This window comes from Mytilus californianus, unplaced genomic scaffold (assembly GCF_021869535.1).
Source record: "Mytilus californianus isolate M0D057914Y unplaced genomic scaffold, xbMytCali1.0.p SCAF_3, whole genome shotgun sequence".
NCBI lineage: Eukaryota > Metazoa > Mollusca > Bivalvia > Mytilida > Mytilidae > Mytilus > Mytilus californianus.
Window position 1 is genome coordinate 98866224 of NW_026262679.1, and position 56953 is coordinate 98923176.

The 56953-nt window shown below is 32.2% G+C and overlaps 1 protein-coding gene across 1 annotated transcript; it reads left to right on the top strand.

The window, feature by feature from the left end:
* The first annotated feature begins 9017 nt into the window (after positions 1-9017).
* On the top strand, positions 9018-42057 carry LOC127735525 (catenin alpha-2-like). Its single transcript, XM_052245710.1, has 21 exons — positions 9018-9091; positions 16844-16966; positions 18139-18328; positions 18741-18907; positions 19678-19797; positions 22829-22918; positions 23784-23957; positions 24494-24697; positions 26472-26552; positions 27163-27315; positions 27727-27819; positions 28317-28473; positions 29910-30110; positions 30380-30531; positions 31128-31197; positions 31836-32064; positions 33671-33776; positions 34401-34535; positions 35990-36082; positions 37245-37265; positions 39436-42057. The coding sequence occupies exons 2-21, from the start codon at positions 16856-16858 to the stop codon at positions 39601-39603; spliced, it is 2715 nt and encodes a 904-aa protein (XP_052101670.1). The 5' UTR covers positions 9018-9091; positions 16844-16855; the 3' UTR covers positions 39604-42057.
* The last annotated feature ends 14896 nt before the right edge of the window (positions 42058-56953 follow it).

Sequence of the window (56953 nt, forward strand, 5' to 3'; positions counted from 1 at the left end):
AACTTACATACTCTACTCCCCGTACAACAACAAATCTAACATACTCTACTCCCCGTACAACTACATAACTTACATACTCTTCTCCCCGTACAACAACATAACTTACATACTTTACTCCCCGTACAACAACAAAACTTACATACTCTACTCCCCGTACAACAACAAATCTAACATGCTCTTCTCCTCGTACAACTGTAGTCTTGTTTCGGGACAATACACACAAGAAACAATCTAAGGGTTACGGATTCTTTATTTCGAAGTATATATATTGTAATCCAATATATTACCCTGTAATAACAATACATTATATTAATGGAAGTAATCTAATTAGATAACTATTGAGCTTTAAAACATTATGTAACAATAATGAACAAGGAAACTATTTACTTTTCCCAAGCATTTCAATGATAAAAGAATAATATATAAATTCATTAAGTTCGGAAAGATCTGCAATTCTATTGTTTATGAATATAACTTAATACCAAAATCTAATCATAATGCATATGTCGATGCATTAGCAATAAATAACAGTCATGTAATAAACTGTTAAATACCAAATTTAAAAATAACTTACTTACTCCCCGTACAGCAACAAAACTTACATACTCTACTCCCCGTACAACTACATAACTTACATACCCTTAGCGTACTCCCCGTACAACAACAAAATTTACATACTCTAGTCCCTGAACAACAACAAATCTACCATACTTTACTCCCCGTACAACTACCAAACTCACACACTCTACTCCACGTACAATTACCCACTCCCCGTACAACAACAAAACTTACATACTCTACCCCCCCCCCCCCCCCCCCCCCGTACATCTACTACAATTCTTACATACTCTTCTCCCTGTACAACAACCAAACTTATATACACTACTTCCCGCACAACTACAAATCTTACGTACTCTACTCTCTGTACAATAACATAACTTACATATTCTTCTTCCCGTACAACAGCATAACTTACATACTCTAATTCGCTTTCAACAACAAAACATACATCCTCTACTCCCCGTACAACAACAAAACTTATATACTTTTCTCCCCTTACAACAAGAAAACTTACATACTCTACTCCCCCTACAACAACATAACTTACATAATCTACTCCCCGTACAACAACAAAACTTATATACCTTTCTCCACGTACAACAACATAACTTACATACTTTTCTCCCCGTACAACAACAAAACTAACTTACTCTACTCCTAGTACAACAACAAAATTTACATTTTAGTACTCTTCCCCCCGTACAACAACAAAATTTACATACTCTACTTTCTGTACAACAACACAACTACATATTCTACTCCCCGTACAACGACGAAACTTACATACTCTACTTTCCGTAATACAACAAAACTTACATTCTAATACTCTTTTCTTCGTACAACAAATTAAATCTTGTCTAACGTGTACTTAGTACTGCAGACAGAAAGTCATGTGTTATATATAGCATCAAAGTTAGTATGATAAACACTAACCTGTTAACAGGCAAAAACAACCTTAAAGTTTATAAATTCAATATGATATTGTTATTTCCCCATACCAATGAATCATCTTTTCGCATATAAATAATAAACATATACAGTACCTGAGAATTTAATATTCTTCATCAATTTGATCTCTATTTTTCTGCAACTCGTTGCTCCTATGTTCTGATACTGTGATAAGATTAAGTATACTTGTACTTTGACTACCAGAGGCTTGTTACACCATAACTTATCATCCACATCTATTCGAATGACATGCTATTAGTTTAAAGTGTGCTGTCACATTTTGTGGGTCGTAAAACAATGTGTTTGTGTGGTCAGTAAAATTGTTTTCATTTATACCTGTCTCGGTTGTATGGACAGATACTTTGCCACATTTACCCGGTCATACTTTTGTTATTATTATAAGCTATCACTGTTGTTAATAAAAGTATCTGTTGACTGAATAATTTACTGCTGAACAACCCAAAGTGGAGCATACTAAACGTAACTTCGAATTATTTAGTGTTGTTTGCTAAACGTCCAGTGGCAAATATTTTCTTTATATTCAGGACAAATATGTATAATAGGTAAATTATGCAAAGTTGGTGGGATGACTGGCGGATAGTTTAAACTGCCATTTGGGGAGGAGGTGGATAGGAGCAGAAATTTTGTTTGGCAACAGGCCATCTTCAGACCCCTCACAGAGTTTTTGCAAGTGTTATTTAGTGGGAAGAGAGCGCGACATTCTCCTTCTAGAGGCATTGGATTTCATGTTTTTTAGTTTTTGACTTTGAAATTTCATCAGGCAAAAGCGCTTAAGCAAATACACGAAAACACTAATGCGAAAAAACGAAAACGCTTAAGCGAAAACATTAAAGAACGAAGGCTTACACTTTAAAACGCGATTATCGCTTCGCATTTTCGTCTTTTCGCAGTTTTTTTACTATTTCGTGATTCCACTTTGTTGTTTTGAAAATAAACTTGAAATATTTCCCAAAGGCAACTGCCTGAAAACATCTATATTGAATCTTATGTATATATAAGTTACATAATCTAATCTGCAAACAATCATACAATACCAACGTTCATTCAATATAGTTGTGTATTGTCCTTTATTCAAATAAGTCAAGTTTTTATTTTAGTGTTCCAAAAATGTGGAATTCACCATCCTGTGAAATCATTTTTTTATAATTATCTGCTTCAAATAATGCTTACAAGCCATGGTATTACATGTATTAACAGGGTGGTTAATTGGTAACCACCCGTATGTCTGTCATTGTTTAAGTACACCGGCAGATTAATATTGTTTGTATTTGGATATGTTTTATCGTAAAGTTATTAATATTGTATCAAGAGAGTCATAAGAGAGCCTTTTGAAAAATTGCTGTAATCTAAATGAGTTACTCAAAAGTCTGAAAAGATATAATTATTATTATAAATATTATAAATCCAGAGCCCACCTTCCTAACTCTACTTCCTAACAGTTGTGTATATATGAATTTCTACTAAAAAAATAATCGTAACAACTTTATTTAGGACATTTAAAAATTATTTTAACCAAAGTTTTTAAAGATGGATTTCATTTCGTTTGCTGGTAAAAAAAAAAACCACCAACTTTGAGCTAAAAGATAAGGGCCTTACAGGCTTAATCCAAGCAATAAACAATGTTTTAAACTCACTTTCAGAATTTTTTCATATATTGTAATTTGCTTATAAATCTTTTTTTTTTTTTTATCTTACAGTGAATTGAGTATTTTATATATAAATAAGGCATTTTTATAAGTAAGAAAGAAAGAAAGAAAGGAACACTTTAAAACTTTTGTCAAAGATTTTTTTTTTTTATAGGTTTCTTTTTCTTACTTTTCTACTGTGATAAGGGTTTTAAAACAGCCGTTCTAGACGGTATTGATGTGGGTTCATTAGCTGCCTTAGCTCAAACAAGAAGTAAATCATACTATACTTTATATAAAGCTTGTTGCATCTATAGTTTGCATGTTTTTAGCGTGTATTAAACGCGTAAAATTGCATTATATAGCGCTCTGACATCGTTTATATATCAGCAACAACACACAATTCCCTCGCTTTTAAACAGAATTCTAGATTGACAAAAAACAAGACTTTCCAATTCTATAAAGCAACATTCCAGCAGCGCCTGCATATGGCGTTATATCTCCCAGTTAATACGATATTCAAGATCCTGTATTTCCTATCATGATTTCTTTGATAGGGGGTTGCTGCTTACAAGGAAACTTTCAAACCAAGGAGTGAAGTTGAAATCATCCCTTCGAAAATTTTACGGACGCCGTCACGAGTTTGTTGGCCGTTATGGAATATCTGTTTCACAGATGACGACGTTGTCGTTACCACAATCCCGTCTCATTCTTCGAATGTGACCTACCGAATAAGACTTATCACCGGGTTTGTACTTATAAGAGCAACACGACCGGTGCCACATGTGGAGCAGTATCTGCTTATCCTTCCGAAGCGAGTGAGATCGTCCCTCCACCCCCACCATCACCAACAAAGACCGGGGTCATCTCAGATGCTCCGAAAGGGTACTTCTGCTTCTGCTTCTGCCAGAAAATGGCCACAATCAACGAACTGATTATACTGCCATGGACTTGGTGCGTATACTGAACCACCACCCCCTCCCTTTTTTTTTTGAATTTAGTTCAGCTTTGTCATCGAGGCTTTAAAGGCTTTAAAGGCCTCGACTGACAGTGCTGATACAAACCCAGGATGAAGAGCGTTCCAATCCCGCATGGTTCTTGGGAGGAGTGAGTTTTTGCGATAATCACAGGATGTGATGGTAACTGAAAGCATTTGTTGGGCATATTTCTCGACAGTCGTTTCGGTGGTATGAGACGACCTTTCTTTGACATTACCACTTTTTTGTCTCTAGTTTGTAGAGCATGGTGAGTCGAACTTCTTTTCTTTTTTGTTCTAGGGATGTCCATGCATCGTGCTAACGCTTGAGTCAGTAGTTATGATGTTTGTTGGATACATATATAACGAGCTCCTCTTCTTTGGACCATCTTGAGTCTGTCAGTCTCTGTCTTAAGGTATGGATCCCATACTGGACTGGTGTATTCTACAATTGGTTGTACCAGTGTTTTGTAGGCATTCTACTTTATTGTAGTTGATCCTATATTTAAAATTCTGTTTAGGAAACCAATTGTTCGATTTGCCTTGTTACATATACTATTTACATGGTCATTCCATCTGAGGTCTGATGTAAATGTGCAGCCTAGGTATTTTACACTGCTGACTGATTCAAGAATATGACCATGTAAGCTGTATGAAGTTGCAATGGTGTTGTTTTTTCCTGCTGATGGTAAGCACATTGAATTTGTCCGGGTGGAAGGACATTTTCCGTTTTGTTTCCCAAATACCAAGTTTTTCCAGATCTTTTTGTAAAACATGTGAATATTATCTGATGATATTGTGAGGTAAACTATTGTATCGCCTGCAAATAGTCGGACAGTAGATTTAATCCCATCGGGCATGTCGTTAATGTAGAACAGGAATAGTGACAGCCCAAGTACTGAACCTTGGGATACTCCAGACTCTACGTCGATAGGAGATGAGCTTTCTCCATCCACAACTACTGCTTGGGTCCGATGAGACAGAAAGTTTGCGATCCACTTAATCACTTTTCCTTGGATGCCATAGTGTTCATGTTTATGTATGAGGAGAATGTGACTAACCTTATCAAAAGATTTCAAAAAACCAGATCTAGATTTCTATGTTGTTTTGTATACTCACGGTTCTTTGTCTTTTGATCGTTTTTCATTTTTGACATGGCATTTTCAGTCTGTTTTCGACTTATGAGTTGGGATGACCCTGTGGTATTTTGTATGGTAAAAAACTAGAACCTACGATTTCCTGGTCTAGTGTACTTAATCATACTAAAAACTTTCACCTCTAGAACTACTGCCAGTATGCAGTCGTTAAGGATTTTTTATATCTCCTATTGGTCCTGACTTCCATATGGCAATGAATTATAAACGTTTTCAATAAATAAAGCCAAATTTCACAAGAGCAACCTTTGCGGAAGCAATGTATTGCTAGAATTCCGAATTTTAAATATAATTAAAAATAGGATATCACATGCATCTAATACTAATACGAATACGAAAGTTTTATTTTGATTCGGTTCACATATAACAATACAAACATAAGCTCTTGAGAGCTTTTTACCGAATATGAATAACATATACATAACATTAAAACACAGAACATGCAGGTAAGATATATAAGCAGCAATTATTATTTCAAATGCATAGAAACAGCACAGGCATATTGAAATACATGCAAAGCATTACTAAGCTACTCATCTAAACATGCCAAAACTGAAGCATAACTAAAAATTGAAGCACAACTAAAATTTAAGCACAACTAAAAATTAAGAACAAATAAAAATATAGCACACATGCAAAAATTAAGGCATAAAGCAAGCATTTAGCAATTACTAAAAATATGAGAAAGCTTATCTACATGCAGAACAACAGCATTTTGATCCATTCTAGGACTGTATAAGGCTCTTAAATTTAGAAAAACTATTTTCAGTCCTGAAATGGTCAGGTAGGCTGTTCCACACTACAAATCTAAAACTTTTCTTACCGAACTGTGTAGTTTTTACATGTGGAATATCCAGTATATTACTATATCTGAAAGAATATTTACAATCTTTTACATTTAATAGATCATGTAAACAGACAGGTGCTAATTTATTAACTATATTAAAAGTTTCAATTGCCATTGATCTTTGTCTTTTAATATGCAGTGAAGGCATCTTTGCCTTTTCAAGCAACTGTTGATATGAGCTTAAATGATCTTCATACACAAATCTTAGTGCTCTTTCTTGCACTTTTTCTAATTTTTTTGAATTTTTCTCGGTACAAAAATGCCATGCCAAAGGGCAGAAATTGAAATTGCTCAAAATAAATGTATGGAAAATAGTTAGCTTACTTAGCTTGTTCAAGTAAGTTCGCAAACGTTTCAAACTATTTAGTTGCTGAGATGCCTTCCTGCATATTTTACGAATACGAATATCAAAATTTAGCTGATAATCTATGTCAATAAAATAGAGAATGGAAATGGGGAATGTGTCAAAGAGACAACAACCCGACCATAGAGCAGACAACAGCCGAAGGCCACCAATGGGTCTTCAATGCAGTGAGAAACTCCCGCACCCGGAGGCGTACTTCAGCTGGCCTCTAAACAAATATGTATACTAGTTCAGTGATAACGGACGTCATACTAAACTCCAAATTATACACAAGAAACTAAAATTAAAAATGATACAAGACTAACAAAGGCCAGAGGATCCTGACTTGGGACAGGCGCAAAAATGCGGCGGGGATAAACATGTTTTTTGATATCTCAACCCTCCCCCTATACCTCTAGCCAATGTAGAAAAAACAAACGTACAACAGTACGCACAGTAAAACTCAGTTTAAGAGAAGTCCGAGTATGCCAAGAAGTTTGACAGTTGACTCACAAGAAAGATCAGCACTTTGTATACGTATACATGGATTTTTGTTATATGTCTTTTTACCAACTGCTAAAACCTGAAATTTGTCAGGGTTTGCCTGCATTTTACTAATTTTGAACCATTCAATAGGTTTGAGTGATTCAGATTCCAAAGTAGAAATTAAAACATCGTAATCAGGATTACAGTAAGATAAAGTATTGTCATCTACATAGTTATACAGAGTTCCATTTTTCATAAATAAGAATATATCATTGATAAAAACATTGAACAGTAGGGGGCCAGGATAGAACCCTTGGGGAACCCCCTTATGAATGTCAGCCCAACTGCTAAGAATACTATTTATTTTAATTTATTGTTTCCTGCTTGACAAATAAGATTGAAGAAGTGAAATCGAATGAAAGGAACACCATATGCTGATAATTTATCGAGCAGAATTTCATGGGGTAGCAATCAAAAGCCTTTGAAAGAACAGCAGCTGTATACTGGTTATTATCTTCTAGCAGTCTTAACAGTGTGGTCTGACACCCATGGCCACGTCTAAAAGCACACAGATAAGGAGGAAAAATATTTTTTAAAAAATCACCAAGTTGAATTTCGAACACCTTTTCATAAATTTTAGAAAAAAATGGTAGAACGCTAACAGGCCTAAAGTTGGCTTTGTCAAGTTGGTTGTTTGTTTGTTTTTTTGGTGCAGTGGTGTTATATGAGCCTGCTTGAGTCTATCAGGAAATACACCAGTTTCTACAGATAAATTTATCAATGTTGTTAACTGTGGCACGATTATAGGTTTACACTATTTCACTACCTTTGCTGGTATGCCATCTACTCCAGTAGCTTTTTTAATGTTAATTTTGTTTATAATTTTTGCTACTTTTTCTGTTGTTGTGTTCTGAAAATCAAATTTTGTGTTTGTGCAATTATGATCTTTTATTTGCAAAATACTAGCATGAGTTGGTGGGTCGTATATCACATCACTGCCAATCTTGTCTGCAACTGTTGGAAAAAATGTATTAAAGTGTTCTGAAACATCTTAATTTGGTGTTGTTTATGATTTTGTTGTTTTCACATTAAACAATTTTTTGTTCCCCAGAGTGACTTTTTTTTTAGAAAAACGGCCTTATAGTTGTCCAAAAATTAATGTTTTTGGCCCCACCTGAACAACTAATAATTTTTCATGGATACTTTTTTAAGATCTTTTAAGTTTTGTAACAAGCCGGTTTCGCTGTTTTCTATATTTTCCCCAAGTTTTTGAATCTTTATGCTTTGTATATTGTGTGTACAGCATGTGCTTGCGATATACGGCCCATCTTAATTTTTACGGTGATGTTGGTTATAGTACCCGTAAATAGATGCAATCCATATAAACTTATTGACCATTTGAATAAACTTGCTTTAATAACACAGTAATTAAATCGTTAAACATCGTTTTTATCGGACCATTGATCTTGTTTTTGAAAATTAAAACATAACTAAAACATATAGTGCTATATCAAGGATTTGTATAGTCACTATATATATACAAATCCTTGGCTATATATAGTAAGACTACTATACAATTGCTTGTATATATGTACAGTTGTCTCGACGTTCAGCTATGATCATCAGAAGTATTGCCAGAATTGGAGACTCGGTTTTTGGTTTGCATTTTAATTCCCTTAATATTCTAATAATTTGTCTTGAACCAAGGATTTGTATAGTGATACAATACACTATACAAATCCTTGCTTGAACACTGTAAAAATGAAGATAGATCACAGAGGGAAGTTTTCGTAATGTCGCGCACCAAATTCCTAAAAACACGTGACCACATTCTTGGCTGTTTTATTATAATTACCCGCTTCGTAAAATTTGTATGTAGATCAAATATATTTGTTCATTCTATGTTATTTATTGTCGTTATCTGGACTTATAGACATAAATCATTTGTTGTTGAATTTGTCTTATGTCGTGTTAAATCAAATATCTGACTATCAAAATAACTTTTCCAGCATTTATTATTTTCCCCGGGGAGGTATTCATAAACGGAAGTGGAAAAGCGGATGTTGTGACTAATGAGTCCGGAAGCGAATTATTCACTGAAAGTTAAATATTACAAACATTCTGAAACAGGTTGGTAAGAATTCATGTAGAAAATTAGATTTTGCGCTTCGCATCGATAGAAAAGAGTGTCTTTACCAAACATTTCAAGCAAATGTATACTACCCAGTATTTAATCAGACCAGCAATACTGTGTTTGCAAATCATTTGTCTGGACTGCTATAAAGAAATAAGGCTATTAATTTACAGATTTCTATTCTATTCTATTCTATATCCATATATTACAAAATGTAGGGTCAATTGCAGACATAAGGGAGCTACCATTTGATTTTTATGGGGGGGGAGGGGGAGTTAGGATGAAATTTGAAAAAAATAGGCAGGACAGGAGTTTTCAGTTTAAAAAAAGGCAGGATGAGCAACTTGGCAAAAAAAAAAGTCAGGATAAACTAATTAAAAAAAATGCAGGACCGAATCAAGTAAAAAATAACAATAAAAATGCAGGACAGAGATTACAACTAAAAAAAAAATGCAGGACATAATTTTTCATCCTAGCCCCCCATAAAAATCAAATGGAATTCCCTAACTTGAGTCCAAGTAAATATATATTTGTAACCGCCCTCATTTAGCTGGGCTAGTAGCCTGAGATCCTGGTTCAACCTCCTTTTCCCAGCAGTAAGGCCATGTGTAATATAATCTAATCGACATGACTACTTTTTAGCTCAGAACAGTGCTGAATTAATGCTATGCATGTGCATGTTATATATACAAAGAATGTATCGATCAGATTGATAACTGGTGAATCTGGATGTAAATCAGTAATGTTTGGATTATTAAATATTGCTATATTTTTTACTGGAATTTGCATTTTTGTCGAGTGTGCAAAATTTATTACGCAAAAGAGAGAGAGCGATCCTAGATTACCTCTTCAGCAGTGTTCAGTCTGTGGTTCAAGTTTTTTTAGACATCAATAACTTTGTCAAACATACATGCAATTTTATGAAATTTGGACAGAAGCTTGTTTATGACCAAAATACAATATCCAGAGCAAAATTTTTCTGTATTTTACTGATAAATGGACTAAGTGTCTTTTTGTTGTTTGGATGTACATTGTACAAGTACCCAGCCACGTCCACTTGTATTTGTAGTATTTGTATTTTTATCCATCTAATGAGTTGAGCCTCTTTCAACTGATTTTTATAGTTCATTCTTATGTTGTACTGTTACACCACTCCCAGGTAAGGGGGAGGGTTGGGATCCCGCTTACATGTTTAATCCCCACCACATTCTGTATGTATGTGCCTGTCCCAAGTCAGGAGCCTGTAATTCAGTGGTTGTCGTTTGTTAACATGTATGTGTTACATATTTGTTTTTCGTTAATTTTTATGCCCCCGTCGTAGCGGTGGGGACATGAAGTTTTACCCTTGTCCGTCTGTACGTACGTAGGTCGGTAGTCTCAAAATTGGTTTCCATTCTCTAACTTTAGTTTGCCTCAACCAAATGTAATGAAACGTATACACAATGCTTATTACCACAAAACACAGATCAATTTTGAATTTTGGTGGCGTCACTTTAACCTTTCTAGAGTTATGCCCCTTTACAAATGGAAAAATTGCTGAATTTTTCATTTCCGTTCTCTTACTTTAGTTTGCCTCAACCAAATGTTATGAAACTTATACACAATGCTTATTACCACAAAACACAGATCAAGTTTGAATTTTGGTGGCAGGGTCCGACACTTACGGTTGTCCGATTGCCCAGGGCAAGCTAATGCCGTATTCGGACAAGTAAAAACATCATCTTGGTTGTCCGATCGAACAAGTGAAAAAAAAAGTGTTATATGATTAAAATTTCACAAAATCAATAGTGTCTGTTGTTTTGTCCATAGATTACTGAGTGATAACACCGCACGGTCGAGTAAAGTGGTCTTAACCCCCCTTCAATGCGTATATTTCGTCAATTGTTTGCACTGAATTCCCCATTTTACCAAAAATAGATCACGTTTAAAAATATTGGCCAATCAGGCGGCCGCGGCGTTGCTTCGTCATTATCGTTATCCATCGGGACACCACTCTGGCGTTTCCGACGCACGTGTTATTCCCACCGACCAATGGAAAGCAGAGGTCTATTTTCGTTGTTCTAACTTTATAATTTGACATCGGATGTGTATTTCCCTAAGATGGAAAAACGTAAAAGCTTGAAAGAGAAAATGAAATTAAACTTTAACAAATTTGTCAGTTGTTGTCAGTTTATCAAGAAGGGTTATTTGAAATGGCATTTCTTAGATAAATTATTATGAAATAAGTATCTCTATGTAAATGATCCAATTCCCGTATATTCATCGATCTTTTCCCTCCCTCCTCGGCTCATATATGCCTCATACATGTAGTATATTTTCATACTCCATAATCAATTTACACCCCATATACATGATAACTATATTTTATCTGCATGTACTACATTACAACCACAAAAATAGCATGTAAAAGTTTGGGCATGTAGATTTCACTTTCGGACAAGTAAAAGTAATAGGGCACTTGCCCAACTGGACAAGTTGGTATAAAAGTTAATGTCGAACCCTGGGTGGTGTCACTTCTACTGTTCTAGAGTTATGCCCCTTTACAAATGGAAAAATTGCTGAATTTTTCGTTTTTGTTCTCTAACTTTAGTTTGCCTCAACCAAATGTTATGAAACTTATACACAATGCTTATAACCACAAAACACAGATCAAGTTTGAATTTTGGTGGCATCACGTTCACCATTCTAGAGTTATGCCCCTTTATAAATGGAAAAATTGTGAAATTTTTATTTTCTTCTTAATATCAAGTAATTTTTATACGACCGCAAAAAAATTTTGAGGTCGTATATTGGTATGACGTTGGCGTCGTCGTCGTCATCGTCGTCGTCCGGCGTCGTCGTCCGAATACACATTGGTTTTCGCACTCTAACTTTAGTTTAAGTGAATGGATCTCTATGAAATTTTACCATAAGGTTCAATACCACAATAGGAAGGTGGGGATTGATTTTGGGGGTTATGGTACCAACAGTTAAGGAATTAGGTGCCAAAAAGGGGCAAAAAAATAAGCATTTCTGTAACTTCCAGACATAACTTGTGTGTTAGCATATGGATCTCTTTGACATTGTACCACAAGATTCCATATCACAAAGGGTCAATGCTGAGATTGATTTTGGGGTTAATTGCCTCAAAATTTTAGGAATAAGGGGCCAAAAGGGGGCCAAAAACAAGCATTTTTCTAGTTTCATGACAATAACTTGTGTGTAAGTGTATGGATCTTTCTGAAATTTTACTACAAGGTTCCATTTTACAAAGGGAAAGCTGGAATTGAGTGTTGTGGTAATTGCCCAAAACGTTTAGTAATAAGGGGCCTAAAAAGGGGTTTAATATAAGCATTTTTTAGTTTCTAGACAATAACTTGTGTTCAAGTGTATGGATCTCTCTAAAATTGTATTACAAGGTACCATACCACAAAGGCAAGGCTGTTATTGAGCTTGGTTTGGGGGGAAAGGGGGGTGGGGGTGATGAATCATAAGGGGGGCGGGGGTCAAAAAAGGGGTAATTTTTTTTTTTCCTTTTTTTTTTGTTTAAAATTTACATTTAAGTTAGTTATTTTTTATCACGAAGAGAAAGTAGGAATTGAGTTTTGGGGTTAATTGCTCAAACATTTATGAATAAGGGGCCAAATATTGGTCGAAAATAAGGATTTTTTTAGTTTGCAACAAAAACTTGTGTTCAAGTGATGGATCTCTGTGAAATTGTATTGCAATGTACCATACCACAAATTGAAGGTTGTGATTGAGGTGGGGGATGATGAATCAAAAGGGGGTTGAAAAAATGTGTGGGGGGTAGGATTTTTTTTTTTCCTTTTTTTTTCTTTAAAATTTTCCATTTAAAGATGGTTGTTTCAGATTTATATATGAAAGAAAATAATAATGATACGGTTATATATCATGAGGAATTGAAATTTAAAATTATGTATATTGGAAATTTAGGTTACATTGGAAAGTAATAATTGGCTTTGGGGGGGGTGGTTATGGCTCTAATGTTTAAGGAATAAGGGGAAAAAAGGTTAAAAAACAAGGGTTTCCATTTTAATAGACAAATAATTGAGTAAAGAACATTATTTAAAAGCAGTGTAAGGTTGGTAATTCAAACTCATTTAAATATCTCATCTACACTGCTTTTAAATTATGTAAATTGGAAATTTGCCAACAATTTTAGTGTAATAAACTTCATTGGAAATTTGCCAATATAAAATTTTGCTGATGAAGGTTTTTTGTTTACCTTTAGCCTTGACTATGAAGTCATTTTCTATTTTTATAGCCTTATGATGTAGTTGAATTATTTAATACTTTTATGATGTGTTTGAATGGGGTTTTATCATGTTTATGGTTGCAAATTTATTGTTTTAGTATAATAAACTCCATTTAAAATTTGCCAATAAAAAAAATTTTTGTTTATTTTTAGCTATGATTATGATGTCATTTTCTATTTTACTTTTATGGTTGCAAAGAAATTTTTATTTTTAGATATTACTGTTAAATGATGCTGATTAAGGTTTTTGCTATGTTTAGCCATGACTATGATGTCATTTTCTATTTTAATATCTGTTATGATGTATTTAAATGGGCTTTTATGGTTACAAAGGAATTTTATTTTTAGATATTACTATAAAATGTTGCTGATGCTGATTAAGGATTTTGTTTATTTTTAGCCATGACTATGATGTCATTTTCTATTTTAATGCCTTTATGATGTAATTTCCATTTTTAGATATTACTGTTAAATGATGCTGATTAAGGGTTTTTTGCTATGTTTAGCCATGACTATGATGTCATTTTCTATTTTAATATCTTTATGATGTATTTAAATGGGCTTTTATGGTTACAAAGGAATTTTATTTTTAGATATTACTTTAAATGTTGCTGATTAAGGATTTTTGTTTATTTTTAGCCATGACTATGATGTCACTTTCTATTTTAATACCTTTATGATGTATTTAAATGGGCTCCCATGTATTTAGATTTTTGATTATTTATACATGTTACCAAATTGGTCCACATTGAACAAAAACGGTCCAAATTTCAACTTTATTACATTACATCAAACATTGAATTCTACATATTCTTTGATATATTGAAATTAACAAACAATTTAGTTTATGGATATTCCACCATAATAGGTAAATTAAATTTTTTCCAGTTCTTACACCACATTCATCCTGTGTCAGAAACCTATGCTGTGTCAAATATTTAATGACAATCCAAAGTCATAGCTGTATCAAGCTTGAATTTTGTGTCCATACTTGCCCCAACTGTTCAGGGTTCGACCTCTGCGGTCGTATCAAGCTGCGCCCCAGCGAAGCATTTTATTAAAATTAGAGTTATCTTCCTTTGTCCATGATTATAGTTGAATCAACTACAATCAATGCTTTATACAATGCAATGTTTAATTTTGACTTCCACTGATAAATCACAGATCAAGTTGAATTTGGGTAGTGTCACTTTTACCATTATTGAGTTATGCCCCTTTATAAAACGAAAGATTGCAAAATTTTTAGTTTCCGTTCTGTAACTTAAGTTTGCCCCAACCAAACATTATGAAACCTATACACAATATTCATTACCACAAAACTAAGATCAAGTACAAATTTTTTGTTTCCGTTTTCTAACTTTAGTTTGCCTCAACCAAATGTTATGAAACTTATACACAATGCTTATTACTGCATAATACAGATTTAAGTACAAAATTTGGTGGTGACACTTTTACCATTCTTGAGTTATGTCCCTTTATACACATAAAAATTGCGGAATTTTTCGTTTCCGTTCTCTAACTTTAGTTTGTCTCAACCAAATGTTATAAAACTTATACACAACAGTTCTAGAGTTATGCGTGTTTACAAATAGAAAAATTGCTGAATTTTTAGTTTCTGTTCTCTACTTAAGTTAGCCTCAACCAAATGTTATGACACTTACACACAATGCTTTTTACCACAAAACTCAGATGAAGTTCAAATTTGGGTAATGTCACTTTTACTGTTCTTCAGTTATGTCCCTTTATAACTATATGATATGCATGCGGGGGCATCATCTGTGTCCACATGTGGACACTATCCACATTAATTTAATTTATTGCCCTGTATTATATATTTAACCTGTAAATGGCTGTTTTTGGGGGCTATGTTCAAACATTGGTCTACTATCTTTCTACCTCCTTTTAGGTTTGCCTTTTGATATTGATAAAAATTATGACTTGAAAAAGCTTAGTTGTAGGATGCCAAAGGGTTATTTAATTTTTCAGTTGTTATTCTGGTGTCCAAAGTTGGATTGATTGATTGATTGACTGGTGTTTAACACCACTTTCAGTACTGTTGTGCTATTTCGTGATCACATGTTGGTGATATAATAAAAACTACCGATCAAACATGCATCTATTTAGTTTTATTTCATCATATTAAAAGACACAAAAAATTACACACATCCTGGACTCATCAAAATCTATTGGGACTCACCATTTCTAAAAGTGATGAGTCCCGGACTCACCATGAAAAATTCCTAGTGAGAACCCTGTTTGATAAATTCAAGTAATATTACAGGAGCACCAGATTTTTATACGCCCGTCAAAATTTTGATGGGACGTATTATGGTATACAAATGCCGTCTGTCTGTCCGGCGTAAACATGTCGCACCGTAATTTGAGAACAACTTATCCAAATTTCATGAAACTTAACATAGTTGTTTCTTATGATGATCAAACGATCTGTATACTTTTTGGTGAAAATAAAATTAAAACTTTTTGAGTTACAGGACTTAGTAACTAAAACAGGTGTGTGTTTTTTTTCACATGTCGCACCGTATCTCAAAAACAATTTATGATTATTGCTTAAAACTTTACACACTTCTTAGTTATACTAATCTTAAGATCTGTATACTTTTTGGTGATGATTCAAAATTTTATTTTTGAGTTATTGAGTATTTTGTAAAAAAAGGGGGAGGGGTTTTTCACATGTCGTGCCGTATCTCAAAAACGATTTGTGATTATTGCTTAAAATTTTACACACTTCTTAGTTATATTAATCTTAAGATCTGTATACTTTTTGGTTTTGATTCAAAATTTTATTTAAGAGATATTGATTTTTTTTTTTTTATAAAGGGGGGGTTTTCACATGTTGCACCGTATGTCAAAAACGATTTATGATTATTGCTTTAAATTTTACACACTTCTTAGTTATATTAATCTAAAGATCTGTATACTTTTTGGTTTTGATTCAAAATTTTATTTTAGAGATGTTGAGTTTTTTGTAAAAAAAAAAGGGGGGTTTCCGCATGTCAGAAACTATTTATGATTATTGCATAAAAATTCACACACAAGACGACAGGGGTATCATGCGCTCATGGTGCAGCTGTTTATTAGTCTTGGTGGTCCCAATGACCACCAGGAAAAAAAAGATTTAAAGAACTGAACCTTGTAATTAAAATATAAGCTACTGGAACATGTACATTGCGATCTTTTCTCATTTATCTTAATCTGTCGGTTGAGTACAAAATAGAAACATTCATATGACATGAACATGTTCTTGTCATACATGTATGCATTCATGTTATACAATGGTTTTCAGTGCTGGATATTATAGGACCTCCAAGCAGCCCTTATGATTTTCATATCGTCAATCGTTCTACAAAAGATGTGGTGAGACATTTTAAGATTCTAATTTAATTTAGAAGTCGGATGATTGATACAGGCTCCCCAGAGCCTTTAGCTGTTTGTTGCATTTGACTAATGTTTACATGTTTTAATCCTTTTTCAGAAGTAAGACACAATGGCATTGAATGCCCCACAAATGGGGACACTTCAAGTCCGTTGGGATCCAAAGAACTTGGAAATCAAAACAAAGTCTGTAGAAAAAACTCTAGAACCATTAGTTACACAGGTAAATTTGTCTTTAAGGAACATATAAGACTATTGTAGATTTGGGTATAATAAAACATGAAATTATTTGTAGTTAAATCTACATTGTACTAAACATGTAGCAAGTGTAGGCTTAGAATATTTACTCATGAAATGTCTGTAATTTTAAGTTTTTTTATCCAATATATTAACCTTCAGTCAGTGAACTTTGATACCTCACACAACATACAATGGTTCATTACATGTACATGTGCAATGTTTAGCAAGGTTAATAAATGCTGTTGATACTGCCTTCAGTATTTACAGTCCCGGTTTATACTTCTCAAGTAAGTCAATGCTGGCAAATACTGGACGATTTAAATTATCATTGTTCTTTTTACAGACTTAACTATATAAATTCTAGTAAAACATTGGTAGTTGGGATTAATATTGGAACTTTATACGATAATTACTAATTTAGTTTTAGGGGTAATGATATTGCATACTCGATATTGCTATATCAATTATTTCAACATGTATATATATAAATCATATATATATGATAAATATATTCAAACACTTGCTTACTAATTTATTGTGACCTTTGGTCCCAGCAGTAACTTTCTGTCCTGTGATCATGACCAGGTAGGGACTGGTTTTATAGTAATGTCTTAGAAAGATTCCAATTGACCAGTTTTTACCTCCAAGCCTAGTCATATACTAGTATTGACAGGATTTTTGCCAATCTTGTTGTTCATACAATTAATGTGGCTTTTTATAGCTGATCAAAACACTTAAATAAACTTCTTTATTTAGTGGTAAACATGTTCTCGTTTCTCGTTTTTTATACAGATTAAACCGTTGGTTTTCCTGTTTGAATTGTTTTACACTAGTCATTTTGGGGTCCTTTATAGCTTGCTGTTCCGTGTGAGCCAAGGCTCCGTTTTGAAGGCCGTACTTTGACCTATAATTGTCAACTTTTTATTCATTATGACTTGGATGGAGAGTTGTCTCATTGGCACTAATACCACATCTTCTTATTTATATTTGCTGATATTTTCAGTATCATCAATCTAAAAGAGTTTTTTTACAACGTGTTGGTTTACCAGGTTTTAATTGTTCTTACTTATAAATAACTTTTGATGTTTTCAAATGTGTAAACATTGAGTGATAGGTTAGAATCTATTTTCTATATAAATATCTCCTTAATTTCAGGTTACAACACTCGTCAATCAGAAATCCCCATCAAATAAAAAGAAAGGACGGTCAAAGAAAGCTCATGTCCTGAGTGCTGCAGTACAGAAGGCAACAGAAAACTTTATCATTGCTGGAGAAACAATTGCCAATGAAAATCCAGACATCAGAAATGATATGCTGGATGCTGTAGATGAAGTAAAGAAAACAGGTACATTTTTATTTATTGTCTTGAATTAATAGAATTTGACGAAAAAGTACCGTTAATCAGACATTCCATCTTCCTTATTTCAACCTGACAGTCCACATGGTTTAGTATTTGTAAATCATAGTCAATTCCTACTTAAAACTAACAGCCTAATTTATAACAAAACAATATGCGAAAAACAAATATGACAGACATGAACTAACGACAACATCAGAACTACAGGCGCCTCACTTGGGACAGGCACATACAGAATGTGGCGGTGTTAAACTAGTTTGCTGGTGCCAATCATCCTATGACAATTTTTACAAACCTCAATAAAATTGATAGGGCTATATGAGTACTGACATCCATGTCATGTGTGTTTGAGTTCCAACAGAAATTGGGTAGTCACAACTGAAGATTGATTATTTTTCAGGTGACACAATGACAGAGGCATCACAAGATTTTGCTGCTGATCCATGTTCTCTTGCTAAAAGAGGTGCTATGGTTCGTGCTGCACGTGCATTACTGTCTGCTGTCACACGACTGATGATTTTGGCGGATATGGTTGATGTACATTTACTATTGAAGACTTTAAATCTGGTAAACATTCTATTTGATACAACATATTGTATGTTGCAGATCCAAGAGTTAGAATTAAAGTTACAGTATTAAAATGTTTTCTTTATTGAAAAAAAATAAAGAGAAAAGTAGCTTTTGTCAAAGTTTGTAAGGACCTCTCTGAGAATTACCAAATCTATTGTAAAACGATGTTTTATGGATATGATCCCACATGGAAGTGGAAGTTATTCTCATGTATTTATGTGTCAGGCCTTCATGTTATATTTGCTTTGTGCAAAATATAATAGGTTGGTATAAAGTTGTTACAAAGTATTTCATTATAAAACCATTCTAGGTTCACTAAAAACACCTTTGAAGTCAGTTTTCTCATTAAAATCTGATGCCACTATTTATTTATATAATTACTTTGCTAAAAGATGAGTTTCTAAGAGGATTTTTTTTTTTTAATTCAGTCATTTTACTGTACATTTTTTTTTCTATTAATGAATAAAACTAAGTTGAACACAAACTTGAAAATGGAGAGTACATAGATGATTTATATGATTTTTGTCTGATAAAAATTAAGTTCTTTGAAAAGGAAGATAGTGTAAAAAAAAGTACCCCTACCTGTCCCTTTGGTTAAAAATCTGTACATTAAGAATTGACACAAAAGGTTAAAAGTTTTGTCAAATGGTAATACTCTTAATTAAGTTTTTTTTTAAAGATCATATAATTAAAAATTGTAGAAATATTAGAGACATACATGTATTATTGCATGATTAAGTTTCAAAAGTTAAGATTGTTTTCTTCAGGTTGAAGGTGACCTTGACAGAGTATTAAATGCCACAAGCCAGCAAGACCTGATGGCAACTTTTAAAGACTTGGGAGACAGTATTATGGATCTGACAAATAAAGCGGCACACAGACAAAATGTAAGTTGAGTTAGATTATTGATAGAAGTAAAGCAGCAGAGAGACATATCAGGCCAAAATAAATAAATGGTGTGTTTCCGGTTTCCCGACCCTACCTCCGTTTCCGACGCCGACCCTAAACATTTTATTGACAAAAATAAAATAAAAATTCAAAATCCGGATTTGTCAGTCTGTCCGGATCCGATTATTCGTTTAGAATACTATAGATCTTCAAAGCGTTTGATAATAACGACCAATATTGATAAGTAAAGCGTTTCAAGGACCAAGATTTTAAATAAACAAGCATGGCTTTTCGGCAACCGTGTAGCGTATTACCTGTCAAATATGCGAAATGTGATCACATGCACGCAAAATATAATGACATCGAATCCGGATAATTACGATATGATGAATCTTTTTGAAGAACATCAAGCGGACCTATAGATGAAAAAAATACGAAGTTGACGCACTTTGTTCAACTTCTTTGAACAGCCTTTACAAGCGAGATTTTTTAAATTTTTGTATATATAATGAAGTGTATTCAGTATATATACATATATTAACTAAATCTCGTCTTGTGCCTGTGCTTCTTTGGACCCGCGGCAACAGTCAAAATCGTTTCAGGTTGGACAGACTGTAACTGTCGGTAAATTGACTAACAATTTTATAGTAAAAACTACTAAAATCAATCCAGCTTTTGTTGTAAAACATGCTCTTACGAATGTTGTACAGAATTGTGCCCAGGACGCAACATAAACGGCTGTTAATCCAGGACGCAACATAAACGGCTGTTAATGCTTTTTAGTTTATGATGGCAAGGGAACAGACAATGTGGAACGAGAAAGATGAAACTTCAGAAGCTTTCCCCAGTAGGCAGACATGGTGTATGATTCATATTCATTTATAAATGAATCTGCCCCAGCACCATGTCTACTTTTATTCTTTTTTATTTCTCTGGCTGGTCCCATAACAATTTATACAAGAAAAGGGAAAAAATCCTGTCATATTTACATCTGCAATTTTTTTGACCAGTAGATTAATGAGGTACCTTCACGACGAATTGTCACGAAATAGAAGTTCCAAATGGAAAAAGTGTTCTGGAATATTATTTCCACTGGAATAAATATTACAGTATATGTTCCTATCGGAATGAATGGTATAGAATATTTGTTCCAACAGGAACAGATATTATGACATTGGTTATAACAAAGTTTCCAGTGGAACGTCTGTTAGGCAGAACAATCATATGTAGACAGAATAACGCTAAAAAATCTTGCCAAACGACATTAACGGTAATTTTTGGTGCATGACGATAAAATATACACTTTCTTTTAGACGGTAAAAAAATCGACTGATTTTGACGAATCACGTAAAATTTTTTCCAAAAAAACGGTAACGATAATTATCTGAGACCTATAGTATACAAATCCTTGCTCTGAAGAATCAGGATAAGGATATTTTGATGAATTAAGGTAAAATTTTAACCAATTTGACGCTAACGGTAGCCAAAAATGACCATTTGACGCCTGACGGTAACAGGCATTACTACCATCATTTATAAGAAAAAGATTTCACATTCTCACTCTTCTCAAAACCTGGAATTTTAATATTGTCAGAACCACCCAATCTTCAATCACCATCACATTTTGTCAAACATCAAAACACATCTGTATATTAAATAACGAGGGTGCAAGGGCAGAGTATTAACCCTAAAAAATCATAATTATCTGCTGCTTAGCATCGGTTCACAGTTTTTTCAAGGGGAACGAATCTGCTTCCATATGTATACCCTGTGTGACATTTACATTTTAAGGTTCAACGAGGATCAACATAATAACATACCAAGCCAGATTTTTCACTGCCATTTTTGGTTTAAGATAATTAATCGTGAAGAACATACACTTTTCTTTTTACGACCAATGAAATGCATAAAATTTTCATTCAAGTTTATTTTCATATTTCTGACGCAGAATTAAAACAGAAAATTAAAAAAGCTGTAGATTTAATTACTTTTCTAAATATCAGAGAAGCCCGCACATCAAACTATTTGATTTGGAACTTTTTTCTGCTGTCGACCCATCAATAAAAAAAAAATAAAATGTTTTCATAAAATAAAATGTTTTACCTACCTACCCTACCTAATTTTTTTGAAGATGAAATAGGAAACACACTATTAATTTATTTTGGCCTCATAAAAGAATTGCATATTTTTATGCCCCCGTCGAAGCGAAGGTGACGTTAAGGTTTACCCTTTTCCGTACGTACGTCCTGAAATTGGTTTCCATTCTCTAACTTTAGTTTGCCTTAACCAATTGTTATGAAACTTATACACAATGCTTATTACCACAAAACTGAGATCAAGTTCGAATTTGCGTGGCGTCACATTACCGTTCTGGAGTTATGCATCTTTATAATCTTATATGCAATCGGGGGCATCATCTGTGTCCCATGGACACATTCTCCATATATTTCTTATTATCTAAAATGATGTTTCTTTGCACTCAAATAAAAAAATATTTTTTGTTCAGAAAATTTCTAAGACATTGCATTAGATATCATTAAAATGTGTTATCTTTTGAATATAAATTCAATACATTTTTTTATATTAATCTTTTAATTTTCTGCATTGACAAATATTTTAATTGACTGTAGTCCATTATCTTTAAGGAACGTGTTCTATTCAAGCAGAATTTTTTATGATAAACTTCATACATGAAGGATATTTTCTGCTTGCTTTAAATACCTACAATGAAAAGGTGATGGAAATTTGATAAAAAATAGTTTATAAAAATAAGAAGATTTGGTATGACTGCCTATGAGACAACTATCCACAAGAGTTCAAATAAAGTGGATGTTAGCAATTATAGGCAACCGTACAGCCTTCAACAATGAGAAAACCTCATACCGTATTGTAAGCTTAACTTAATCAAATTAATTGTTTTAGAAATCCAGACATAAATACTTATTCATTGTACACTTTTTATCTCTTCCTTAATAAATTAATAAGTTCAGAAATATGCACTAGTAATTGATGTTTTTCTTTTTGTTATAGGATCTTAAGGATCCAAGAAGAAAAGAAGATATGGCTGCAGCTCGAGCGTTATTAAAGAAAAATAGCATGATGTTATTAACTGCATCTAAGGTACATATACAACAATAATTAATGTCAAAGCTAAATATCACAAAATATTATCAAGGGAAATTGAATGTACACCTGTCAAAATCAAAAATGCACTGAGATTATGAAGGAATGAAATTATATTTTTGTTGATACAATCATACACTAGTACATATAGAATAACTATACATTGTCTCAAACTATAAAATTTACTTGTACAAGGGCTTGCAAAGTATTACCAAGGTGACAAAAACCCGAGCTTAGCAATACTCCCATATTATCATCATCACAAACGAGGCAATATTTGGTCACTGGCTGTATATCACAAATGTTATAAGGTAAATCCAATTAGACTGCAAATAGCATAGTTGCAGTATAATTTGTATGTACAAATACAGTAGATCCAGTGATACGGTCAATGTTTCAGAACCAGTCAGTCTAGAAGATAAAAGTTGCAGTGGGTCTACTGAAAGATTTAATATATAATAAAGATTATTAGCTATGTACATTTTGAGAATAATCAACCATGAAATGGGAATGACACATTTACAATGCAAAACTCATTAATTTCTACTTCATTAAATTTTATTATTTGGCACAATGTCAAGTTAAATCTTGTTTTCATGATTTGTGTTAAAATTGTAAAATAATGGGCCTGCAATCAGCATATACTTGTTTGTCTGATCCAGTTTTCAAGATATGTGTTAAAGCTGTAAGACAATGGCCCTGCAATCAGCATATGTTTGGTTGACTGATCTTGTCGAGTTTTAGAAATGATTTAATCTTATAAAAATCATTGTAAAACTCAATGAATTCATATCATAAACAAGTTGTCTTTTTAATTCTCCTTCAGCTTATATTATAACATCATTTCTTGACTTTCTTCTAGGCCTATGTAAGACATCCAGAATTAGCCTCAGCCAGAGCTAATCGTGATTATGCTTACCAACAAGTGAGAAATGCCATCAGTACAATCTCTGGTGTGGCCCAAGCATCTGGACAATCAGATGCTCATCCTTATGAAGGAGCTGGAGAGTTGGCATCAGCTCTTGATGAATTAATGGTAAGATTATGATGGAAAAATTATTTGAAAATGCTAAAAGTTTCACCAGTTTAAGTTTAGGAAAGAAACAGCACAGTAAAATCTAAGACAATAATTTACTACATCTTGGTTCCTAGAAAACAAATTTTATGCTTCAAAAATAAGATCTGTGATGCAGGATGTCTCTCTCACTTTTATTTATTTAAATGTTTTCAGATTTTTTTAATTTGTTGTAAAGTGTGCAGGTTAGATTTAAATTTGGCATACAACAAAACTTTGACAAACAGACTCAATATAATAAAGGTTACATTGAAATCTGGATGATTCAAATTTGAATCCTCATAACCGAGAAGTGCTTTTTTCTGTAAGATAACGAATGCAAATTTGCAATAAAATTCAGATTGAAATTATAAATATAAAACTTAAAAGTTAATAAAACAAACAATTTGTATCTTATCATCAGTACACACATATAGATACTTATTTTTGTTTCACTTTTTAAAATTCTGAATACTTTTAAATCATGCCTAGATTTATTATTGTTATTTTTAATTCAGCAAAAGATTATTATGGATCCATTATCCTACAATGAAGTCAGAACCAGGCCATCATTAGAAGAAAGACTTGAGAGTATAATCAGTGGTGCTGCTTTGATGGCTGACTCATCCTGTACAAGAGATGATCGTAGAGAAAGGATCGTACAGGAATGTAATGCTGTTAGACAAGCTCTCCAAGATTTACTGACAGAATATATGAATAATGTAAGTTATCACTGGAGGGTCGTGGAGGAAGGGGAGGCAATGATCATCAAGAAATAATTTTTATTAGAATAATTTAAAAATACTTTTACAGAGGATTAAAAAATGATAGTAAGAATTGTGATTTTTTTCTGAAATATATGAATATATGAACTTCGATTAATTAAGTAATACATGTTCTTTTTTAATTTAATCCAGTTGTACATACACATGGGGAAAAATGATAGATAATAATGAATACTTTGTCTGCAATCATGGCAATAGAAATTAAAATGGAATTAAATTTGAATTGAAACAAGACCTATTTCAGATATGCTGATTTTTTGCCTGGTGTGGTATAGAGAAAATAATAACTTAAGGATTTTATACTGTAACTGACCTATTTTGCTAAAAATAAACCAAAATTTCACCAGAAATCTGTAAAATTACTGCAGAAATTTAGAATTTTTTCAAAATACTTCTGACCATGGAATAAGATATTTGGTCCATTATCAACATATGTTTTTGTATTTTCATAATCTTGTGATGTCTTTTGTTCTAATTATTCATAAGATTAACATAATTTTCATTATGTTAGGGATACTTTAGCGAACCAGTAAATTACATTGTTTCCTACAATAACTATCTTTTTGTGTGTGTACAGTTAATTTTCATGTGTTTAAAACTGTCTTTGTGACTATTTTTATGAGACAGTGTACAAAGCCACATCCAGGTTCACCATTTTGGAGAGATGTACATATTGATCCCTACCTTCAAGGATTTCGTCCATATCATGTAATAAAAAGCATGAGTTTCTTGTTCAGAAATTTACACATTGCATATTTGTATTATTTAGATTTATTTCAAATCGGAGGAAAAATATATTTTGTACATGGAACAAACCATTTTATGTTGTAAGAATTAACACTTGAAATGCATGTGTAACTAACAGTGACGTATTCAGCAGGACTTGATATTTTTGTATACCGTTTACTTTTGTTGTTTTTTTCTTATTTGTTTATTTTTTTGAAAGTTTTTGATTTATTCCATAGTTGCAAAGTTTTTGTTTTCCCCGACATAAAACAAGAGATTGACATTTAAGTTGTCAGAACCTATAGACAGAATGTTATACATATTCCTTTTTGATCCTTTGAATGTTATGTATAGTAACATTTTTACTAACAGCACAGCCATGATGAAACTATGTTTAATTCACTCTAGAAATGTCGCTGTAGAAAGAAATGATTTTAGAGCTTAATGTTAATTAATTTAATCAGTGTAAAGATTTTAAAAATTTAAAACAATAACAAAACATCTAACAAAGATAGAAAGAAAAAAAATCAACAAATATTTAACCTGCTATATTCTGAGTTCTAATATGGGTAAATCTCACAAAAAGTATAAATCAGGTATAGAGTTTTTATTCATATCCATGTGTCAAATACTGGATCATGCTAAACAGTGGAACATAGATAAATTTAATGAGTGGATTATCAAATGATGCAACAATCAACTACAAATATGAAACCTTTTGCCGTTTTCATTAAGACAAAATAACATTTAAGTTCTGCTGATAAAAGCAAAGTTTTGTATTCATTCATTACTGCTTCATGATTTTGTGGCAAGCATTTGAACTTTGGTGGATAGTTGTCTCATTGGCAATCATACCACATCTCCTTATTTTTATACTAACTGAAACAAAAGGAAATAATGAATAGATTTAATAACATTCATGTCATGATCAATTAATGTCAATATGAAATTTAAAAAAATATGCTAAATGAATTTATTCTTGTAGGCTGGTAACTCAGAACCAAGTGAAGGATTAGAAAGAGCTATTGAGAACATGCAGAAAAAGACAAAAGATCTGAGAAGACAGGTTGGTATATTTTTTTCTAAGTACAGTTTTTTTTCTTCACTTCTTCTTGAATTGTTGATATTTGTAGAGATCTAAAAAAACTATAAACTGGGCTTGGTTGATCTATGTACAGTATTTATATGAAAAGTTGGAACAATATAGGACCAGTAGTTGCTGTTTTACTGTCCCTCCTGTACAGATCAACACGCAAACAGTTATTTAACACACTGTATATATGTCCAGTATGCCAACAATGTTCCTTTGGTTAGGAGATAAGTTATTTTGAAAATTTTATAAAATGTCACATTTCATACTTTTTTGTATTTAATGAAATGATGGTTGGGAAGCAATTATATCATTTTATTGTCAGCTAGGAGAATTCCATATATTACAGTTTATCTTCAAAGCAATAAAGGTCAAGCCGGTAGAGCAAGTGGATGAAAAGATGAAGGAGCTTTGTAATAAACTTCAGAAATATACCCTTGCTTTATAGTCCCATTTTAGGGTAATATCTTGGGGAAAATTGTGTATAGTTAATATAAATAAACTGAAAACAAAAACTTTTTCAGGTAAAAAATTAAGTACTTTTGTCATTCTACTTTGAAAAATTTGTTCTTGATCTTTTTTTTAGTTGAGGAAAGCTGTAGTGGACCATGTATCTGACTCATTTTTAGAGACCAATGTACCGTTGTTAGTCTTGATAGAGGCTGCAAAGGCAGGGGATGAGAAGGGAGTAGAGGAATATGCCCAGGTGTTTGCTGAACATGCTAATAAACTTGTCGAGGTAATTAAAAATATTTTTTAAGTTATAATTGCAAATACAAAAAAATAATTTTTTGACTGTCACTTCAAGGGATTGTTTGATATTTTGGATATTATTTTCTGAAATAATTTGTGACTTCATTTCGTATACACTATAACAACATCATTTGACCAATTTTGATAGATGAGTGCAACATCAACAAAAGGAAACAACATTTTCTTATAAAATTCAGGTCAGCATTTGGGTCCAGGGTGAAAAGTTTTACATTTGGAGTGTTTGGTTAACTGGTAAAAGTTGTGATAGATAACGTCTGAATTTCTGTTTAAAAAAACTGTTAAGAGTTATCTGAATTTTCATTATTTGGTTTCAGTGTTTGGTATGACACTTAACATGTTTCAGCCATCTGACTTTTGTTGAATTTGTATTTTACAGGTAGCCAACTTGGCCTGTTCAATGTCCAGTAATGAGGATGGTGTTAAAATGGTCAGACTTGCTGCAGCAGAATTAGAAAATCTTTGTCCACAGGTATAAAATATATTTTATTTTTAATACCTTACTGGACTGTTAATATGCATAAATGAAACAGAAACCCAACAACACAAACAATATTTCAAAAGAAATTGGGAGGTAAAAAAAACATACATTTTTCAACACTGCAAATTAGCACTGATTATGACGTTATCTGAAGGACCATTATGCTTTGCCAACATTCCTTTGGCCAATTTTTTTAAACCGACTCCATCCGTTATTAAAAAAAAGCGGAAGCCTACAAACACTCTATTGCAAAAAAAAAAAGCAAGACACAGTAGGGAATTAATGGATTATGTTCACCTTTCTGTATTAAAGTGATATTAAGGTAATCTTTTAACCATTCATTTGATTTTATTACAGTGATGTTAAAGACTAGTTACATTTTATTTACATTTTTTAGTCTGCATTAACTTGGCTTTGAAAATCAAAAATCTGTACCAAATGTTCAACAGGGAAAACTTTTGTGGAAACAATTTCTTATTTTAAATCAGGTTATAAATGCTGCTAGAGTACTAGCTGCTCGTCCACGATCCAAAGTGGCACAGGAAAATATGGATGTATTCAAAGATGCTTGGGAAAGAGAAGTCCGTCTGCTCACAGATGCTGTGGATGACATTACAACTATTGATGATTTCTTAGCTGTCTCTGGTAATATTTTGCATAATTATGCCCCCGCCGTAGCGGAGGGGGCATTAAGTTTTACCCTTGTCCGTACGTACGTCCCAAAATTGGTTTCCGTTCTCTAACTTTAGTTTGCCTCGACCAAATGTTATGAAACTTATACACAATGCTTATTACCACAAAACACAGATCAAGTTTGAATTTTGGTGGCTTCACTTTTGCCGTTCTCGAGTTATGCCCTTTACAAATTGAAAAATTGCTGAATTTTATGTTTCCATTCTCTAATTTTTTTTTTGCCTCAACCAAATGTTATGGAACATATACACAATGCTTATTACCACAAAACACAGATCAAGTTTAAATTTTGGTGGCATCACTTTTACTGTTTTAGAGTTATGCCCCTTTACAAATGGAAAAATTGCTTAATTTTTTTTTTCTGTTCTCTAACTTTAGTTTTCCTCAACCAAATGTTATGAAACTTATACTCAATGCTTATTACCTTAAAACACAGACAAAGTTTGAATTTTGGTGTCATCACTTTTGCCATTCTAGAGTTATGCCCCTTTACAAATGGAAAAATTGCTAAATTTTTGGTTTTTGTTCTCTAACTTTAGTTTACCTCTACCAAATGTTATGAAACTTATACACAATGCTTATTACCACAAAACACAGATCAAGTTTGAACTTTGGTGGTGTCACTTTTATTGTTCTTAAAGTTATGCCCCTTTAAAAATGGAAAAAATGCTTGAATTTTTGTTTCGGTTCTCTTACTTAAGTTTGCCTCAACTAAATGCTATGAAACTTATACACAATGCTAATTACCACAAAATCTGATCAAGTACAAATATGGGTAGCGTCACTCTTACAGTTCTTGAGTTATTTCCCTTTATAACATTATATGCAAGCGGGGGCATCATCTGTGTCCCATGGACACATTCCCCATTTATTGAAATTATAAGTCAATACTTAGTCCTATAAGCTCTATTCAACTAGCAATTTATTCATGTAAAATCATAATCAATTTTAGAGTAAAAACAATTTTTGTATAGTGTAAGCATATCTTTAAACTCACTGCATCACTTTTAAATAGGACTCAGTGTCTTTTTTTCTTTGAATGAAATGTTTGAAATGTGCATGCAAGTAAACTCCTGCAATATTACATTTAGACCATATAATTCTATTTCAAATGTTAACTTTCTCCTAAGCAAAATAAACATAAAATAAAAATTGGAAAAGCAAAGTCTACTTGCATTTTATACATTGTAAAATAAGAAAACATAATAAAAAAGTAAACTCTGGCAGTAAAAAGTCAAAGTCAAACTTCTTTCTGGCATATCCTTGATGACACCCAAGAGACATTTAATGAATTTAATGAATTTGAAAACATCTTCCATTAAAAAGGTAAAGTTTAAAAAAATTCTATTTATTACTTTCTTTGATAACAATTTAAAACTTTCTTACAGAAAGTCACATCTTGGAAGATGTAAATAAATGTGTGGTTGCATTACAAGAAATGGACCCTGACAATCTAGATCGTACTGCTGGTGCCATCCGAGGTCGTTCAGCACGAGTCTGTAATGTTGTTAGTGCTGAGATGGATAATTATGAACCTGGTTTGTACACAGACAGAGTGATGGAGGCTGTTGTTATGCTCAGAGATCAAGGTAAAAATTCTTATGCTACACCTTTAAGGGTTTTTTTTTTGTGTTTTTTAACCTTGAAAGATATAGGTGAGGTACTTATTGTTTAAGGGAAAACTATTAAACATTTATTTTACTAAAGTTCAATATGCTGCATACGGTTAGGGGGAAATCATGTGAATTGTTTGAGATACAGTTGATCATTGCTTTCAGATGTGTTATACAAAATTCTTTAATTTTCTATTCACAAGCAAGCATAGTGAATTTTTTTTATGATTGAATATTGCTTTCAGTTATGCCAAACTTTGCTGAGAAAGTGGAAATAGCAGTGGATGCACTGAGCTGTAATCCACCGAGGGAAATAGATGAAAATGAATTTATTGATGCTAGTCGTCTGGTATATGATGGTGTCAGAGAGATCAGACAGGCAGTTCTTATCAACAGGGTTTGTTTATACTAGTTGATTAATTGAAATTTTTTTATTGCTTTAAATTTGTAAATCTTCAGTAAATATATTGGTAAATAAAACATCAAATTTGAGATAGTTTTCTTTTATAAACAGATCACAAGCCACTTTGAATACTGAATTGAAATACTAAAAAGTAATGTAAATGTTGTACTGTGGATTCATTTATTTTCGTGGATTGAGAAAAAACTTGCATTTTCATGGATATTGGATTTCGTGGTTTTCCCAAAGTCTACAGTTAATCATACAGCAAATTTGCAATTCGTTGAACATTTAAATTCGTGGTTTCCCTGTACCCACGAAATCCACGAAAATTGGTATCCAACACTAATAATGAATCCACAGTATGCTATTAGAAAAAAACAGGAAGTTTAAAATAGATTGAACCTCTTAGTAGGTAATATATATGTAATGGGTGTCCTAACCTAGATTAGGCAAATTTTAATGGATACAAGATTCTAGTAACAACTATTGGTACCACTACAGCAAAATCTTGTTTCAACATTTTTTCCTAAGAATTAGGTACTTGTTTCTTGGAAAATAGGATGCTGATAAGACCTTTTTTATATTTGTAGAGTCCAGAAGAAATAGATACAGATACTGAGTATGATGTTGAAGATGAATATGACACACACATGAGTAAATGTAAGTAAATTAAATAACTATCACACTCACATAAGTATATTAAAAGTTAATATCATGAATATCACACTCATATGAGTAAATGAAATTTAAGTTGAATATGACACACACTTAGTAAATGTGTATTAAAATATATGTGACTTACAAATGAGTAAATGTGAGGTAAGAGGAATATGACACATACACATGAGTAAGGTAATATGAATATAACATATATGAGTGAATGTTATTGAAATTGAATATGAAACACACATGGAGAAATATTATTAAAGATAAATATATTAAACATACAATGACTTATTATATAAGATACAATGTATAGTAAACATACAAATTTGATACATACATGAGAAATATAAAGTGAATGGGACATAAGAAGCTTGAATAAAATTTGAAGAAATCTTTTCAAAAAAGTATTGAGAAAACAATGTTTACGTGCTTCAGAAAAAATGTGAAAAGCTTAGCTTTATTTGAAAAGTCATCTAGTTTGAAACAAAGCTCCTTGCAAAGTTTACAGATTGCAAATTGAAAATTTTAACAAACTGATAAAATTGCAAGTGAAATTGAAAAAAAATCAGCTTGCAAAATTAATTTGTAGCTAAAAATGTTAATAGTTATGATGAATTTGCTCTTTATTTTAGCAAGTTACACAACAGAACAAGATTACTCAGGGCAAAAAAGTGAGAGATGGATTATGGCTCATCTGCCTGAGGAACAAAAGGAAGTTATCCAACAGCATGTCCAGGAATTCCGTACTGCCAAACGAGAATTGGACCAGGAAATAAGGAAATGGGATGACAGTGGAAATGATATCATTGTTTTGGCCAAACAGATGTGTATGATTATGATGGAAATGACAGATTTTACAAGGTTTGCTTTTTAAGGAATACATTTTAATAATTGTTAAACAGGACAGCACCATAGCTAAGAGAAAAAGATAAACGGAGAAACTTAAGTCTATAAAAAACACTACACAGAAAACTGATTTAGCTGCAAGAGCACTATTAAAGACTGAGTGTAAACCTATTTGCTCAAGATACTTCAGCATTTACTGCACCACTAGAGACACCCACTGTTTACTCCTGGTTAAATATGTTAACGAGTCTTATCCAGTGATATATCATACAATAGAAGATTGGTGAATGTTTCTTGTCAAACCCTAAGATATTTCACAACACTAGAACTTGACTGAATGTGAAATTAGTTTACATGTCAGATTTCTATTAGATGATGTCTGTATTACTTACATGATCTCTATTTTATCACCTAATTTTCTAAGAAATTTAATTCATGATTTAACAATGAATATAACTGATTGTGTAATTTTTATGCTCCCGCAACTGAAAGTTGGGGGCCATATTGTTTTACCCCTGTCTGTCCGTCCTTCTGTCTGTCTGTCTGTCCGTCCCATTATGAGTATAAAGTTATTCCAGATAACTCCTACAGTTTGAATGCTAGGAAATTTTCACTTTGCTGGCTGTTTGTACATATATTGAAGGTGTGCATGTTGTCAGGGTTTTGATTTTTATTGATATTTGCTCTTTTGGGTTATAGTTGAACTTTGTCATTTTTTGGAGTATTTACTTGCATAAGAGGTGCATAGTGTTTCCGGATAAATCCTCCTACAGTTTGAATGCTAGGAAGCTTTCACTTTGCTGGCTGTTTGTACATATATTGAAGGTGTGCATGTGGTCAGGGTTTTGATTTTTATTGATATTTGCTCTTTTGGGAGATAGTTGAAGTTTGTCATTTTTGGAGTATATACTTGAATAAGAGGTGCATAGCATTTCCGGATTACTCCTCCTACAGTTTGAATGCTAGAAAGTTCTCACTTTGCTGGCTGTTTTTGTTCATATATTGAAGGTGTGCATGTGGTCAGGGTTTTGATTTTTATTTATATTTGCACTTTTGTAGAATGTTGAACTTTGTCATTTTTTGGAGTATTTGCATAAGAGGTGCATAGCATTTCCAGATAACTCCTCCTACAGTTTGAATGCTAGGAAGTTTTCACTTTGCTGGCTATTTGTACATGTATCGAAGGAATGCATGTTGTCAGGGTTAAATATGTGCTCTTTTGGGAGATAGCTGAACATTTTTGTCGTATATACTGGCATAAGAGGTGCATAGCATTTCCGGGTAAATCCTCCTACAGTGAACCATAGACCTATGTGCTCAACTTTGTGTATTTTAAAATAACACTTTGCATCTGCGAGGGCATCATTTGTGTCTCCCAGACGCATTAATATGTCAAAGAAAGTCAAACATTGCCTTTGTTATAATATAGTAACTTCAGAGTGGAGTGCAGGGGCATCACTTTGTCTAGTTTTTATTATATATTTCTACTATTTCAACATTATATTTTTCATTTTTTTTTTATTTTGTACTGATTTAACTTCAAAAATTGCATCCAAAATTTGATTAATAATTTTTCAACAGATATAGTAGGATATAAATGAATTTTCTATGATTTTTTCAGAGGAAGAGGTCCATTGAAGAGTACAATGGATGTCATTAATGCTGCAAAGAAAATCTCAGAAGCTGGAACAAAGCTAGATAAATTATCAAGAACTATACTTGATATGGTAGGTTCTCAGAAGCTAGAATTTGGTCTGGAATGGTTCATCTGACCTTGACTTCATTTTCATAATCAGACGCTTTTCCAATTTCAGTTTTATGATTGAACTGCTCTGGGTGACCAGTGGTCATTTGGGGGGAAAACTTGACATAGGACATTGTGACATGAAGATATTTGCTTTGTGACATCAAGTCTTTCTGGGAAAATGCATTAATGAACAGATCATGTATTCAATGGTCAGTGTTAAGTTTTTATTATTAGGTCTATTTCTCAGGATCTATAAGCAATAGGTCAACTATATATAAGGTGTGTGTAATAATTGTAATTTGTACATGTTAGTTTGGTAGTGTTTATCTGATCTTGACCTCATTTTCATGGATAAATGACAATGTTAAGTTATGTGATACCTGTAAAAACAAATTTCATCTTAAAGACTTGAAAAACAAAAATCAAGATTAGTAAAGCAGGTGAAACATTTCAGTGTGTGCAGTCTTGTTTTTTAAAACCTGTAATTTTCTGTTCATGGCCTAATTGAGGATAAAAGTTTCTATTGTAAGTAAAAAAATAACAATATATCCAGTCACAAATAGTTTGAAGAAAATAATTTAGATGTTGTTTTTTTTCATTTCAGTGTCCAGATTCTGCCTCCAAGAAAGATTTAGAAGCTTACTTACAGAGAATAGCCCTGTACTGCCATCAATTGAATATCACCAGTAAAGTCAAAGCTGATGTTACGAGTGCTAGCGGAGAACTTATTGTATCAGGGGTAATTAACTTTAATAACTATATATAGGAACACAAACACTGTCAGTGCAATAATTTAGTTCTACTGTAAACTGGGAATAATTACCTAACAGTAGAGTAGAATATTACCCTCAGAAATCTTGAATTATTTTCAAATTTTACCCATATATTATTACATTATAAACTTCTGTGTTCAGCCATGGGCTGCTGTCTCATTGGCATATATCTTGCATCTTCTTTAACTAATCAGTGATATTTTTTTTTCAATTTTCAATTTTAAAAACCCATATAGGGAGTGGTTGGTAGTGATTGTATTGCAATAAACTATGGATGAGTTGTGGTTAAGGTTCAAATTAATCTTTAGAAATCAAATTCTCATTCAATTTGAATGGCTGGATCGATGAAAAATTGCAATTTAATCCCCCTCTATTAAAAGTTAAAGGAACTAATTTTTCCCCTTTTCCTTGAAGTTTGAAGAACTACTTTCAGTGTAATATAAAGATATTATCACAATTAACATAAGATTTATCAGTGAACATTTAGCAATTACTTCCTAAAAGCACAACATAATACATGATACAACAATGTCCAATTTGCTTAAAAATTGATAAAAAAAAATGCTGTAATTATACCCCTGCTTTAAAAAAGTGGGGGTATACTGTTTTACCTCTGTCTGTCCGTCCATCCATCCGTCCATCCCATGAATATTTTTTGGCTCATCTTTTTCAGGAACTACATCATAAGGATTTCTGTATTTTGGTTTCAGGGTTTATATAAGTCAGCTATACCATGTGATGCATTTTCAGATTCATCACTCAACAACTTCCTGTTTACTGAAATATTTGGGCGGGGATATCATCAGTGAGCAGTAGCTCGCAGTTTCACTTGTTTATCCTCACATGAGTAACTCTTCATTTATGAACTACTGCCACTAATAATTTAACTTAAGTATGCTAATTTCTGTGGTGGAGTCAACTTTTGCATTCCTAGATGAAGTATTAGTCTGCAGTTGAAACATTTAGTTTCAGTCTGTGCTTGAAGTATCTTTAGATATCAATAACTTTGTCAAACATTCACATAATTTTATAAAATAGAAGCTTTTTCATTATTAAGAGATATCATCTGGAGCAGACAGTTGAAATGTTTTTCCTCCTATTTTATTTTACATATTTTACTAATGAATGGACTTACTTCATTTTTGGGCAATTAACTGTTTTGAATTTCAAGCAACTTTTCATGAAGCATTTCCATAATCAAAAGATCCTAGAGTTAAATTAAAGTCTTGTATTTTAGAAATAAATGGCAGTGAACAGGTCTGTGGGTAAAGAATTTAAAATTTGATGGACTTTGACTATTACCTATTACACTAACAACAGCAGTCACAGTCAGGATGCAGGGTTCATTGAACCCTTAACCAATTCTTTTTATTGTTCATTTATAATTCTTTTATCAATATTTGAAATCTTTTGTTGACAGTTAGACAGTGCTACATCTTTAATTCAAGCAGCCAAGAACTTGATGAATACAGTGGTATTAACCGTCAAAGCTGCCTATGTTGCTTCTACTAAGGTAAACAATACCATCTATTAATGTATTAAATAAGAGATTATCTGTCCTTAAACAATATTACCAATGTATCATCTATTGTAACAGTACATGATTTCTTGTATAATGTTCATCCTAAATATTCATAAAAGATATATCTGTTAGACAGAAAAAAAAACATTCAACCAATCTATTCATCCTGAATATTCATGAGATATTTTATACTGGAAATTAAAATGCCAACAGTCAACCAACCAATTATCCTGAATATTAATGCAATATTTAAAAATTGGAAATTAAAGCACCTACTGAATATTCATGAGATATTTTATATTGGAAATTAAAGCACTAACAGTCAACCAACCAATTAATCCTAAATAGTCGTGAGATATTGTATTCGTGGAAATTAAAACACCAACTGAATATTCATGAGATATTTTATAATGGAAATTGAAACTGCAACATTCAACCACCCAATTATTCCAAAATAGTCATATGAGATGTTGTATACTGGACATTAAAACCAAAAGTCAACAAATCAGTTAATTAATCAGTCAGCCAATTATAATACTTATAACAACAATAACAAAAATAGTGTCTGAGTAAGATGTCAAGGTTCTTGGTAATCATAGATTTTCAATTTACCCCATCAATAAAACTCATCTTTAAATTATGCAGATGCAGAGGAAAAGAGGAATAAAAAACTCTTCATACAAATAAAACTCATCTTTAAATTACGCAGATGCAGAGGAAAAGAGGAATAAAAAAACTCTTTATACAAACAATCAATTTTAGCATACAACAATAGATCTAAGATAGATTATATTTCTCATTTGTAATGAGTTTAAGTAAATGTTGGGTAAACATCATTGAGACAGCTACCTGTTGAAAAACTATATATTCACATGATCATTTAAATTAAATGGCATTGTGCACATTTTTTTTTACCTCGATGACTTTTTGAGGCTTTTCAGAACTCTCTCTGTTTGTGAAGGAAGAGGTGGAGGGTAGTGGCAGGAATATTTTGGCTTTTATTACAGTTGCTTTTCTGCATATTAAACAAGCCCCAACCACCAATAAAAACAAACACAAAAAAAACAAGCAGACACTCCTGCACAAGAATTTCTATTACATTTGTGATTAAGGGAATACTTATTTATACATATTTGTTTTCTTTCTATTACAGTACAAGTTACCTGGACAAAAGGTAGGTTACTTTTTGTCTGTCTATGTTAAAATAATTTTATCCAGAGTTGTATTGAACCTAAATTTAGAGGAAGTAAAATCCCTAAGAAATATTCTTTTTAAACATCATTAGTAACAAAACCTTTTGTCTTCCATGAATGCCATAACCGATGCTGGTATTGATGACTAACAATTTTCTTTCTTATCTAAAATTTTGGACAGATTTTAGTTAGTCTAAATTGGCAAAAACAAATTGTGTTTGATTTAACATTTTTAGGCCAATGAAATTTTTTGTTATGCCCCTTGTTGAGGAAGATTATCTTATTTTTTTTAAAGTTGAAGAACTTCGATTCCTGAGTGGAATTTTTATAGTAGTGTGAGGTGAATCTATTCTTTACATATGAATGCATTCTTCATTCAATTTTATTTTCTAAAAGAGAAAAGAGTGATATTACTTTCTTTTTTCAACACAAAAAGCAGAATAGGTAACTACCGGTATAAGTTTTTGTCTCTAAATCAAATTACTGTATTCTGATAAATGTATAATACATGATTAATAGACTGATCATGTGTACTGCAAAGCATCCTAAGTTTTCCCACACTTCAAACCAGCATAAATTTTGTCAGGATTGTGTTTTGAGTCTGTTCTTAATTTTAAAATTCTTGCATGAAAGGCTGAAAACCAAATCCAAAACGCCTTTCACAAGGTATAATCCAAGAACATTATGTTTCCAAAGTTGCTTTATCCACCTTTGTAAACATCATAAATGTCCAGAAAAATCTATAAACCATAAAATTGGCTGTCTGTCCAACTGGCGATATAAACAATGAAATTGTACCCCAGGAATAATCCTTTCTCTAATTTGTACGTAATTTCTCAACCTTTTTATTAGGGATGTAAAATCAGTTAACAATTACTAATTGAGTACTTGTTGGTTTTATTGAGCGATACTCGAGTACTCGCTCTGAAATATATCTACAACACAGAAACACAAAAATACTTACTTTACATTCTGTGGTTTGTTGTTTAACGGACGAAAAACCATCTACATAAGTATCTGGGACAAGGAATTACACACCATAATTAATAGCTCATTACCTACAATTTCTAAGTAGGTAAAAAAACAATAATCTAATCAATAAAATTTAATGAACACCTATTTGAAAATTATAACAAGGAAAAACCGTATCAAACAATAGTATTTTGTAATCGTTAAGAAACACATTTAATGTTTACAAAGGCGTAAGGATTAGAAGTTTAACTATTCACTGAGGGTCACCAGAGGATGCAACAAATTTAATTTATTTGGAAACATTTTCTTGTCAACTATTATTGGGGACAGTTGGTTTTGCAACTTTTTAAATTACAGTCTTGCAGACGAAAATATTTGCTCCGACAGTACCGAATGGCTAAGACATGTTTAGTTTAAAGTGTTAGCCTAGGTATAGCCCACATATTTTCGGCATTTTAACTGGCAATTTAGCACAAGCTTTCAAAACAAAAAGTAATTTATTTACTAGTCTGAATAATCAGTGATACCTATTTAATTTTCCGAAAGAGGTTCTCATGAAGATCAATTTTATATAAAGAAGACAGCAATATTTTAACTGGAAACCAATTAGTCGAGAATCGTTTTAGTATTCGATACTCGGTACTACCGAGCGATGTATTCGAGTACTTATTGACATCCCTACTTTTTATTATCAAATATTTAATTAACCTGTCCTCCCAATATTCTCAGTCAACTTTTAACTGTTTAGATCATGATCAATAAATGTCAATAACATTGTTTTTATCATACGACGAGCACACTGATATATAAATGTTAATTACCAATTCATTAGCGAAAAAAAACATAATGCATCCAATTTCAAATGAGAGAATATCATATACATTGCAGAAACGAGTTTACTTTTATATTTTACTTTTCTTAACATTCATTAGAGATTCTGCCACTTTACCTCATATATTACGATTATCAACTCCAGATAATTTATTAGTTTAGGAAATTTAACTATCCTGAGTTGCTTAAATTTAATTAAATACTGTGGAAGAATCTACCAGTATATATATCATGCTAAAAAAGATATTTATATTTTTTTGCATTAAGCTATGTAAATACAGGTGTATAAATGAATGTTCAAATAAACAGATAACAATTCATTTTATAACTTAACTTTGTTAATTACAGAATGTTGTAATGTGGAAAATGAAAGCTCCTGAGAAGAAACCATTAGTAAGGAAAGAAGATGCTAAAGACTTACGATCTCAGATCAAAAAGAGTGCTGTTAAAAAGAATGTAGAACCAGTGAAAGCACTAAGTGAATTCCAGGAAATAGATACCAGTAGTTACTGTTGATAAAATAGACATATTGTTTTACCTGTCTTAATCTTAACTTGTTTATTTCACTACACAAAATTCAATCGTTTTATATTGACATGAGAATACATATGTGGTTGTCCTTATAAGGCATGTATGTTGATAAATGTTTTGGGTTTTGTAACTGTAAAAAAAGGACACCACATTGGAACAAATAATTTAATAGTATATGTGTAGGAGATAACATTAGCAGTCAAAATATTGAGTATTTTTTTATAATTTGACTGAGAGGAGATATGATAGATAGATGGTGCCATTTTACGTTCAAACCCTTTCATATTAATTGAGGACCCCAAAACTTGATTTTAAGGAACGGTTATTTTAAATATAATTTGTTTACTTAGAAGAACTTTTTATTGTCTGTAATCATCAATATAATATTGACATACATATACAGATATAAGATATAAAGAGTTCTATATTAAGGTTGTGATGTTAAAAATTCAAAATGGCATAGGAAAGAATTAATGTTTTGTCTGATTCACAAATATAAAATGTTAAAAATGTTGCAGAGTTTGAAACTGAATGTTAAATTATGTAGAGAATTACTATTGTTAGGTGTCAAATTAGAAATATGTTAACTGAAATAGAACTTGATATATATATTAACATGAAGACAAGTCAGCATTAAAGCATACTTACAAAAATAAGACACTTATCAAACATGAAAACACACATTGGTATTAATGTCATACAAATATCAGTTTTGTAAATACAACCATCTACATCCTTTTATAATCATCAATTGGGATTTTTCATTTTCATAACAGAATCTCATTTAATTGTTTCTTAATTTACATGCATGTAGTTTGATTGTGGTGTTAAACTGAACTGAACATATCATTTTATTGTGCTACATTAATTTCTATTAACAACTTTTAAATTTTTTTTTACAAGATTTTTATTTATCATTTTTTTCATTTCATTATTTTATTTAAACAAATATATGTTTAGCAAATTCAGGCAGAGTTTTGAATAGGAAAGCTGTTAGCAATTTCACATAGATGTTTCTAAATAATTTATTTCAGAAAAAAAAACCTTAAAATTAAAATTTATGAAAACAATTTATAATGTCGAAGTATGATAATTTATTTTGAAAACCACTCTTAATTATTATTTCTTAATAGACATATTAACACTTGAATGCAAATTTGTCCGCCATTACTTAAAATCACACAAGTTCCCGTAAAATTTGACATCACAATTTGAAATAATTTGACGTCATAGTTAAAAAGTGGTTGTTGCTTGATGTCAGAAGGTTTTTCAGAGACAGATCTAAGGTCATTCTGAGACAAAATTCAGCTCAATACCAAAACTTTGAATAAGTTTATAGATTTTTCATAATTTTTTGTCTCGCATGCAATTTTCAATGTTTAGTTTTCTCATTAAGTTAGTTTGATGGGAACTGCTTACAATAGACAATATTTTCTATAAAGTTGCATTGCTGTCTGTACATCTCAGTATGTCAACCATTTTGAGGCCCTACCCACTAGTTGGTTCAGCTACTTTGAATTAACTAGCAATATTGCTGCCCATCAGATTGTCTTTTTCTGAATTTTATGCAGACAGGCGAGACATATCTCTGTGTCAGCAGTTTATTTATATTCAAAACATTTGTTGTCTTTCTAAAGATTTAAATTACAAAAAACTACAAACATTTATAATGTCAGATTAAATAACTAATAACCACAACACACAGGATTACAATAAGAATTTCAAAGTAAGATTTTCTTACCTTTGAACAGAATAATTTCACAGAAAATGTATACAGAGCTATTTCCCCTTATATCAAGTTAAGTTTTGCATTTAGATTTTTCTCATTATATTTTTCATAGATTCATTAGTTGTATAAATAAAAAATCAAATCTGTATTTGTTAAGCTTTAAGACAAGGTAGAGGGCAAAAGACACAAATATTTCACTTTTTAAAAGGAAAGTAGTCCACATATTGCTAGAAGATAATATTATTTACAAAACTTAAGATGCTAATTGGTGAGCAAGTTTTTGTCACATTACAGTTTTATTTCCACAATATTGTTAGGTCAGTATTTTTCTATGTGGAAATTTAATATCTAATATAAAATTGATTTTTATTACATGAAAATATGACCAAAAAATAACCTAATATGTTTGTTACCTTAAGATAAAATAACACACAAATTTTCTTGTATAGTGTATGCATTGATATTTAGGAAAATATTTAAACAGCTAAAAGAAGATTTGTAAAAATTTAGAACAAGTTTAATTCCGTTGGTTGTAGAGTTATTGTTTATTTATTTTTAATAATGGTTGTGAGAATTTTTTATGTTGTATTTTTTATAGTGTACATTTACAATTATTTTTCAAAAAGCATACTTTAGTCATTATCAGAAATAGAAGCTACTTTATACATCTGAATTACATGGACTTCATTAAAACAGATTTTCATACTAAATATGATTTACTTTTATCTTTTAAAGGATGCTGTGTTGAATACAAACTTATGAATATAAAAAAAAGAGATGTGGTATAATTGCCATTGAGACAACTGTCCACACGAGTTCAAATCAAGAAGATATAAGCAATTATAGGTCACTGTACGGCCGTCAACAATGGGAAAAAACCCATACTGTATAGTCAGCTATAAAAGGCATCAACACGAAAAATGTGAAACAATTCAACAGTATATTTATAAGTGTCAAAACTGGCCATGGAATAAGCAATACAATCAATGTTATGGAATGACTTTACAATGTTATTGGCAATCGAGAGCTTGACATTTGGTGTAGAAACCGGTCTTATGTCGAAGATGATATGATGACCACCAGATATCTCTTTGTTTGTTTTGCATTAAAGCTGCTGTCTCATTGATGAATTACATTGGGTCAGTCAGGTCCAGTCTTTTTTATACTGACCAAAGGTTTAATAGAAAATCATTTGTATGTCATCAGATTGAAACAGGATCTTCTCTACTATGTTCCGATCTAAAAATAATATACCTTGTATTTCTAATGTTTGACGTCTTTTTCTTGGTACCTTATAGTTCATAAAATGATTGTAGTACATTCATTTTATACACAGAGTAAAAGGTTATTTAAACGCATAAACGTGTGTAGAACAAATTCATCAAATTTACTTTATTTATATGTGACAAAATTTAAATTCTCATTCATCTGATTTTAAATGACTGATTGATTTATAGAATGTTATGTACATTCTACAACCCTATAGGTCTAACAGACACATTGAAAGAAACCAGAAATTTTGGTGTACTGGTGCTCATTTTCACTCGTGAAAGGGCTTGAATTATATCATTTGTCCATCAATTTATAAGGAAATATGAAGTTTGAAAAAAATTCATAGCAGATTTTGATATGGTTGCCAAAAAAACCTTCATATATTCTGCCAACTTTATTGTCTCGTCTGCGACTTTTTGTCGCAATATGTGAGACTTTGGTATAACTATCAGGCTGAAGCGGTGGTAACGTAAACTATTTGTATAGAGCTTTATATTTCAGAAGGTAGAATGGATGCTTCATACCTTGTATGCAGATACCTTATTTTACAAAGTATCAATCTGTCATTTGTACATTGTCCTTGACCTCATTTTCATGGTTAAGCAACTGCTTGAAAAAAATTTACATTTTATTTGTCAATTTCTCACTTATTATGAGTAAAAGAATAACTATATTTGGTATATGGGTTCCTTGCAAGGTCTATATGTCCGTCAGACAGGGTTCATCTGACCTCAACCTCATTTCATGGATCAGTGATCAAGGTTAAAGTTACATGATTAGGACCATTTCTCAGATACTATAAGCAGGAGGTTGACTATAGTTGGTGTATGGAATGATTGTAAGGGGTACATTTCAGTCTGACAGGTTTCATCTGACCTTAACCTCATTTTCATGGTTCATTGGTCATTGTTAAGTTTTTGTGTTTTGTTCTGTTTTTTTTTCAAGTACTTTAAGCAATAATTCAACTATAGTTGGTCTTTGGAATGATTGTTAGGTATGCATGTCGTTTAGGTGGTATCATCTGATCTTGGCCTCATTATCATGGTTCATTGGTCAATGTTAAGTTTTTGTCTTGCCTGCGACTTTTGTCGCAGAAAGCTCGACATATGGATAGGGATCCGGCGGCGGCGTTAGCTAACTTCTTAAAAGCTTTATATTTTAGAAGGTGGAAGACCTGGATGCTTCATACTTTGTATATGGATGCCTCATGTTACGAAGTTTCCGTCAGTCACATGTCCAATGTCCTTGACCTCATTTTCATGGTTCAGTGACTACTTGAAAAAAAAGTTAAACATTTTTTGTAATGTGAAATTCTCTTATTATAAGTAGTAGGATAACTATATTTGGTATGTGTGTACCTTGCAAGGTCCTCATGCCCGTCAGTCAGTTTTCACTTGACCTCGACCTTATTTCATGGATCAGTGAACAAGGTTAAGTTTTGGTGGTCAAGTCCATATCTCAGATACTATAAGCAATAGGTCTAGTATATTCGGTGTATGGAAGGACTGTAAGGTGTACATGTCCAACTGGCAGGTGTCATCTGACCTTGACCTCATTTTCATGGTTCAGTGGTTATAGTTAAGTTTTTATACGACCGCAAAAAAATTTTTGTGGTCGTATATTGGTATGACGTTGGCGTCGTCGTCGTCCGGCGTCGTCGTTGTCGTCGTCGTCGTCGTCGTCGTCCGAAGACACATTGGTTTTCGCACTCTAACTTTAGTTTAAGTGAATGGATCTTTATGAAATTTTACCACAAGGTTCAATACCACAAAAGGAAGGTTGGGATTGATTTTGGGGGTTATGGTAATAACAGTAAAGGAATTAGGGGCCAAAAAGGGGCCAAAAATAAGCATTTTTGTAACTTCCAGACATAACTTGTGTGTTAGTGTATGGATCTCTCTGACATTGTACCACAAGGTTCCATATCACTAAAGGAATGCTGGGATTGATTTTGGGGGTAATTGCCTCCAAATTTTAGAAATTAGGGGCCAAAAAAGGGGCAAAAAACAAGCATTTTTCTAGTTTCATGACAATAACTTGTGTGTAAGTGTATGGATCTTTCTGAAATTGTACTACAAGGTTCCATATCACAAAGGGAAAGCTGGGTTTGAGTTTGGGGGTAATTGCCCTAAACGTTTAGGAATTTGGGGCCAAAAAGGGGCCAAAAAACACATTTTTTTCTAGTTTCCAGACAATAACTTGTGTTCAAGTGTATGGATCTCTCTGAAATTGTACTGCAAGGTACCATACCACCTAGGGAAGGCTGTGATTGAGTTTGGGGGTGATGAATCATAATGGGGGTTCAAAAAATTTTGGGGAGGGATTTATTTTTTTTTCCTTTTTTTTCTTTTTTCCTTTTTTGTTTCTTTTAAAATTTTCCATTTTAAGTTGGTTATTTCTGATTTATATTTAAAATCAAATAATAATGATATGGTAGGAGATACACACCAAACAGGATGTGTAAATTATTATATAAAAAGTATTGTGCAATAGCAAGAAATTTTCAATTGCACAGTATTGCACAATAGCAAGAAATCTTCAATTGCACAGTATTGCGCAATAGCAAGAAATCTTCAATTGCACAGTATTGCGCAATAGCAAGAAATATCCAATAGCACAATATTGCGCAATAGCAAGAAATTGTCAATTGTACAGTATTGCGCAATAGCAAGAAATATTTAATAGCACAGGATTGTGCAAAAGAAGATACTTCCTATAAATTGCTTATTTCTTGACCAATTTCAATGGGGTTTTATTCTTGATTTCATGGGGTTCTTTAATATGCTGAATATAACCGTGTATTTAGTTTTTGGATTTTGGGCCCCGTTTTTAAATTGGTCCACATTGAGGTCCAAAGGGTCCAAAATTAAACTTTGTTTGATTTCATCAAAAATTGAATTATTGGGGTTCTTTGATATGCCGAATCTAACTGTGTATTTAGATTCTTAAATTTTGGTTCCGTTTTCAAATTGGTCTACATTAAGGTCCAAAGGGTCCAAAATTAAACTTAGTTTGATTTTAACAAAAATTGAATTCTTAGGGTTCTTTGATATGCTGAATCTAAACATGTATTTAGATTTTTGATTATGGGCCAGTTTTCAAGTTGGTCCAAATCGGGGTCCAAAATTAAACTTTGTTTGATTTCAACAAAAATTGAATATATGGGGTTCTTTGATATGCTGAATCTAACCATGTACTTAGATTTTTGATTTTTGGGCCCCGTTATCAACTTTGTCCACATTGAGGTCAAAAGGGTCCAAAATTAAACTTTGTTTGATTTCATCAAAAATTGAATTATTGGGGTTCTTTGATATGCCGAATCTAACCGTGTATTTAGATTCTTAATTTTTGGTTCCGTTTTCAAATTGGTCTACATTAAGGTCCAAAGGGTCCAAAATTAAACTTTGTTTGATTTTAACAAAAATTGAATTCTTAGGGTTCTTTGATATGCTGAATCTAAACATGTATTTAGATTTTTGATTATGGGCCCAGTTTTCAAGTTGGTCCAAATCGGAGTCCAAAATTAAACTTTGTTTGATTTCAACAAAAATTGAATATATGGGGTTCTTTGATATGCTGAATCTAACCATGTATTTAGATTTTTGATTTTTGGGCCCCGTTATCAACTTTGTCCACATTGAGGTCAAAAGGGTCCGAAATTAAACTTTGTTTGATTTCATCAAAAATTGAATTCTTGGGGTTCTTTGATATGCTGAATCTAACCATGTATTTAGATTTTGAATATTGGACCATAATAGGTGAATGTCCAATTTAAAATTTTTAAGTTCTTAGACCACATTCAATCTGTGTTAGAAACCTATGCTGTGTCAAATATTTAATCACAATCCAAATCCAAAGCTGTATCAAGCTTGAATGTTGTGTCCATACTTGCCCCAACTGTTCAGGGTTCGACCTCTGCGGTCGTATCAAGCTGCGCCCTGCGGAGCATTTTATTGTGTTTTGGTCTGTTTTTCTTATACTGTATGCAATAGGTCAACTATATTTGGTGTATGGAATGATTGTAAGGTGTACATGTCTAGCTGGCAGGTGTCATCTGACCTTGACCTCGTTTTCATGGTTCAGTGGTCAAAGTTAAGTTTTTGAGTTTTGGTCTTTTTTTTCTAATACTATATGCAATAGGTCAACTATATTTGGTGTATGGAAATATTTTATGATGTACATGTCAGTCTTGCAGGTTTTATTTGACCTTGACCTCATTTTCACGGTTCATTTCTCAGTGTTGAGTTTTTGTGTTTTGGTCTGTTTTTCTTCAACTATAAGCAATAGTTCAACTATATTTGTTATATGGAAGAATTGTTAACTGTACATGTCTGCCTGGCATGGTTCATCGGACCTTGACCTCATTTTCATGGTTCATTGGTCAATGTTTAGTTTTCTTGGTTAATGTTAAGTTTATGTGACAGTTGTAATAAAGCTTTATATTTAGGACTATCAACATAATATCAATGATTAGTAAAGAAGGCGAGACATTTCAGGGTGTGCACTCTTGTTGTGTTTAGGTCTGATTTTCAAATACTAATAGTAATAGGTCAGCTATATTTGGTGTATGGAATAATTGTAAGGTGTACATGTCTGTCTGGCAGGTATTATCTGACCTTGACCACATTTTCATGATTCATTGGTCAATGATAAATTTCGTAATTTTGTCGGTTTATCAGATACTATAAGCAACAGGTCAACTATATTGGGTGTATTGAATGATTGTAAGGTGTACATGTCTGTCTTCCTGGTTCAGCTGACCAGTACCTCATTATCATAGAACATTAATAATGTTTAAGTTTATGTGATACTTGTAGTAAAACCTTCGTGTTACAGACTTTCTACATAATTTCAATGATATGTAAAACAGGCAAGACATTTCAGTGTGTGCTCTCTTTGTTTTTTAGATTACAAATAAATGTATATAAATGCAGATATAAATATTATTTGAGCAAAACAACTTTTACTCGAGATCTGATATATTATGCACCTAACATAAGCTTTTAAGTAGTGTACAAACATTTTGAAGAATTAAAACCTTTTTTCTGGCAATCCCTGTTTTATGATATTAGTGGAAATACAAAATATTTGGTATATCACATACGAGGAAAAGGGGACAGATTATGGTTACGACAATTGGAACATATCCGTTGTCACTGGTGAAACAGATATTCCAAAACCATCAACCAACTCGTGATGATGTCTTCACATTCCTTTAAAAAAATTATACTGTTTGGGTTATCTTCCCTTAATGGCTAAGTTGAAAAATTGATTCGAACAAAAACAAATATTTAGTATTTGTTAAAACAGTCTAAATAATGCAACGAATCACTTATTTTTCTTTATTCAAATAAAGAGTCGTACACATTTATTGCCAATCTTTCTCGAAATTTGCAGATTTAAGCAAAGAACTAAACCGATTGCATACTGTTTATTTACAATCCAAGATGGCGGTATTCAGTTAATCTACCTTAATTATAATATATCTTACATGTTCATTGGTTACAAGTTCGTTTCAGAACAAGTTTTTTGTTAGATGTTTGGTATTCAGTTACTAGCTAGCATTCATACATGTCAGTTGAATACACATAGACACTTTTCTCTAAAATATAATTTAATATATACCTTAATATATTATACATGTATCAGAGACAAGTGTATGTTTGAATACGGTATTGAGGCACTCCCCCAGTCATGCTAGTAAGTTCAAAATGTTTATTTGATTTATTAGGTGCTTTGCTGAAATGCCATTGATATATAGTATTTGTTGGCATTAATTAACACCCATGCATTTCAGTTCAAGCAAAAAGTGAGACTGTACTGAAGGTGTCCATGTACGTCTGTCTGGCATGGTTCATCTGACCTTGACCCCATTTGCATGGTTCATTGGTCAACGTTACGTTTTCCTGGTGAGGTCTGTTTCTCAGATACTATAAGCTAACGGATTAAATACATTTGGTGTATATAGACTCTTCATGGATACCAGGATTAAAATTTTGTACGTCAGACACGTGTTTCGTCTTTACTAGAATCATCAGAGACGCTCGAATAAAAAAAGTTAAAAAGAGGCAAATAAAGTACGAAGTTCAGGAGCATTGAGGACCCAAAATTCAGTTATGTTATGATTATAAGGTGTATTTGTCAGTCTGGCAAGTTTCATCTGATCAAACCATATTCACATGAATCATTGATAATGTTAAGTTTATATCATTATGATACTTGTATAAATCAATTATCTTTATGAATTTCAGCATGAATTCAATTGTGATCAGTAAAGCAGGCGAGATGTTTTAGTGTGTGGGATTCTTGTTCATTTATCTTTTTTAGCCGCCAGAGACAACCTTTTTGATTCTGATTGGCCAATTTTCAAAAATCTTCTCCATTATGAAAAACTGTTTTGTAACTTTACGTGATTGATGTCTACAACACTTTTCTGATTTAATGTGATCGGCTGGCAAACATGGGGGGCATTGGTAGCACATAATACCTATAAAATCCCTGTGGGAAAACAACATGTTCATCATTTTCTCTTGAATTACATGCCAATCATTACTAAACTTAGTAGGACTGAAGTATTGAATGTCTAATACAACGATCCTCGTTTAGTTTTAAACGGATACAAATCATGGCCATCAGAGAGACAATTGTGCTTGATTTTCATATGATGAAGACATTATCTTTCAATCAGTTTAATTGAGATCTGGAGCTGGCATGTCAGTGACTGCTAGTAGTCCTTTGTTATTTTATGTATCATTGTCATTTTGCTTAGTTTCTTCTGTTACCTATTCTGACATCGGACTCGGACTTCTTTTAAAATGAGTTTTACTGTTCGTATTGCTGTGTGTTTGTTTATTCTACATTGGTTAGAGGTATAGGTATAGTGGGAGGGTTGAAATCTCACAAAACATGTTTTAACCCCGCCGCATTTTTTGCGCCTGTCCCAAGTCAGGAGCCTCTGGCCTTTGTTAGTCTTGTATGTTTTTTTAATTTTAGTTCATTTATATGTTTCGGAGTTTAGTGTGACGTCCATTCTCACTGAACTAGTAATCATTTTTGTTTAGGGGCCAGCTGAAGCCCGCCTCTGGGTGCGGGATTTTCTCGCTGTGTTGAAGCCCCATTGGTGGCCTTGGGCTGTTTTCTGCTCTTTGGTCGGGTTGTTGTCTCTTTGACACATTCCCCATTTCCATTCTCAATTTTAATCTTTGATTCTAATCGGCCAAATTTAAAAAAAATCTTCGGAATGCTTAATGCGATTTTTTTTTTGGATTCACATATAGATCCTCTTAATTTTTTTTACGTACAACAATAAAAGTGTCTCGAATTCAAACCTCAAATTGTTCATTATATTGACGTTCAATATGTGAGATTTGGAGCTGAAAACCGAAAAGAAAAAATTTAGAAATAAGACAAATTGTTGTTCAAAAATTGTCCCATCTTTCAACAATAATGCATTAAATTCACACATTTGATAGACATAATATATATATGTTACAGTGAATTTGTATAATCAGGGATTATGTAGAATCCCTGGTTTTTCAGGGATTATGTAGAATCACTAAACTCATTAGTGATTATATATAATCCCTGAAAATGACCAGTGATTTTACATAATCACTGAACATTTTACTAATTATTTTACAAATTCCCTAATATGATTTCAGGGATTATCAATAATGAAAAAAAAAAATAAGGGAAAGGTTTTACCATTGATATTTTATTTAACTGTATGTTGAACCACAATATTTCACAAACAAATAAGTATGGCAGAGGAAAATACAAAATGCAAGCTATGGACAAGGAACAAAAAATGGTATTTTTACTTTGATGACAAAAGAACCAAGTAAAAAAGACTAAAATCCTGCTTAATTCTATCTGCTAACAAAGTATATACATTGTATTTAAATTGTTTTAAGGCTGCTATTATCCTATATATTTCATACATATTACACTCTTTACAGAATTATGCAGTACTATAGGAGGGGACGGGGTTGGTGGGCATGGATCTAAAAATAGATAGTCTTCAATATTTGACGAAACAAATATATATTTTGTGAAAAGCAAAAGTTGTCAAAACTAGATATACAAAAACAGAAGTACCATTTATATGATTAGCGTCTCATAAGTATACTAGTTTTTATAACAAATCAGTGGTTGATTCGAGTTGAATTGAGGGCGTTGTCCATAGAGGGGATAAAGAACATGAAATTCAATTCTGAGAGAAATAACGCAACAGAATTCTGCTAGCATCAGCAATCAGTTCACGGCTGCTGATTCCCTTTTTTGGGTACCTTCAGATGATTGTATTACAAACTTTATTTCTCTTAGACATGCCGTAAAATCTGATTCGATATGAGAAAGACAAGGTTTTTTACAGAGGATGACCTTGAGGTCATTCCGATGTATTGCTATCGCCTAAATTTCCATTATGCAAATTAGTTTTGGGATTTCAACCGATCTATAAAAATTATAGATCCGCGGTCATTACAAGGGAAAAAAGTGCATTTTTATACCTGCGATTCCGTTCTCCGTTCGTACGATGTTTCATCAAAAAATGGAATCATTTCAGTTGTTGATTTAGTACTGAAAATTTGACTGAATTATCTCCTTATTAAATACGGTTTTATATGTTTAATAGGTGTTTAAGAAAGAGGTCAGGTGCTCATGTTCATTCATAAAATTATCGTTCATTCATGAATTTATCGTAAAATCAAAATCACTACACAGGTCACACAGGTTGTATACGTAGTGTCAAAAGATTACCTGTATAGTATCTAAAAATAGACAAACTTAACTGACTCCCCTTACTGTAGTGTGTGATAACATTTTGTGAGGGAATTCGATGTTTGCTATACCACTGTTCATTTCAACGCACTTTATGACGATACCACTTTATCAATATGAATGAAATTTTTTGCAGTGTTTTAAGAAATAATTTTACTTTAAAATCGCGTATCATTTGTGAACTATTAAATGTTTTACAAGGACGAATTTTCTGTATAAAGTCAATAATTGTGTGAACTTTTGAAGCCCAAACTTTTTATAGCCTTAAATACGCTAATGAAAGATCCGAAAACTATACCCATACAGAACGACATGTTTTTGAAATTGTAGCAAAACGTTTGGTTGACAAATTTTAATTCGTTATTGCATAAATATTAACTTGAAATATCTGTCATTTTCTCCCTACCCAGTTTACCTCTATTACTCATTATGATGTGGACTTGACATTGTTATTGAATCTTATGCAATTTGATTGGATTAAGTTATTATTAGATTACCTTCAAACTGTTCATGCTTTTTCGTACGAGTATATTGATTAAATCAGAGCGTGCATGAATGTGTACAGAAAATTAAATGACCTGCAAACTGGACACTGGACCAGTCCATATTACGTTTTATCAATGCATAGATTTTTTTTTATTTCCCAAATTACAGGGCCCATAAAGGGCATAAAATCAGATACAATTGATTTACTTAATTGGTAACAACAACAATAACAGCGGCATATAAATAGATATTTAGTATATAAGCATTGGTCAGAATCAGATGAACGAAACTTAAGGTATGAAAGGTAACAATTGCCACTTTTTATCTTTTCACATAATTTTCCACATACACATTAGATAAATTATTTTTGATAGCCTATTGCGGAGAAAAAAGAGAAAGTTTACTGTATTAACGTTCTATTCCATTAAATACGCCATTTTTCGAAGATAAATGCAGAAAAACATTTATGAACGGCTACGCCAGGTAAAATTGTTGTTTATCCTAAAAAAAAAATACAATTTTCAGTTTCATTAGAATATTATAATAATAATAAATCCCAAATTTATGTAGTCATTAGATAAAGTCCTTATATGTCCGATCTGCCTATTTTTGGACATCAAAAGACAATACGATCGTTTTAAGGTCAATTTCGTCTACCTCACACAATCTTGTTAGGCACTATAATGAAATGGACCTGAAATTTATTTCACATGTTTCCTGAAAATTGATAAATATCAAAGCAACATAGAGCTGTTTGTTCTAGTTCGTATAATGACAATTTAATGTCATGTTTGTTTGTGATGACCCCCCTTTTCGGGATTGCATCAGAATTATAGTTATCTCGTATCGCATGAGGATGACACATGTCAACTGAGCAATTATGTTTGGGACTTAGTTTTAAGAAATGATGTCAAAGTAACATTATGAAAATATTTTTAGTAAGCTGAAATATATATTTATTTTTTACATGTTTATGTCTTGTAAGATATTTTATTTCTGTCCCGTTTTTCAACATTTGCGTCTGGAAAGTTGAAATGTTTTAACTGAATGGTTAATTTAAATTAATTATGAAAATGGTTAAAATTAAATCAATAAAGGAAATTATTGCCCAGTTACAAACACTACCAGGGGATAATCCATAATGATTTTTTTTTCAGTTATATGTTTCAGCACATGTATAATTAACCCCAACTTTATCCTGGTAAACTTGTTGTCTCCTTGTAAAATATAAAACATATTTAAAATGATTTCCTGCTAAAGTCTTATATTGATATAAAGATAAAACCGTCTTGCTTCTCACTAGTCAACACTCCTGTCCTGTCAGGTTTAATTCTTATATATATGGATGAAAAATAAAAGTCCACAAAACATTAACATGGCAGCAATTGCTTTTACAGCCTATAAGACTTTGAATTTCTTTTTACAGAAGAGTGTCCACCATGCACTTTCATTACACTATAATAATAGTAGAATAGTATGATATACAAATAGATGAAAATTATATATACATGCAACCGTAATATTAATATAATATATAACAACAAACCAGTGTATTCTCTGGAACTATTATTATATTAGTATAATAGTCTAAGGTATACTGATTTGTATCACTACAATATAATAGTTATTACGGTGAGGTTGAATTTCCTGTCATTTATTCATCATCCAAGCACGAACTTGTATAAGAAAAAAAAATCTCTGTATATTAACCTCAGTTTCAGGTATAGAGATGTGATCTGTTTCTGTGACATGTGCTTTTGACCATCCACAAGAACCTGCGGTCATCCGATGTTCAGTACTTCAGTACTTTGATTTTTAATGTGGATAGTGTAGTAAAACAGATGCGAATCAGGTAGATGTGCCTGTAGAAAAACAGGGCAAATGTGCAAAAGTTTCCGCCATCCAAATTTATTTAATGAATGTTTTAATATATTGTGCTTAACTTTTTTGTATTTTGTGTAAAATATATTGAGGTTATCATTTTAATATAAAGTGCTTAATATTTTAATTTTGTGTGACATTTTAAAATATTATGCCTAACATTTTTATTATACTTTAAGGTTATCATTTTTGTCGAGCCTTCGACTTTTGTCGCAGAAAGCTCGACATAGGGATAGTGATGCGGCGGCGTTAGCTTACTTCTTAAAAGCTTTATATTTTAGAAGGTAGAAAACCTGGATGCTTCATACTTTGTATATAGATGCCTTATGTTACGAAGTTTCTGTCTGTCACATGTCCATTGTCCTTGAACTCATTTTCATGGTTCAGTGAGTACTTGAAAAAAAGTTAAATATTCTTTGTAATGTTAATTTCTCTCTTATTATGAGTAATAGGATGACTATATTTCGTATGTGCGTACATTGTACCTTGCAGGGTCCTCATGCCCGCCAGACAGTTTTCACCTGACCTCGGCCTCATTTCATGGATCAGTGAACAAGGTTAAGTTTTGGTGGTCAAGTCCATATCTTAGTTACTATAAGCAATATGACTAGTATATTTGGTGTATGGAAGGATTGTAAGGTGTACATTTGCAACTGGCAGGTGTCATCTGACCCTGACCTCATTTTCATGATTCAGTGGTTATAGTTCAGTTTTTTGTTATGATCTGTTTTTCTTATACTGTATGCAATAGGTCTACAAATTTGGTGTATGGAAATATTTTAGGATGTTTATAATGAAGTTTTATTATGATTTGATATTATAAATTATTTAGTTTAACTTACATTCATTTTCTTCATACCCAAAACTGTTTCTTCATTTCAGTTATTATGCATAATCCCTGACGTCTTTTCTAGTGATTATACATAATCCCTGAAAATTTCAGTGATTATATATAATCCCTAAACTAACCAGTTATTTTACATAATCCCTGAAAATTTCAGGGATTATGTAGAATCCCGGATTATACAAATTCACTGTAACATATATTCTACATATGTTACAGTGAATTTGTATAATCAGGGATTCTACATATGTTACAGTGAACTTGTAAAGGCTCTACTCATCATTTTGTTGTGTTACCTTATCGTTTACATAAGATCTGAGACTACTATAACACTGTGTTATAGTAGTCTCAGATAAGATTATAAAAAAATTGGGGGTGAAAAAAAAAACCTATAACAAGCGCATCACTTTTACTTACTTTATTTGCAGATTTCGAAAATACATGTGAACGAAAATCCGTGTAAGGGAGTGTTCTAAAATAACCGACACATTGTCTTTATTATTACATCATATACATTGGCCACTGGATTTTTATCTTTTTTAGGTGTGACTTTTGTTCTGCCCGTTTTTGGAAAAAAATATCATTATGTGAATAATCTACAAACCACAGACTTTTAAAAACCTTGAAATCGTGACATAAACCTTTAACTAACATAAATAATAATATGTACCCAGAAGTACTCTGGGCCTACAAACAGAAAAACCCTGGGAATTTTTGGAGACTTCATAGGTTAGTGTATTCATGTTGTCTCGCTGTTTTGTACTAAGAAAATTAAATATGCATTAAGACTGACTGCTATGGCAGTTATCAATATGTCAAAAATGCCCGATAGAAACTCCACAAAGATTGATAATTTGGTATTTTAAAATAACACATTCCTGGGAAGCTGAAAGCTCGAATAGGTATAATTACTCCGAAAAAAGAAACCTGATCCACCACCCTTTTCAGCTATTTAATATACTATACTGAATGTTCTGTTACTATTGTCCTTTTTTTATTGGTCTGTTTTTATTGGTTAATACGAGCGGGTAACAAAAATGTTACCAGCTATAGCAAGGTGTGCTATACTAGAGCGTTACCCTCGTATTTACCAATAAAACTGGCATTTTAACAAGAAGTATGACATATGCAACTATTGGGAAACCTTAAAGGGGTGTAGTTTTCCCTTTATATTACATTATTGCCATTTTTGGGATTATGTATTTTAAGTCAGTGTGTCAGTTAAGTTTGTATATATGAAAGATTGTGTTGGGTATACACCTCATTTCCAACAGTCACCCAACAATTCGAAAGCATAAAAGATTCATGATTTCAACTGTTCTTACACATATATAAAACATTTTATAACAACTACTTTCTTTGATTTTATTTCAGAATTTTTTCTTTCTATTCATTCCCTTACAAAAATGTGTTAATTTTTCACAGCCTGTAGTTTGAAATTCAGCTCAGTGACCTATACTTATTTTATTAAATTTTTATAATCACAGTTTTTAAATTTGAACTACTTTTTTCTAGATCGCAACAATCACCTCTTTTAATTTCGATCAGGAACATAAACATGAACATGCATGAGCATGCATGAAGAAAAACGTACAAAAGAAATTAGTTAAGTTAGAAAAAAGCACTTACTCTATAAAACCGGTATAACAAATATACACGTTCAAGTAAACAAGTACTAGATACTACCGTGTCAAATTTTATTCGCAGTTATGGAAAGGAAGCAACATTAAAGGAGTTTGTAATGCCGAATTACGGTGATGTCGAATTCATTCACAGTCACAGTTTACAGTTATATGGTGTGAATGTTTGTTGTCGTTGAAGATTATACCTTCATATCTAATGTCTTTTTTAATGATGTTCTTCTCACTAGCGACAAGTGACCACGTGTCATTTTATTATGCTGATTTTTGTACAAATTTCTGGGTTGTAATCACCATCATATCTTCAATTCTGAAAATATACAATTCTATTTGAATAATTGAATATCTAATAATTACAAACAATCAGATTATACTGACAATTTCCTTCAGTTCGACTGTTATTTTACGATGTTTCTTTCGGTCTATTTTTTATGCTATTCTCCTTCAATTAATCTAAAGAATTTGCAGCAAATTGCTGGATTTATCATACAAAGTATATGTTTCACATTGTAATTCTACTTTTCTGAAAGTTTTCTTTTTTTATCTTCAAATTTAACGATACTGTGTAGTTCTAAAATTAATAATGTATACTTGCACAGTTACATTTTTACCGCTCGTTTGAAATGCGGTTTATTAAAAACAAATATTGACAATATTGAGTCAAATACTTTTTTAATAGTAAGAAATTATCTTAGATACATA

Excerpts from the sequence above, each read along its gene's own strand:
- LOC127735525 (XM_052245710.1), top strand. The coding sequence starts at position 16,856 with ATGGCATTGAATGCCCCACAAATGGGGACACTTCAAGTCCGTTGGGAT. Across the intron at positions 22,919-23,783 it reads TGTTATTAACTGCATCTAAG|GCCTATGTAAGACATCCAGA; the intron begins GTACATATACAA and ends ACTTTCTTCTAG. Across the intron at positions 27,316-27,726 it reads ATGCTAATAAACTTGTCGAG|GTAGCCAACTTGGCCTGTTC; the intron begins GTAATTAAAAAT and ends TGTATTTTACAG.